The sequence below is a fragment of the Ochotona princeps genome, chromosome 6 (assembly GCF_030435755.1).
Source record: "Ochotona princeps isolate mOchPri1 chromosome 6, mOchPri1.hap1, whole genome shotgun sequence".
Lineage (NCBI taxonomy): Eukaryota > Metazoa > Chordata > Mammalia > Lagomorpha > Ochotonidae > Ochotona > Ochotona princeps.
Genome location: NC_080837.1, coordinates 44,521,179 through 44,582,417, shown reverse-complemented (window position 1 = coordinate 44,582,417; position 61,239 = coordinate 44,521,179). Strand labels below are relative to the sequence as shown.

Sequence of the window (61,239 nt, the reverse complement as noted above, 5' to 3'; positions counted from 1 at the left end):
TTGAGAACAGGTTGTAGAGGGAAAAACAGAGGACAAAGGGGCTAAGGAGAACGAAAGGGAAGAAGGGGAAGGGAAGACACAGGAGAAAGATGGTAGGAGGGAGTAGGTATACAAATCGAAGTAAAGAAAGTAAATGAAGCAAGCAGAGCATATATGTATTATCCAATGTGACAGAGTTAGGTCTTTAAAGGAGCTAGTTTGAATCACAAATATGAGTGGATTACAGACAGCTGCTGTAACTTGCATCTACAGAATCACTAGTTCGTATCTGTCATTTGCCCCAACATTAGAAAAGAAATTCTTCTCTGCCGTTGAGCATGTGTTCTTTGGCATATCTAGGACAGGAAGGATAAGCACAAGTGATTCCCTATGGAGATGCTACAATTATCTAATTTTGCAAACACGTAGCTGGAGTCCAGGTAGCAATGGTTTTCTCATTTCCAGCATGAAACTCTTTTTTTCAAATATCTCAATTCACAGTTCTTCCCCCAGTTTTTGCCACAGACTTCAGTTCATGTTAATCCATGCAGTTTTCTAGATTTTAGTTTCTCAAAAGTCCTCTTATGTTTTAGTTGCAATTCAGTACCAGATTGTGTATTCAACAGTCCTGGATTATCTCTAGCAAAATGAGCTTTCAAATACAGTAAAGTGAACAAATTTCTTGATGTATCTATACTCAGGTCTAACCAGGATTCAAATGTGAATGTGCTATACCATGGACTTCGAATAAATTCACACAAGTTTCATAAGATTTAAGTTTCATGATCAGAGAATATCTCTTGGTGCTCATGATTATTTATTTAATGAACATATGACATTTATTCCTTTTTTAAGATTTATTTATTTTTCTTGGAAAGGCAGACATACAGAGAGGAGGAGAGAAGGGAGGAAGATCTTCTGTCTGATGATTCACTGCCCAAGTGATCACAGCAGCCGGAGCATAGCCAATCTGAAACCAGGAGCCTCTTCCGGGTCTCCCACACTGGTGCAGAGTCCCAAGGCTTTGGGCCATCCTCCACCACCTTCCCAGGCCACAGGCAGGGAGCTGGATGGGAAGCAGGACCGCCAGAATAGAACCGGTGCCCATATGGGATCCCAGCACTTTCAAGGCAAGAACTTCAGCTGCTAGGCTATCACGCCAGGCCCCATATTTGTTCTTTCTTTGAGCTGAGCTGATAAGAAGCCAAGAGCCAGGAGCCAGGAGCCTTTTCTAGGTCTCGCACTTGGGTACAGGGACCCCAGGACTTGAGTCATCCTCATGCTTTCTAAGGCCATAAGCAGAGAGCTGGATTGTAAGTAGACCAGCTAGGACTAGAAACAAAGCCCAAATCAGATACCAGTGCAACAAAGGCGGAGGATTAGCCTGTTTGGCCACTGCATCAGCCCTGACATGTATTCTTTTAAAGATGATTGGTTACCTTCTTCTTAACTGGCTTATCTGGTTGCATTTAGTTAACTATGTTCACTGGTCAAAATAACTTGTGTGCCATTTTCATCAAGACTTGTCATATCACCTTTGTTTTCATTCATCAGATAGTTATGAATTCATCAATATTACTGATCTTCAACAATGTATTAAATAACTTTTAATAGTTTCTAAAATTTATTTTCACTTATTTAAAAGGCAAAAAAAGAGACAGGAATTCCCCATTCATTGCTTCACTCACTAACTTCCTGCCACAGAGAGGGCTAGGCCAGACCAAGTCCACGAACCAAGAACTCAAACTGGGTCTCTCACGTGGGAGGCAGGAATTCAGTCATTTGAGCAGTCACCTGCTGCCTCCAGAGTGTGCATTAATAGTGAGCTTGAATCCGAAGCAAAGCTGCAATTCGTATTCAGGTCACTCCGATACGAGATACATGAGTGTTCTATGCAGTATCTTAACTGCTGTGCCAAATGTGTACTTGTAATATTTTTAACTTAGACATTGGAACTGTTTTCCTACTATATATTCCTTTGCGAAAGTCCCTTTAAGAGAGGGTTTTTTATCCCAGGTCCACAGTACAGAATGACCCCTCATTCTCAATACAGTCTACTTTCATCACTTTTTTTAGGTTCACCTTGTGTGTTTGTTTCATTCAATAACACATTGTATCTGTGAGAATGTGTTGATGCTGTACAAATAGAAAGCTGAAATCAGAGTGTGCTCAAATACTTTTGTGCTCATCTTCATGCCTACTACAATTGTCCCTTTATTTGACGCTATTAACAGCTCTCACTTTTGTTTGCATTTCATCATTTACACAAGTGTATGTAAGGTAATTTTTCTGTAGCAACACAAAGTTGAATGAAACATTTGAGCATTTCTTCATTGTGATGTTTTACTAAAACACTTCTGTATCTTCTACATTGTTTGTTATTGCTATACTTTCTGTTTGCTTTAGAGTAACATTTTATGGCTTTGTTAATGTGAATTAATGTAAATTTCTCCCCCTGTGTGTATACATACATCTTGGGATATAAATGAGGTTGAAATGTCTGGACCCTACAATGAGTCAGTTTTGAAATTCACATGATAAGTGACAAATTTATTTCCAATATGATTATACTAGTAGTTACTTTCACTAATACTATCTAAGAAATCCTGTTGGTTTGTTCTGTTTTCTCAGAAAATCTGATGCCAAGACTTTTGCTTCAAGAGGAATTTCGAAGTGGACTAAATGGAAGCAGCAAACCAGTCTGTGGTGTCTGAATTCATTATTCTTGGCTTATGTGAATCCTGGGAGCTCCAGGCCTTCCTCCTTTTAATATTTTCTTCACTTTATCTGACCACAATTTTAGGAAATATCTTCATTGTGATCGTAATCATTATTGACCTTCGTCTCCATTCTCCAATGTACTTTCTGTTAGCCAATCTCTCACTCATTGACTTCTGTCTCTCCTCAGTCACTACTCCAAAAATGATCACAGACTTTCTCAAGGAAAACAAGACGATCTCCTTTGGAGGGTGCATGTGTCAGATTTTCTTTGGACACTTCTTTGGAGGGGGTGAGATGGTACTGCTCGTGTCAATGGCATATGATCGTTACATAGCTATTTGCAAGCCTCTCCATTACACCAGTGTCATGAACAGACACATGTGCATTGGGTTAGTAATTACATCATGGGTTATTGGCTTTGTTCATTCAATAAGCCAACTACTTATTGTTGTAAAGCTTCCCTTCTGTGGACCAAAGGAATTGGATAGCTTTTTCTGTGATATCCCATTAGTGATCAAGCTAGCCTGCATGGACACCTATATTCTAGAAATGCTGATAAATGCAGACAGTGGGGTACTGGCAACCATATGCTTCATTCTGCTTCTGATCTCTTACTCTCATATTCTTCTTACTGTCACTCTTCAGTCAAAGGATGGGGCATCCAAGGCTCTCTCCACCTGTACTGCCCACATCACTGTGGTGGTATTATTCTTTGGACCCTGTATCTTCATTTATCTGTGGCCAGTCAACATCACATGGGTGGACAAGTTCCTTGCTGTATTCTATGCAGTTATAACACCTCTTCTAAATCCAGCCATTTACACTCTAAGAAACAAAGAAATTAAAAATGCCATGAAGAGAATACAGTGTTGGCATATTAATTTCAGCATGTAGTTCGGGGTCTCAAATTACCAAAATGATAATTTAGCCACACTGACCTGTTACTCAGGACTGGGAAGCATTTTCCTGTCCAAAAAGGGAAATCATGTGTTCCTTCAGATGAAAAGTCTTTAACACTTCTATTCAGTTCTGTAAGTTTACTGATCAATAAGTGAAAACTGAGTTACTTTCTCTATGACTATGATCGTAGAGGATGATTTGAAATTAATGACACAATGAAGACGCCTGTTACTACCTGTTCTGCTGCTTTAACATCCACCACCATATTTTGATACTTCTGTTATGTTGAACATTTCTTTAATCACATCATGTCACATGAACCTTGTCCAATTTTTTACAATAAACCGATGGATTACACATTCCTATCTCACATTCCTTCCTGTTTTATGTAGTTAACCAGAATGCTAATTTCTCTAGAAAGATAACTGATAAGGCAATCATTAAGCATTCCCAATCATACTCAGAGTAAAAGTGAATGTTAACCAAAATCACAATCCCCTCCACCTCACGCATTTTTGTTGCTTTGAAAATGCTCTAATTGTGATTCCCATTTATTGTACTTCCTTAGTGATCGTTGGTTTACTTAATTTCTCTAACTCTCCTCCTTCTTCCACTGAGCTTGAAATCCTTTTCCTTCCCTTATTTTCAGCTTTCAGGCAACAGATAAGCTTAGTTATAAATATTGTGCATTTAAACTGAATGAAAGTATCATACTCATATTTCATAATGCTTAAAAACCTATGTATATTGCCTCTAAATCAGTCAATTGAAATTCAGGTGATCTTATATCTGAAGCCATACTTTCAGTCTACAAAAGATATACTTATTCATGAACTTTCTTCAAACATTTCCTAAGAAAATAAATAAGCAGCAAAATGATTTCTTCAATACAGTTAATGTTATAATACAATGCAAACTCATAAATAATCATCTATTATGAATATTTCAAATGGGTAATTTAATATTTGAATTAAGAAATGCTTACTATTTATTAAGAAACAATAAAAATATTCTCCAAAGAAAAATAAATAATCATAAAAAGTAACTTCGTATGCACTATATAAATGCTACATTCCAAGGTAATAAGTATTATAAAAACTAATTTATTTATGATAAAATCATTCAGTGGATAGTAAGAGAGATAATGGAACACTTGTTAACTGTCCTGTAACAACATTATTGTAATTGAGCTTTGTAAACTTTCCAAAGATATATTTGGTCTACTGCAATGTAAGCCATAAAAAAATGTGTTTTCGGGCCCGGTGGCGTAGCCTAGCAGCTAAAGTCCTCGCCTTGAAAGCCCCGGGATCCCATATGGGCGCCGGTTCTAATCCCGGTAGCTCCACTTCCCATCCAGCTCCCTGCTTGTGGCCTGAGAAAGCAGTTGAGGACGGCCCAAGGCTTTGGGACCCTGCACCCGCGTGGGAGACCCGGAAGAGGTTCCTGGTTCCCGGCTTCGGATCGGCGCACACCGGCCGTTGCGGCTCACTTGGGGAGTGAAACAACGGATGGAAGATCTTCCTCTCTGTCTCTCCTCCTCTCTGTATATCCGACTTTCCAATAACAATAAAATCTTAAAAAAAAAATGTGTTTTCTGTGTTTGAAAATCTCAAGGTACATAAGAATTGTCCAAAACAAGAAATTAGATGTCATAAAATATATTATCATTCAATTTCAATCAAACTCTTTGAGTATGTTTCAGGCAATACCCAAATTTTGCATAATGATTTCAGTGTTTGTGTTACCTAAGGAGTCTAAAGAACACACCAAAAAACTTGAGCTCTTTTGAAATATTCAAGAGATCTTCCTTAAACTCAGGACTTGATTACTCAGTCTCTTCATTGCCGTCTTCATATCTTTATTCCTCAAGGCATAAATGGTAGGATTCAGGATAGGTGTAATGATAAAGTCCAATATGGCAAGAAACTTATCCACCGACACTGTAGGAAATGGCCACACGTAAACAAAAATGCATGGCCCAAAGAACAAAACCACCACAATGATGTGAGCTGAAAGAGTTGAGAGGGCCTTGGACAAACCACCTGAGGAGCGTTTCCACACAGTAGCAAGAATGAAGACATAGGAGATAATCAGTAAGAAGAAGGTGCCAGTGGAAATGAACCCACTATTGGCAGTCACAATGAACTCCATTCTGTTCGTGTCTGCACAGGCAAGTTTGATGAACCAGGGAAGATCACAGTAAAAACTATCAATCTCATTGGGACCACAAAATGGCAAATGGACAACAAAAGCTAACTGGGCCACTGAGTGAAGGAGACCAATAACCCAAGCTCCAGACAGAAGCATAGTGCACATCCGTGGGTTCATGATGCTCAGGTAGTGGAGGGGTTTGCATATGGCCACATATCTGTCCAGGGCCATGGCTATGAGTAGCACCATCTCAGACCCACCCAGAACGTGCAGGGCAAATATCTGTGTGACACATCCCTGGAATGAAATGGTATTGTTCCCAAAGTAAAGGTCAGAAAGCATCTTAGGGACTGTAACAGTAGATAGGCACATATCAATGAATGAAAGATTTCCCAAAAGGAAGTACATGGGGGAATGTAAATGAGGATCAAGAATCACTGTAAACACAACCAAGAGATTCCCCAGAACAATTATGACATAAAACAATGCAGAGAAAGCCAGAAGGAAGTGCTGCAATGGTCTGTAGGTAGAAAGCCCCAGGAACACAAATTCAAATACTGCTGAGTAATTGGCTGTATTCATTTGGCTTTGATTGTATTACCTGAAAGAAACAAAGGCAAGAAATTATAAAGCAATGCACCAGTTATTTAAGAAGGCATATGTAATTGGGTTTCAACTTTTATTATTAAATAAAACTTTTATTCACATTTACAATAGTCAAGATCCTTGATTCTGGCTTTGACCTGACCCAGGCCTGGCCACCTGGCCACCACAGGGGCCATCTGAGAGAAGAAATCTGTCTCTCTGCATCTCTTCTCTCAAACTTTGATTTACAGATAAATAACTAAATTTCTGTTAGAAAAAAATGGCATTTAATAAAACATGAATTCTTCAAAATACTGAAAGGGCAAAGGCAAGGTATACAGCATCCAAAATGAGTAACATATGATATTTGTCACTGAGCATAATGGTCTCTTGTTGGGATCATTTTGTTGCAAATGGTAGAATTTCATTCTTTCTAATGGTTGTGTAGTTTTCCACAAATTGGATGAACCACAATTTCTTTATGTGTTCCTCTTTTGAAGGATGTCTGGGTTGCTTCCATGTCTTCACAATTGTGGATTGTGCTGTGATAAATACAAGACTGCAGGTCACTTTCTCATACGCGGATTTCACTTCAGTTGTATATATTCCCAGGAGTGGGAAAGCTGGATCATACAGTAGATCAATTGTCTTAGCACTCTCCATAATGACTTGCATAGTTACTGTACTGCACTATACTCCTACCACCAGTGTATTAGGGTTCCATTTTCCCCACATCCATGCTAGCATAAATATATATGTAAAGATGTGTATAAATATATATTTACAGATGAACCGTATAAAAGAAAGTAGCAAATCAAGAAATGAAGATATAAAAGGAGGACTCCCAATAAAACTGTTAAATATGATATTAGATTTTCCATCATTACCAATGCCAATACCTACAATGCCATGATACATTTAAATAGCAGAATGTTGGACTTCAGACTGTTACAGAAGAGCTATACTATTGTAATAATACAGAGGGAAATAGTTGGGGATTTAAAGGGGAGGAAGGAAAAGGCAGTGGAGGGATAAATCCCTATACCTACAAAACGGTATCATGGAAAACAATGATAACAACAATAAACTAAGATAAAAGATAAAATAAAATAAAGCTCTACAAACCCAGGTATTAAGGTGAAACAAAGTAGAATAGGAAATGAACAAGTCTTCTTCCAACTATTACTATGGCAAAATTCTCAGCAAGGGACTCATCAGGAGATGCAACCTTTACATTTTTAATAGCATCTTTTCTAGAGCTATATAAACTTCTTGACTAAGAACAAAGCTTATTTTCAAAAATATAGAGAGGAAATGACAGAATTAGAAGCAAGAGTAACAGACGTAGCTGAGAACCCAGCAAGTTTAAGATTCATCCAAAAACTATGAATCAACAATTGCCCTTTGAGGTACATGCATACTTAATTAACTTTTAAACAATTGATGGAAGACATGTCAACAACATATACAGAATAACATACAACAGACAGAGCTAACACCTGTTGAAACACACTGTGCCAAGGAGGCTGCCTCTGGGTTCACTGTCTAATTCACATTTTCAGGAAGTTGGGATGCACTGTCAGGGCAGTAGGCTTCCATGCATTGAGGCTGATACACTCTCCAGACTGCCCTTGCTCCACATAAGTTCTTTTCTACTTTTCTGCTGGCTAATAAATTTTTCCTAAATATTAATGTTCTCTTCCTCCTTAAAAACTGCACTCCTTCGGAAGATCTTCCTCTCTGTCTCTCCTCCTCTGTGTATGTCTGGCTGTAATAAAATGAATAAATCTTTAAAAAAAAGTGCACTCCTTTATACTTCAGATTCATCCAAAATAACACAATTTCCTTTTTCCCCTTCACCCTTGATCAGAAATTTCAAGCCTTTCAGAAATGTCAAGCCTCGCATCCTATGATAACTTTACAGTTATTTTTAATAAAGATTAGAAAATAATTTAAAATGTAACATAATGCTTTTCCACTCCATATTCCCTTTAACACTGCTAAAAGTCAATTAGTAACCTAATAATCAGTTTGTATGACACTTGACCAATTGAGTCAGTCACACAGAAAATATTTTCAAATGTCTTCTTTAAAACTACTCTCCTTCAAAAGCTTGGGAATAATTATAGGATTGTTTTAGGAACTTTTCTCTGACAATTTTATTTGTATATTTTCAGATGCAATAATTTTTTAGTGTATTCCCATCCCTAAAATGTCTATGATACTGATAGATAGATAGATCGATAGATAGATAGATAGATAGATAGATAGACCCCCTTGAAACAATGTAACATGTATGGAAAAATGTATCAATGACTTAAACATCTTTCTGAAGTAAATATATCAGTCCAAGAATTTTTATATTATGCTTGCGTATTGAATGTATGTTTTGAATTACTTAGTCTTTTCTTTTTGGTAAAAAAAGAGTCTCAAGAATCTTCATGTAGGAATAGATGTCAGTGTGTGACCCATGTGGCACTAATGAGAGTACAATAAAAATGAGAACATCATTACTTATGAGAAGTAGCAATAACAGTGATAAAAAAGTACATTAACAACCTCCGGTGATTTACTTAATCTTACCCAACAATATTCTACATGCCACTATAAAATCTCTGTAAAACATAAGCATTTCTCCAATTATTTTACATCCACTGATCTGTGAACTTCGAATGACTATCTTTAAAGAACCAAGTAACATCTGCACCAGAGCATAGATAATGCAAAATGTCTATTCTCTCAAATAAACCCCATACCATAACACATCTTTAGTTTCAGGGTACTAGTGCTGAACACAAAAGGGCTGGTAGAACATTACCTTACTTCACTTCCTTTTCACTCTTGTACCTGCTTGTCCACCAAGTATAAATCATGGTTTAGCCCCAGCATTACACTTAGATTTTTCTGTGGCTCAAAGGAAAATATAATATAAATCCTACAGTAGAAACTGTCTTTGAAATCCTCTGAATAAATATGAGGAAGCAATATATTCACCAACATAAAGGAATGGGAAATGGAAAGGAAAAAGATAGTTCTAAACCCAGTGATTTTCCAAAAACCTTCAATGCACAACCCAGAACAGTGCATTTAGTAGTCAACTGTGCAAGGCTCTAGTCTCCCCAGGAAGATGCTAAGACTTAGCCACAACAATATGCTCTAGAACCACGAAGCACTCCAGATCCATAAACCAATCAATCATGTTTCCTGGGAAACATAAATTTTACTTTCCCTTGTTCAATGCTAGTAGTTAGGGGCATATTCACTAAATGGTTCTTGAATCGGGAAACAGAAAGTCCTTACACACACAGCATTTCAATATATGGACTAGCAACTTCAATTTCATCTCTGCACTTACCTGATCCAAAAACCACAAGAAAAAGAGATGCTGAGGAAGTGTGTCAGCATATGAATATATACTTCTTAGCAGCCTTTCCTTTGGTACTTGGTGGCCGTTACTAGTAAAGAATCAGAGTAAGTTAGACCTTCCATGGCCCTGACACCAGCCTGTACTGACCACATGTTGCATGGTGCCCTACTTGCCTCAGTCCAGTCATCTCGGGAATTCTGCCTTGGAATCCCCATGGCCTTGAGAGAGAAAGAACTTTAGAAGCTTGCTACACAGTAAGGTAACTGAAAGAAAAAAGGAAAAAACATCCACAGCACAATGTGCACTGAGATGAAACTTCAAGGATGGACAAAACTGCTGGGCAGTGGAATGTCTATAGTTATTTAGGTTGAAAGCTAATATCAGTGAAAAGTTGGAAGTTGTTAACATGTTAAATAAACCTACATTGTATCATTAATATGGCACATTAATAGAAGGTTCTTAGATTTAAGGTTAAAACAGTATTACTGTTGGGTTCTCAACCTAGTGCGAGACAAACTAAATTCCTGGAGTGCTACCAGAAAATAAACCTAAGCAAATACAAAATCCAGTCTCAGGTGCCATGCCAGGCAGACCAAGTACTGTTCAGCATTGCCAACACCCCATAGGGTTGCTGGCATGTATCCTGGCTGTTCTGCTTGCTGATTTCACTCCCTACTAGAGCATCTTAGTAGACAGTGGTGGATGGCCCAATTGCTTGGGCCCCTACGCCCACATGGGAGACCCAAGGGAAGCTCCTAGCTCGTGGCCTTGGACCAGCTCTGCTGTGGTGGTTGTGGCCATTTCAGGAGTGCACCAGCAAATGGAAGATCTCTCTCTTTCCTTCTCTTTGTTATCCTACCTACCAAATTAAAATAAAAATAAATCTGTAAAAAATCCAATCTCACAATCCTAATCATAGCAACTCAGGGATATAATCATAAGCCCCTTTAAACACATAGCATTATCTGAAATAAGGATGGCAATTTGATTATTCTTAACGAGGTTGCTATTATTTCTTGTCTGATCACTAAATATTTTGTCAAATCCTTCATAAACACTAATCTGTCAAATTTAAAGTGGTTGATAAATGTTGGGGGTTACTTTTTCGAAATCTAGAAGACAGAGAAGATACAAAAATGAATGTGATTTTAAAAGCTGGGTTATCAAAAGTGAGCAAACAAATGCATATTTAATAACAATATTCAGTCTTTTAAGATAATTAAAATCTGCCTTAAAATTAAACACAGATTGATAAACATAAAAATATGATGAATAGAAAGATAACATTTAGATGTATCACTTAAGAAGTAATGATGAGGGCCCGGCGGCGTGGCCTAGCGGCTAAAGTCCTCGCCTTGAACGTGCTGGGATCCCATATGGTCACCGGTTCTAATCCCGGCAGCTCCACTTTCCATCCAGATCCCTGCTTGTGCCCTAGGAAAGCAGTCGAGGACGGCCCAGAACCTTGGAACCCTGCACCCGCGTGGGAGACCTGGAAGAGGTTCCTGGTTCCTGGCTTTGGATCGGCGCGCATCAGCCTGTTGCGGCTCACTTGGGGAGTGAATCATCAGACGGAGGTTCTTCCTCTCTGTCTCTCCTCCTCTCTGTATATCTGACTTTGTAATAAAAATAAATAACTCTTTAAAAAAATATGAAATATTCTAGAAAATGGATAGGTTAGGGCCCGGCGGCGTGGCCTAGCGGCTAAAGTCCTCACCTTGAACGTGCTGGGATCCCATATGGGCACCAGTTCTAATCCCGGCAGCTCCACTTCCCATCCAGCTCCCTGCTTGTGGCCTGGGAAAGCAGTCGAGGACGGCCCAATGCTTTGTGACCCTGCACCTGCGTGGGACACCCGGAGGAGCTTCCTGGTTCAAGGCTTCGGATCGGCGCAGCACCAGCCGTTGCGGCTCACTTGGGGATGGAAGATCTTCCTCTCTGTCTCTCCTCCTCTCTGTATATCTGACTTTGTAATAAAAATAAATAACTCTTTTAAAAAATAAGAAAATGGATAGGTTAGCTACCTATATTAATTATAATTATCAAACATTATATTGATAGTTCATAGCATTACTATATGCTTTTATGCATTGAACAGTGCAAATTTACAAATAATGATTAAATATTGCCATCTTTTTTAAAAAGAAAAGATATTATTGCAAAAATTAAAGGAAACAGGAATTAGTACATGATATTAGGTTAAGCCTCTGCCAGAGGTGCTGACAATCCATATGGGGCCCAGTTCCAGTCCTGTCTGCCCTACGATTTCTTTGTATTTACTTGAAAGGCAGGTATACAAAGAGAAGGAAAGTCAGAGAAAGATATTCCGATGTTGGTTCACCTGCTGTGGAAGAGCTACCCTGACCCAGTCTAAGGACCCCAGAACTCATAAACTTTCATCAGACTGAGAGTGTTAGCAGGAAGCCAACTTTCTGCTTGTACTGTGGCTCCTCATGGGCCAAACATAGCTGAGGATGAGTGGTGCCTCCCCGTGCCTCCTTCCTCATTAATTACTTGTAGCCAAGCACCGCCCCTTCCTCAGTTAATTGGTTTGATTGTTAGAATTCATTCCTGAAAAACATGTTTACTCCTTTGCTGCTGTAGTGATTGGTACTTTACTTCCTTGTTTGCTATCCTTAGCAGGGCTTTCCATGGCTACCTAGGTAACCTGCCTATTCCCACACACACACACACTGTTGAGTTCAATAAACTGCATTGCTTCACTCGCCTTTCATCCCGTGTCCGGATATTTCTTGGCTCTGTCATCACGCCTCAGGTCCCAGTCTCCTCAGAGGGATCATCCACAACCTGCCAAATGGCCAGAACAGCAACAGCAAAGCTGATCCAAAGCTAAGAGCCAGAAACTTCTTCCAGGTCTCCCGCATGGGTACAGGGGCCCCAAAATGAGAGTCATTCTCTGCTGTTTTCCCAGGCCATAAGTAAGGAGCTGGATGTGAAGTAGAGCAGACAGGACACAAACCAGTACCCATATGGGATGCCGGCACGTGTAGATGGAAGGTTAGCCTGATAAACCACCGTCTTGGTCTGGCTGCTCCACTTTCAACTCAACTCCTTGGTAAGATGCGTGGAAAAGTATCAAAGCATGGCTAAGGTCCTTGATCTCCTAACACCCACATGGGAAATCCAGAGGAAGCTCCTGGCTCCTGGTTTCTGCTCCAGAAAGCTCTGAGAGGATGGCTTCTCGTGTTCTTCTGAGGCACAGGAGACAAGAAGTGCAAGCAGGCCATTGGTTCATACACACAGTTAAAAATATCATGGGAAGCACAATACTGATTACTCAAGACCGGGAAGGGTGAGGGAGAGGGAGAACAGAGGCAGGCTGGCTGACTTACAGAAAGCAAACCCTAGTTAAGTGGTAGGAATCATGTTGAGTGCACTGCAGCACAATAGCGTGACTATAATTTATAGTAACATATAGTTTATGACTGACTGGAAGGACAGAACTCAATGCTGCACACATGGGAAGGTGGTAGGGAAATAGAGCAGGTGGGTGCCCTGATTGATCACTACAGATTGTATATGCTTTCATGTGGTAAATGTCACATTATACTCCAGATGTATGTATCGTTATTACATGTGCATTAAACATTTTAAGTAATAATAAAAATATTAAAAGTAAAGAACAAACAAGGAGTGCAGTAACAACATACTAGTAACTAAGCTGGCTGTCACTTGTCCACAACCCAAGTCATCTAACTTTCGCTAGCACTAAAATTGACACTGTGGTTCAATTTTAGAAGATGATAGATGCAGAGAAAATAGAAGCCTATGTCATCCTAACAAACAGAAAACTCTGAAACTTCATTTTGTTCCATTTTTATAATTATTTTCTTCTGTATTTTACTAGACTACATCCACTCCTGGTTTGAGAAGTGTCCTTTGGCATGTGAAGTCTCAATCCAACAGCAGGAAACTAAGGAATCTCCCAAGAGGTAATGATGGTAAGGTTCCAGATTTGGGGATCTCTCTAAAACACACTGCTGCATGTATTCCCAGTCCAGGCTGCACTCTAAAGGATGCCACCCTGAAGACAACATCTCTACCAGCAACCAGGTTTTCATCACAAAAGCAAGTAGACTTCATCTCACAGTTACCACAGAATCAGAACCAAGCCCTGTCACCAGAAGGAGCCAGTCCCACAGCTGACTTCTGCAGGGTGAGTTTACCACAAACAGCCTGGGTTCAGTAATTTCAGTTGTTTTTCCAACCACTTCCTTAAGTTTTCTTTTTCTGCAGCATTTTTCCATACCCACCTGGTGTATGTACTCTGACTATATTATCTCATTGATCTGGCCACAAGAAAGATCACCACTTTTCTCTCCCTATTAATTCTTGAGATTTCTGGGCTCCTAATAACAGAGTTTTGCACAGTAACAAGCAGCAGCATCCTACAATCTTACAAATTCACAATTGCCCAGATTTGGGAAGGAATGATTTTTTTACAGACAATTCAATTTGCCATAATATTTCCTAATCCCTTTCACAATTTTCCTTGTTTCCAGCATTTAATAAAAGTAGCAAATGTGGGAAAACTCAATCATTACAATTAGTAGGGTGAAGTATACTCAACTATGGATTCAAAAAAACATTGAAATGACTTTAAGATAAATTTATACTTTTTCTATCATTTTTGGTTACTGAAATGTGTTCATGTCTGGATTCTCTAGATTCCAAATTAATGTATCTTACTTAGAATAGAATAAAATATCTCATTTCAGAAACCTGTTCTCCTCTGTTAGTTTCCTTAAAATCAAAATCTTACCATAGCCACCTATTCTAAAAACTTTTATACTGAACACTTTGGAGTCAAATATCAATTTACTCACAACTTCTGCTGTATGCCAACTGTGTGACCTCAGAAAAATAAAGACTTAAATATGCACAATTAAAGTAAATGTTATGATTATTCAAACACAAATCTAGAGTACTTAAAAGAGAACTGGTATATAATATCTGTGTTTTTAACTTCTAGTTTCTAACCCCCTCAGCCAAAAAGAAGATAAAGCAAAAACAGATTAAAAACAAAGTAGGAAGTAAAAAAGCAAAAAAAGTAGAGAGGAAGGAAAAGGATAAGAGGGAAGGAAGGAAGGAAAAAAAACCCAGCTTAGAAATAGCAATATAATGCTCACAATCTGGGATTAGGTTTTGCAGTTCTAAAATTCAAAGAATATTTCCACATTTGAATAAAAAAAAATCTTCTGTTGTCAAGAGTTGGGAATGGGGAAAAAGCAAAACAAATGAAACAGATCATGATAATCCAGATCAAATCCTGCAAGGATCTCAAGAAAAGTGAATATTGATAATTGATCATTGAGGAAATTATACAAAATACAATGTGATTGCTATAAAGAAGACATAGTGGAAACCATATGTTTTATATTTATTTACTGAATGAGTATGATATAAGAGTGCCAGTGAGGTTTGGGTAGAAAAAGAAGTGACTGCAAGGAGTGACAATAAGAATCTGACTTAAAAAGAAAAAGTTATTTTGAATGATAAAAACAAAAAGTTGAAATATGTTTGGAAAATTCCAAGGTCCCTCACAAGATCTAATGTCATTGGAACAACAGCCAGGAGCCCTGAGCAGTCCTCAGCAATGGAAGAACAGTAAACTTCCTACCGGACTCGGGAGAGGAGCTTTCTCTGGTCCTTACTTAGTTCCAAATTTGGCTCCCCACTCTCTCTTGCAATGACCATCAGTGTCACTCCAGAGCCCCCAAAATTAGATCAGTTAGACAGAGACCAATAAGGAAAGCTAAGAACAAAATAAAACTCAGCTTGGACTCTGATATACCTCATTAGGTAGGACACAAATATCAGTTACTCCTCACTAACTAAGTGAAGATTTCGCTGCACACTCCTACTGAAACTGTTCTGCTCCTCAATCATTAACATATGGCTTGTTATAGTTATAAGTCTGTTTGGACTATCCTAAAATTCACGAAGTTCAGTAAAAATCACGCTTGAATACTATAAGCTGCTAAATATAAAAATGAAAAGAGACACGAGACAGCTGAATAGTACCCTATAGCCATTTTAAAGTTTATAGCAGCCGGTTGTGTATAAACTAAGATTCAGATGTAAATAAAGTAGTTACAGGATGTGGTTAAGAACTTGCATTTTCTAACACATTGGTCACTCAATACCATGTCAATTAACTTCATGATGTTGTAAATTTCCATGTTTCTTCCTGTTGTTGAAGTTGTGTAGTGGTTTTTCATCGGAGGGGATGATAATCTGCTGGCTCTACTTTCAGACCAAGGATGATCTCCCAATGAAACTGTTGAATTTATCTGTACAATAAGATGGTGGACCCTCTGCATCGTCCTTGCCCACAATGAAGGAATCATGACTAGTTATGAACTGTACTAATGTAACAATACGGATGAATTCCATATGGGGGAGGGTTTGAGGAGTGGTTGGGGGCATCTAGGAGCCTATGAAACTGTGTCATAAAATGAAACAATGAAAAACATTCCAAGGTGCACATACAGGATTCTGTGGTACTTAGGGTACATAAATTTCACTGCCTTTACTGTGGATATAAGCTCTAGTTCTGACACTTTATCCCTCCACAGGGTCTTCTATGTAGAATAAGCACATACCAAATGTGATTTGTCGTTAAAAATAATACACTTTACATCTGATACCTTTATATTGTCCCAATTTTAAAATAATCATCCTCTTAATAACTTAAAACTGTACTATTTTTTATTGCCCAATTTGACTTTAAACTCTACACTATTCAATCCAATACCAGCAGGAAAGAGTGGGGAGGGAACATACTGTGATTCCTCCACTGACTCATTTTTCTTGGTTTCTATCTGCAGGTGCTTTGAAGCAAACCAACTCCTATGTACGAGCCCATGGATGGCCTAAATCACTCTGTGGTTTCTGAGTTTGTCTTGCTGGGACTTTCCAGCTCCTGGGAAACTAAGGTTTTCCTCACATTGACATTCTCCTTGCTCTATGTAGGAATCATCCTGGGAAACCTCTTCATTGTCTTCTTGGTCATTGCTGACTCCCACTTGCGTTCTCCTATGTACTTCCTGCTGGCCAACCTGTCGTTTAATGATATTGGAGTTTCCTCTACCACAGTTCCCAAGATGATCTCAGACCTTTTAAGAGAATACAAAGTCATCTCCTTTCAAAGTTGCATGGCTCAAATATGCTTCATCCATATCATGGGAGGAGTGGAAATGGTGCTACTCATAGCCATGGCATTTGACAGGTACATCGCAATCTGCAAGCCTCTTCACTACTTGAGCATCATGAGCCCTAAAAGATGCATCTTGTTCATGGGCCTTGGCTGGGTAACTGGAGTGATCCATGCTATGTCTCAGTTTGCTTTCATTATCGACTTGCCTTTCTGTGGCCCTAATGAAATAGACAGCTTTTACTGTGACTTTCCTAGGATAATAAAACTTGCCTGCACAGATGCAGCCAAGTTTGGGGTTGTTGTTGCTGCCAACAGTGGTTTCATGAGCATGGGCACCTTCTTCCTGCTAATCCTTTCCTACATCTTCATTTTGGTCACTGTCTGGAAGCGTTCTTCTGGAGACTTATCCAAGGCACTAGCCACCTTATCAGCTCACATCACAGTGGTTGTACTTTTTTTTACTCCATGTATATTTCTCTACATATGGCCATTTCCCACATCATCAATTGACAAATATCTATTCATCGCTGACTTTGCTATCACCCCTGCCTTAAATCCTGTCATTTACACATTAAGAAACAAAGAAATAAGAATAGCAATCAAACGATTGAGAAAAATGAGACCATTGGCGAGAATTTCCTGAGTGGATTTGTGTTTGGAGTTCTAAAACTGTACAAGCACCTGCCTGATGGACATCTCCATGGGGACACTGCCAGTTAGCAGGCCAACGGGAGATGGACTCTACCTCACTGAACATAATCATTTATTTTACATTCAGGTTGAACTGTTACTTACTGCTTTTATTTCTAGAGAAAAGTGAATTCACTGCTGAAATGAGTTGTTTTAACAGACAACAACCATATTTAAAGTTTTTCCTTATTTAACGTACAACTCATGACCTTAAAAGAAGACATGGTGAAAACTCTTATTTTCCATGACATCACAAAAAAGATTTTTTCAAAAGTTCAAAAAAACATTCATTATGAAAAAGCCATGTGTAGATTCAAAATTATTTTCACCAAAATAAAGTATTTCTTTATTCAATATTTCCATAAACTTTTTGAAGCCAGTCCATGAGCTGCAAACTTGTCTCATGAGTATTAGAATTAATCACATCATATTTTTGATGAGCATTTCTAGGACATGTTTGGAAGGGGTTCCTTCAAATTTGGAATGTACGTATTTAATTACAAACTGGTCTTTACATGTATCCATGGTAAGTAATAAGAAAGGATGCTGATGTTGATAAACACAATTGAAATGCAAGCCAAGTGCCTGGGACAACAGCCTGGCGGCTAAAGTACTCCCTAAAAGTGCCAGGATCACATATGGGCACCATTTCAAATCCCTGTGGCCCTGCTTCTCATCCAGTTCCCTGCTTGTGACCTGAGAGGGCAGTCGAGGATGGCCCAAAACCTTGGAACCCTGCACCCATGTGGGAGACCTGGAAGAAGCCCCTGGCTTCAGATCAGCTGTGCTCTGGTTGTTGCGACCACTTGGGAAATGAATAAACAGACAGAAGATCTTCCTCCCTGTCGCTCCTCTTCTCCGTATATCTGACTTTATAAAATTAATTAATTAAATAAAAATAAAAGCCCTCTAGGACACGTCATAACAATGGTTCTAAACTTTTCTCAGTGGAAGTGCAAAGCACTATCAGTATTTCTGCATTTCTGAAGTGTGCAAGAGTCCTTTTCTCTCCAGTGTCTCCCTCATCCAAAGTATTCTGCGTGTATGTTAGGAATCCAGAGAAAATCTGTCAGATAGATCCTCCAAAGTATACAATGAAGGACCAGTACCAATATATACCAATAAAATAAAAAAGGATATCTTCTAATATTTCTTTGTTAATTATGTAGGAAAATGAATTTCTTTGCTCTTTTATTCTTGATAATTTCACTTTATATTAACTGTTACACAAGCATAAACATGCTCTGTTTTCCTCAAGCTCCATGAAGCCAGCAGTCCCAAAGGTGTCCATTCAGTAATGGGACTGGGTCAGTAAGTCAGTGGGCAGCATGTGGGGTCATCTTCCATAGCTTTCTGTCATCTGTCACTAACCTAAGTCCCAACATTCCACTGTGACTGTCTGAAATTCACAAATTCATCTTCCAACATGATATTACAAAATAAAGTAAAATTTAACCCAGATTCCCCAATTAAACAATAAAAAGCTGGTGGACATTTTTAAAAACAACTTCACCTCCATCATTTGCGTCATTGCCTTTGATTCACTTTATGTCTCCGCATCCAAATTTAAGAAAAGGCACCCTGATTAATGATGCTATGACTGTAGGATCACTGAAACTGTGGGACCCACAGACTTGACCTGAACAAGCTCTAAGTCCCTCTTATGGGAAACTCAAAGCTCTAGAGTTACTCATGCCCAAAGTTACTCCCTGCAGATATAATTCCACACTCAACATAACACTCTGCAGTAATACTGTCTATTCAAAAAGTGTGGTGTTGTTCTCACCAGGTGCCAACTGCTTACAATTTGGAAACAGCTTTATCCATGAAGATAGACTTACAACAAAGCTACTAAGATATACCTTACATAATTTGTATCATACTCTTAACATCTCATTTTGCCTCCTTCACATTTAAGCCAGCTAGCACAGGAAATGATAAACAACTTCCACCATACCCATATTAGAATTTTTCCAGTTTGCCAGAACTAATGAGGATTTCTGTACATCTGATTACTGAGATTCTAGTAATGGTATGTCAGGCGCCATTTTGGACACTGTGACAATAGCTTTAGGACTGCAGGGATAACAGTGAACTGCGCATGTGCTGATCTCGCGAGAACTCACTGAGTTCAAGGAATTGCACTGGTCCCACAGGAAGATAATATCAACTGTGGCATCATACATGTCAAAATAGGTCCGTGTGGCACCCAGACCTAACGTCCAAAAGGCTCCAACAAGATCAGTGCCACCAATAACTTAACTATATAGGACACCTGGTGTCTCCCTAATCCTGGGACCTGCTCCAACCACAAGTGGGAGAAAAGTTGCAGAGACAACAGTGCAGCCTCAGCATGGTATCACAGGAGGTGGAGAGTGGTGAGCCAGGAGCTGGGGCTGTGGAGACCACGGTGGAAATTTAACATAAGAACCCAGACCTGGAACTTGCTGGAGGTTGTGGCACAAGTGGCTGCAAGCCAAAAGTTGTGTACCAACTGCAATAAGTAAAATCACATTGTAGACCTGTGGATGACACAGCTTAAAAACCTGCCCCAAGGAGAAAACTCTGCTAACCAGAGTGCAATGACCAAGAGCAAAACAAGAGACAAAGGCACAATGAATGTTACTGAAAACTCCCCTGCAAAGGAGCAAAACCCTATACCAATCTCAGAGTTCACTGAGGAAGACATCGAGAAAATGGGGGATACAGAATTCATAAAACTCATTTTAAAGCTTCTGATCAAAATGGAGAAACACATACAAGAGTTCAAAGAATTTAAGGAAGCAATAAAGCAAATCAAGGCTAATATCAGAAATGAAGAACCCAGTAGAGCAAATTAAAAGTACAGTGGAGAGTCTCCAAAATAGAATGAAGCAAGCAGAGGAAAGAATCTCAGAATTGGAAGGTATTTCCTCTCATCAGGGTGAAATAAACAAAAAGCTGGAGGCAGAGTTGGATCAGGCCAAAAAAAGTATTCAAGAATTGAAAGACACTATTAAGAGGCCAAATATAAGAGTTATGGGAGTCCCAGAAGGTACAGAAAGAGAAGCTGAGTTTGCAAATGTATTTAATGAAATAATAAAAGAAAATTTCCCTAATCTGGGTAAAGAATTGGGAAACAGGATCCAGGAGGGGCACAGAACTCCCAACAGGCTTGATCAAAAGCATTCTTCACCAAGACACATGTTCATCAAGCTCTCTTCAGTTAAACATAAGGAAAAGATCCTTAAATGTGCATGTCAAAAAAATCAAGTGACATATAAAGGAATACCAATTAAGCTCACAGGAGATCTCTCACAAGAAACTCTACAGGCCAGAAGAGAATGGAGTGACATATTCCAGATTCTAAAAGAAAAAAATTGTTGGCCTAGGATAACATATCCAGCAAAACTTTCTTTTGTTTTTGAAAATGAAATAAAATTCTTGCACAGTAAAGTTAAAATATTTGTCTCTTCCAAACCTGCCCTACAAATGATACTTCAAGATGCTCTCTTGACAGAGAAGAGGAATAGCACATACCAAAACCAAAAGCAAATGGGAAGAACATCCCAGTAAAATGACAACAGAAGACTAAACCAATGAACAACCCATTTCTAAAATGACAGGACCAAAGTACCATCCATACATGTTAACTCTGAATGTAAATGGCTTAAGCTAAATCAAACGTCATAGATTAGTAGACTAGATTAAACAACAAAACAACATCTATTTACTGTCTAGAAGAGACACACTTCACCAACAAAAATCAGCGGAAACTGATTTTTGCATGGATTTTGTTGCTTCCTGTTAGTTTCATCTCTTCAAAACACTTTCTTCTGATTAAATCATTCAATGACTCATAGATCATACAGCAGCATCATTTTCTTCAAGAAGGTTCTTGATTTTCATCTCTTCAGCTACACATTAGGCATTTTGTAGCATGTTATTTAACTTCCTGGAGTTGTTAATTTCTTTTTTCTCCATGATGTTGATTTTGTTTTGTGACATTTCATTTAAGGGGATGTATAGTAGCTGTGTAATGGAGACTATCATATCTAGTAACATGTAGTTTAACTTCATGGCATTACAAATTTCTATTTTTCTTTTTATTGTTGATTTTGTATTATGACTTTTCATTTAAGGGGATGTACAGTAGCTATGAAATGGAGACTAACATCCAGATGTGAGGATACAATGTAGTATGCATTTCTACTTTCAGACAAAGATGGACTTACAATGAAACTGTTTACTATATCTTGACAGTAGGATGCTGGACTCTGCCATTGACTATACCTACTAAGTCAGCATATACTTAAATAACAGAATTATGGGCTTATCACAACTGTTTATGAAGGGCTATACTATTGTAATAATATAGGAAAAATCAGTGGCAGGGGAGAAATCTTGGGGAGGGTGATGGTAAAATCTCAGAGACTATAAAACTATATCATAAAATAATAATAAAAAAGAGCAACAACAAAGAAAAAGTCATATATGCATATTTTGAAACTCAAACTATATGTAAACTAAATTGTGTCACGATACATATTGAGAATCATTTGGAATGTACTTTTAAGGTTTTTATTAAAAGATAAATATCTCCTTCAAAAAAGTGTAAGATCTAAAAAAATGAATAAAAATATTCAATGATCCAGCAATTTCATTATGAGTATGTACCCAAAGAAAGAAAACCAGTATTTTGAAGAGATACCTGAATTCCCATGTTTATTGCAGTCATGGTATGGAATCAAGCAAGGTGTTTCACTGATGGAATAAATAAATAAAAAGCACCTGATTACATGTGTGTCATTGAAGTAATACTTGGCTATAAAAAAGAATACAGTCCTGCCATTTGTAGCAACACGGATGGGCCTAGAAGACATTGTGCTAAGTGAAACAAGTACACACTAAAAAAAAACACCCACCTACTTTTCTATGAAAGCTTAAGAAGTTGTTCTCAGAAGCCAACATCATGGCATAGCAAACAAAGCCACCGCCTGCAATGAAGGCTTCAGATATGGATGCTGGTTCGTGTTCTGGCTGCTCCACTTCCAATCCAGTTCCCTACTAATGGCCTGGGAGAAACAGTGGCTGATGTCCCACATGTTTGTGCTCCTGTTGCCCCTGTGAGATACCTGGAAGAATCTCCTGGTTCCTGACTCAGATCTGAATAAGCCTTGGCAATTATGATAATCTGGAGAGTGAACCAGGGAATGAAAAATCTTTCTCTCTCTCTCTCTCTCTCTCTCTCTCTCTCTCTCTCTCTCTCTTTCTTATCTGACCCTTTTTAATAGTTCTTCTGTTCCACAGTAAGCATGCAATGTCTGTAGTTCACTATAATGTGCTATATAGGATCTAAAGAAGTGAGAGGCAGAAGTCAACAAGATCCAAAGATGAAGAAATTATGAATAAAAGGATGACTATTTGCTTGAATTGATTTATTGATGTTCTCTGTACCTGTTAAAATATTCCACTCTATCCCATAAAAATGTACAAGTAATACATGTTAACCAAAATTCATTAACAGTAAAATAAATGCAAAAATATTAAATCATACTCACCCTTCTCCATCAGACCACAGTTAACCACATGTCACTGAAACCACAGAAAGCAAGACTATAGTAAACTACTGTGTGACCAGTTCTCACTATTTATAGATGAGGTACAAACAATGCTCCAATTTGGTAGTTATTACATTAAAAAGAAGGTAAGGTAGAAGAGGAGAAGTGAAGGGGGGTTCAGATTCCTACAAATTTATATCTACTGAATTGTTTAAATCATATTAAATGCACTGCATTCATAGATTTTCTTAAATAAAGTAGTAAATTGGAAAGGGACTGTCCATTGCATTTTTGCCATTTAAATAAAGACTCGAATGGTCCTCTGAGGCACAGGAAACAAGAGGTCCGACAGTCCCTTAAGTCAGAAGTACAGTGGCCACAGATGGGCTGGCTCTCACCTGCCTAGCTACACAACTCATACAAGTTCTAATGGCACCAGAACTAACATCTAGGTCCAATTTTAAGACCTGGTAGTTGCAGACGAACTAAAAGGAAGAGTATTACAGCCTCCTCACAAATGAAATAGGAACATTTTAAACTTTCATTTTGTTAGATTTTATTAGAATTTTTTGCTGTATTTTACTCCACTAACTTGGATCTAACTTGGCAAAACATGCTTTGTCTCATTAAGACTCAATTCGGGAAAAGTAGGACAAAACAGGATCCCCAAGGAACTTAATACGGTAAGCCATTCCAAATTTAGGGCTGTATTTGAAACAAACAGCTAGACATATTCCCAGGCTAGGAGCTGAACTCTGAAGTATGCCACACTGAAGAGAACACATTCTGCCAACATGGGTCACAACAGGAAAACCACGGAGCATCACTTCAGACTTCAGGTGGAACCCAGAGTGAGCCCTGTCAGCTAAAAGCATCCGGCCTCAAAGGTGATTCCTGTAGGGCAAGTGTGTCACAAATTGACTTCTGAAATTTTACCTTTCATTGCTATCCACTCATTGAAGATTATGTTATTTGCATTCTCATTTTTCAAACTTATGTGTTTATCTTAGAGTTCCAACTAGTGTTGTGTAGTTGCTCTGATTACAAAAAATAATTATGTTTCTTGTCCCACTAAACTCTGATACTGTGGACTCCTTAGAGCAGAGTCTCTCACACACTGGTAAAAAATCACTTTCCATCTAACAGGGATGAGGAACATTTTCCTCCCAAAAACCACTGGGGTATTTAAAACATCAACTGCAGGCCTTCAAAACTTAGCAGCTTAAAGAGTAGCCTCTTGCAGATTTATTGAATTTTATATCCCAACTGCAGTTGCCTCAAGGATCACACTTAATGATTGTTCAGACTTTAAGTGTTCCATGGGTCAGATGTTCTCCAGTGAGATGCCCAGGCTGGGGAACAAAGATTTTTATAATTCAATTTTTTGTCTTGATTATTTTCTAATTCATCTTGTGTTTTGTCCATTCTATGTGCATTGATTAAGGAAGGAAATGGAAAAGTCAGTTATAAGTATTGGTAGGGTGACATGCACTCCATTTGGACGATAATATTGAATTGACTTGAATATTAGCAACAAGCTCTTCTGTTATCATTGACAATTTAAGTTTGTTTGTCTCTGGATTCTCTACGCAGAACTCAGTGCCTTGTTTCAGAATTATTCTTTTTCCCTGGTTCACTCAAACTCAAGAATCTTGTCATATGTTAGTCCTAGTATAAAAGTTACACCGTAGCTGATAGAACCAAACAGCTCTGCCACATTCTCTGTGTTTCATACAAGAAAATTAACCTTTCACATCTGAGAATAAACATGTATTATTAAAATGTAATGCTCACAAATGCTTAACCTAGACCGTATACAGTATATACTAGTCAACATTTTAACTTCAAATTCTAGTCTAAAAACATATAAGATAGGGCCACCACAATGCCTCCAATTGGTTAATACTCCACTTAGAAATGCCAGCATCCTGTTTAGGAGCTGCTTCATGTTCTGGCTATTCCACATTCCATCCAACTCCCTACTTATAAAATGCAAAAGCAGAAGGGAACCCAAAGCCTGGCTCCTGGCTTCAGATCAGCTCAGCTCTGGCCATTGTGGTCATTTAGGCAATGAACCAGCATATAAAAGATCTTTCTGTCTCTCCTTGTCTATGTAAATCTGTCTTTCCAATAGAAATAAAAATGAACCCTTTTTAAGAAGTAAAATAAATTTTTAAAAAACTTAAAAAGGAAAGATTAACAGGAGGATGGAGAAAAGGAAGAAAGCAGGGAAGAAGGAAGGAAGAAGCCAGTAATGTCTAGGCCTTGGTTGTCGACATCCACTGAACAGACACAGAAAAGCACGGTAACATTCTTCCATGAGGAACTCAATCACTGTTCTTCATAAACCATTTTCCTGATTATCATCAAAGTTATCATAATAACTCTCTTGGAGTCCCCATCTCCAAAGAGAGAAAATATGATTAAGTCTTTGCTTTTAAATGATTATCCATGCACCAAGTAATAACATATAACAAACTCTTAAGTTCTTTAATGTAATTTTTATTAATAAGTCAAAGGCATTCTAAACAATTACACAGACAATTCATTGTTTTTAACTCTTAGCCCAAATACATTATGGTTGGCTTCTCCTTCACACACATCCCAAGTAACTGTTCACTACTTTTTCACAGGTACAACCCCTGGCCTTCAATAAAGCTTGGCGGGTGAGATTTGCTTAATCCCTTTCTTTGTTCAAAGAATTGTACTTTTTTTCCACTAGATCTAACAAAGAAAAAGTCAAAACTGATGTACACATTACCAGGACTAAAAGGCACAGGAAAATAGACAGCATGTATTTACTAAATTCATCTAAAAAGTATGAACTAAAAAGATGAACTCTGTTTTAAGTCTGTACAAACAAGCTGACAAGTGAAGAGCCTTGGGACTGTGGTGCCTTGAACCCCTCCTCTCTGCTGGTGGTACAGTTTAGCTTCAATCTCAGCCTCTCTGATCTGCTGCAACTTCCCATTCTTCACTTTTGTGGGTCTCAGAATCTTCTTACTTGTCCACCTGCAGCTGCTGCTGCATTTCTTGGTACTGACTGCATACATGGCTTGGACTACAAGTTCAAACAAGTGACCCAAATTGACTCAATGGCTATTCAGGTCACCTGACCACAGATATCACTTTGTTAGCACTAATTTTTAGAATCAAAAATGTCTTGATCCTTAATAGTGATTTCATTAACTATGATCCCAAGAAGTCAAGGACTGAAAAGCATGACAATTTTAACCTGTATGATTGATCCAAATTGCACATAGCACAAACAGAAACAGACATACATACAACAAGCAAAATGTGTTAAAACTGTGAGCCTTGAAACTTCAATTTTATCTGTGAAATAGGAAATTCAGATAGGGAGTCCTTTGGTGCTATGTGAGGCAATAAATATTTAAATAGCTTTTATCATCTGAGATTATTAGTATAGGAAAGTAAGTGGATTTTAAGGAATGAAAAATTCCTAATTATCCTTCAGAAAAACACAGCAAAATCAAAATCTAAAAACAGAATCAAAAGGAGGTAATCTATTTACCACCATTTTACAATTAATACCCATAATCCTTCCTACTAATCATTCTGCTCATCATCGTAATTCCTCTTCCTTCTTATTTTGTTATCCATTTCAGTGCTTTATAACTCTAGGATCTTCAACCTACAAAACAAACTAGACAGATAAAGAAGGAACATATGCTTGTAATGATGATTCTGTGTCTTCATCAATATCCACAGGTGCTTTGAAACCAACTCCTGTGCACGAGCCCATGGATGGCCTAAATCACTCTGTGGTTTCTGAGTTTGTCTTGCTGGGACTTTCCAGCTCCTGGGAAACTAAGGTTTTCCTCACATTGACATTCTCCTTGCTCTATGTAGGAATCATCCTGGGAAACCTCTTCATTGTCTTCTTGGTCATTGCTGACTCCCACTTGCGTTCTCCTATGTACTTCCTGCTGGCCAACCTGTCCATCATTGATGTGGGCCTGTCCACCACTGCAGTTCCCAAGATGATCTCAGACCTTTTAAGAGAATACAAAGTCATCTCCTTTCAAAGTTGCATGGCTCAAATATGCTTCATCCATATCATAGGAGGAGTGGAAATGGTGCTACTCATAGCTATGGCATTTGACAGGTACATCGCAATCTGCAAGCCTCTTCACTACTTGAGCATCATGAGCCCTAAAAGATGCATCTTGTTCGTGGGCCTTGGCTGGGTAATTGGAGTGATCCACGCTATGTCTCAGTTTGCTTTCATTATCGACTTGCCTTTCTGTGGCCCTAATGAAATAGACAGCTTTTACTGTGACTTTCCTAGGATAATAAAACTTGCCTGCACAGATGCAGCCAAGTTTGGGTTTGTTGTTGCTGCCAACAGTGGCTTCATGACTGCAGGCACCTTCTTCCTGCTCATCCTTTCCTACATCTTCATTTTGGTCACTGTCTGGAAGCGTTCTTCAGGAGACTTATCCAAGGCACTAGTCACCTTGTCATCTCACATCACAGTGGTTGTACTTTTTTTTACTCCATGTATATTTCTCTACATATGGCCATTTCCCACATCGTCAATTGATAAATACCTGTTCATTGTGGATTTTGCGATCACCCCTGTCTTGAATCCTGTCATCTATACATTAAGGAACAAAGAAATAAAGATAGCTGTACAAAGATTGAACAAACAGTGGCAGTTTGTCAGGAATTATTGACAAAATCTGGTTTTGAGTTCTGAAACTGTGTATGTTTACTGACATCTCCACTTAGGCTTCTGCATTTAACACAACAAAGTAATCATCTACCTTGCTGAACGTAGGAATGCACTAACACTATTATTATTGAGCATTTATCCATTGCTTTAACTACCACCCAAAATACAAGTCCACCATGATATAAATTATTTCAGCTGATAGCAAAAATATAAATAATTTTTATGATATAATTTTATTCTTCCAAATAACGTGTTGGATAGTGTTTTTCCCCATACAGTTTGCAAATAAATTTCATTTTACTTTCACAAATGTCAAGTGTCATTCTATGAAATGGTTGGATATGTAGGACTAGTTGCCAATGTTATATTTTCTTTGGAAACCCAAAGACAAACTTCCAATGTAGGTAACTGATTAGAAGCTGACTCTTGGATTATCACTGGGGACAGAGAAAAAGAAACAAAAGATATCAATGTTAATAAGGACAACTAGGATACAACCTGGCCTTGGTGCTCTAGGAGGTCAGGTAGTCTATCTCACTAAAAGTTGGAACAAAGATCAGAGAATCTGGGGTACTCCTTTTCCTTTAAAGGATGTGTTATTAATTCTTAGACAGGTCAACTCTGTGTGCATTTCACATTTTTAGTGTGTTTTAGGAACCAGAAACAAACTCTCAGGTAATTGTTCTCATGTTTACAGTAAAGAATTTTCATAAGTAAAATTTAACTAAAAGGCCATTTTCTAAGATTGTTTCCACTAACAGAAGTTCAAACAAATTTTGTTTTTAATTAACAAAAAAACCGGATGCCTATAAAGAAGTCTGTCAACTGAAATATTTCTTTGTTTTCTGCTTTCATAAACAAGTCCCACAAAACCCACATTTCAGATCCCCCACTCAGCAGCAAGCATGGGCCAGCAAGTCAGAGAAGTAGCTTAACATGTCAACCACACAGGGCTGTCATCTCCTGTCTTCTACTGTGGAAACTGATGCCTTAGCTCCACTACAAAAAACTATCACTCTAAACAACAATGTCTTGTTTTCACATCTGTAAAAACAATTAAAGGAAATAAATATTTTACTTCTATCTCTACAATCATTGTGATTGATTCACTTGTGTATTTGTGTCTGAATTTGAAAAAAAACACACCATCAAATTATGCATCTAATTAGGGAAACTGTTGCCTTTTTCCAACCTTTTGGCCAAGCTCAGATGTAGTATCAATGTAGGGAAATGGAACCTAGGAAGCCCCAATGGCAGGGCTAGAGCACTCTTCCCATAAGTCGGACATTTCCATGATTTGGAGCTCTGGAGTTTCCTCCAAAGATACTTTCTGTAGTTCATATATTACACACAAAGAGTAATGCTATTCACTAACATTACTCTCCTTTGTTCATTTCTGCATTATTCACAATAAGCCATAATATGGAATCAACTTAAGTGCTGTCAGTAGTTTGACAGAGAAGAAGATATGGAATACAGGGGAATGCTATTCAGCCATAAGTAATAACATGTCATTTATGAAAAGTGGATGAGTCTGGTGGACAGTATGATAAATGAAATAAAGCAGACACAGAAAGAAAAATGGTATATTATCTTACATTTGAAAAAATACGAAACAAAGAAACACTGAACAAATTGAAATAAAGTAGAAAAGTGGTTTAAGAGCAGAAAAGGAAAATCACTGAAATAAATAGGCCAAAAATTGAAAATTTCTACTTAAGTATGATGAATAAGTCTAGAGAAGTAATGACCCTCATAAGGACTGTAATTAATAAGATGGTAATTAATAATTAATAATTAATAATAAACTGAAAATTTGCTAAGATGTAATAATTCTTATCATAGAAAGGCTTGCCACACACACACAAGTTACTATACATGATGATATGCTCATTTCTATACAGATATCATTTCACTACATAGTGTATATAAAAACAACACACTATATACCAGAATAATATATAATAAAATTAGTTTTTTTCCTAAGAAAACACAAGGTGCCAGTTTGGTGGCATAACAAGCTGATTCTCTACTTGTGGCACTGGTATGCCACATAGATACCGGTTCAGATCCCAGCAGCTCCACTTCCAACCCACCTCCCTGTATGTGGTCTGAGAAAGCAACAGAGGACTCCTTGGGCTCCTGCATGGGAAGACCTGGAGGAAGCTCCTGGCTTCAGATTAGCTCAGCTCCAGCTGTTGTAGCCATTTGGGGATGGAAGACCTTCGGTCTTTATTTCTGCTCTCTCTATAAAACCTGTCTTTCAAATAAAAACAAATTAACTTGTTTTAAAAACTAAATGGGCAGAAATAAACTGTAATTTAGAAAGTAGGGAAGAAAAGTGACAGAGTAGTCTCGGAGACAGAGTAGTCAGGGTACTCTACTCTTGTCATGTTTAGAAATAAAAACTTACGGAGTAGATTAGGATGCACAGCCCTTTAAGACACCTAGTCAGTGGTTTAAAAAGACAGAAGGAGAACCCTGTTGTGATGAGTTCTTGCTAGCATCTAAGAAGAACAGGAAATAGTGCAGTTTCACACGTGACACATCTCAGGCCAACTGAGATGAGGTACAACCAGCATCTTAATCACTATTTGGCCAATTTCTTTTTATTTTTCGTCAAAACTTCTGCATCTTACATGTATTGCTGACACTTTGAACTATTATTCAATTATTGAATTGAATTTTAAAAATATTATTCAATTCAAATCAAGGCAGAAACTAAAATCTAACTACTCAGCCCCCTTTCAAACACAGAACTGGAAAGTTTCCAGCCCAGAGACTGTGTGTGTGTGTGTGTGTGTGTGTGTGTGTGTGTGGTGTGTGTGGTGTGTATATTTACCACGCTGAGCTGCATACACCGTCACCAACATTGGTTACTGCAGAAAACAAATTGGACTTCATTTCAGAGTTAAGGTAGAATCTACAATCAGCTCAATCAACCAAGAAGTATCTGGATTTGAAGCAATTCTTGCACGGTGGGTATATTACAAAGAATTCCGTTTCTTTCATTTTTCATCCTACCCAGTGGTTTATGAATATTCTGGGGTTAGTATTTTTTCCATACTTGTGTTACCGGTCTTAGAGTTCTGAATGGGTGAATTTATGTGATTACCAAAAATATGTTTGTCTTCCAAATGATCTCTGAAACTTCAGTACTGCTTACGACAATTTCATACACTAGCAAAAAGTGACGTCCTTCTACAATCTCATGTTTCCAGACACACAGGTCGAATGATTTACACAGATCATTTACCTGTTCCTGCTATCTTCTCATTCTGTCTGTTCTGCCTTTTAATTAAAGCAACGAATGCAGGAAAACTCACTAATTGAAATTAGTAAGACAAAGTATAATCCAGCTTGAAGGCTAATGACGATACTGAAATGGCTTTAATATAAATGTGAACTTCCTTTCATATTATCATTGGTTTTTAAAACTTATGTCTGCATTGCTGCTGAGCAAAACAAAGCACCTTATTTCACAAATCTTAATGTAATCTTTTCCTAAACATCAGCATTTAGCTCAGAAGCCCCTCATAGTACGGAATTTATACTGGAGACGTTGGAGTCAGACAAACTTAGTCTATACACTAGCTCCTCCACAGTCTAACAGCATTGCTTGAGAAAAAAAATCAAGATTTCACACATGAGAAATGGAAATAGGCATTGCAGTTAATGGTTTTAAAGTGCTTAATAATTATCTAGTGTGTAATATATGCTAGTTAATCAACTTTTAAACCATCTAGTATCTAGCCTGATGAAAGTAAAACATAGAGAAATGGAAATGAAATAAGACAAAGAAATTTTTAAAAAGAGAGGAAACGAAAGGAAGTGGGTAAAAAAGATCTGAGGTAGTGAGAAACTGGAAAAACAAGATTTGATGTTTTGGTTCATAGAATATAAATATCTCTGTGGGGGGAATTTAAATAATACAGATAAATAATATAAATACAAATGAGTCTAGAATTTATGCTAAATCCAATGAAGACGTTTCAGGACTACAGTAGCAGTTACAAATAAATCTCACACCAGTGAGCCAGTCAATGACCAATGTGGGTAAGACAGGCATGATACTCAGTCTGGAAAACAGGATTTTGTGGGAAAATTTTAAGGAGATGTCAGGAGGAAATTCAAAATACAGGGAAACACAGTAAATGATGAGTGAGACACACTTTGCCAAGTCATTTTATGACCACATTTCTCTATTGTTTATATGCTCAGCAATAGATTTATTTCTGAGAAGTAGGGTGTGTATATAGGAGATGCAACATTAGATTTATGAACTTTATTCAATATGGTAGAGATCCCCATAATACATTTTGTCACTACATACTGAAAACATCATTCTGATTTCTTGCAGGAAATGAAGATTTAAGCATTGGAAGGTCCTTTTATGTAGAAATGTACTGCCCAGATGTCTAGGTATAATATTGATTTTTGTAAGAATTTTGCTTCAGAATAAGCCAATCACAGAACACAAATATTATACTATCTCACATACATGTGAAATCTTTAATAAAACATGATCTGATAGAAATTAAAGGTATAATAATATTGGTTACCAAAGATTGAGGTGAGAGGATTTGGGAGATGGCTAATTAAGGTATACTGCATTGAAGTTAGATAAGTGCAAGAAATCCAGGATTTTATTGCACAGTAAGGTGAGTATATACAATACTAATGTACTACATGTTTCTCTAAAAAAAAAGACTGAATTTTGTATTTTTTTTTCACCATAAATAAATATTTTAAGAGCTAAATATGTTTATCCTGATTGGACATTTTATATGTGTACCAAAATATCACGTAGTCTCCCATTAGTAAATATTTTCTGCTTAAGTGATGTCTGCTTAAGTAAAGATTTTCTTAAATGAATCAAAAGAGAGAATTGTACTTCTGACTGATAATGTTTTTGATCCGCTCTTCCATTCTTAGCTAGCTTTTCTTCTTAGTCACAAGATTGCACAGAATCTCAATCTAAAGCAAATTTTTTTTTCAATTTTGAGTTTAACACAATGACAAGACTTCAGCACACACTTGCTCTCAAGAACCTTAACAATAAGTTCCTGCTTCTATTCCAGAAGTTCTTAATTTATCTCTTTGTCTTGGGTTCCATTAGCATAGACCCTACTAAATGGAAGGAGCAAATCAGTCCGTGGTGTCTGCCTTCATTTTTCATGGACTTTGTAACTCCAGGGAGCTCCAGACCCTGCTCTTGCTGCCGTTTTCTGTACTTTACCTGATGACACTTGTGGGTAACATCCTTGTCGTGCTCTTGATCATCATGGACCACCATCTCCACTCCCCTATGTACTTCCTCTTAGCTCATCTCTCATTTATCGACCTCTGCCTGTCCTCAGTTACCACCCCTAAACTGATCACAGACTTCCTCGAAGATAATAAGACCATCTCCTTTGCCGGCTGCATGAGCCAGATTCTCTGTGTGCATTTCTTTGGAGGGGGTGAAATGGTTCTTCTGGTGACAATGGCCTATGACCGCTATGTGGCCATCTGCAAGCCGCTTCATTACTCCAGCATCATGGACAAACAAAAGTGCATCTGGTTGGTTTTGATATCGTGGATTATTGGCTTTGTTCATGCCATGAGTCAACTGCTTATGATCTTGGATCTGCCCTTCTGTGGGCCCAGAGAAGTAGACAGCTTTTTCTGTGATATTCCTTTGGTGATTGAACTAGCCTGTATGAACACGGATACCTTGAGAATGATTATAAATGCAGATAGTGGGGTTTTGGCAACAACTTGTTTCATTCTCCTGATAATCTCCTATACTTACATCTTATTAACCGTCCCTCTCAATTCTAAAGATGGCTCATCAAAGGCTCTCTCTACCTGTTCTTCCCACATCACAGTGGTGGTGCTCTTCTTTGGACCCTGTATCTTCATCTACCTGTGGCCAGTCAGCATCACTTGGGTGAACAAGTTTTTGGCTGTTTTTTATACTGTAATCACACCTCTCATGAATCCAGCCATTTATACGCTGAGAAATAAGGAGATTAAAAGTGCCATAAAGAGACTGATAAATCAGCACGTGAGCTCAAGGGACAATTGTTAGAAATCTCACAAAATCAGAAAACATACTATGTGGATTTGTATGGCTATAAACTGAACAATCTATACAACTTATATCAATAATCTATGGATAATCCAAGATAAACAACTGGTGCTTTTAATATAAAAATGTATTTTGAAATCCAACATTGTGTTCAGATTCTTATCACAGTAACTGCAGAAATAATGTTTGCATATATTCAGCGATCATCATTACATAATCTGGTTATTATGATCTCTGTCTAATATCTACCAAGTTAATAGTTATATAAACTATACTTATTTATTTCTTTATTTCTTGAACATCAATTAAAAGGACTCATAATGACAACATAACTGATGCATCATTGATATGCAAACATTTGCATTCATATTTTTCAAACTAGACGATCATTGAAGCATCAGTCATACCTGTGTAGAGACATACAAGGGGACACATGGTGACTTCTTCTTGTTTTTTTTAAATTACATTGCATTATGTGACACTGTTTCATAGACTCTGGGATTCCCCCCAACCCCTCCCCATACCCTCCCCCCATGGTGGATTCCTCCACCTTGGTGCAGTATTACAGTTCAAATTCAGTCAAGATTCTTTCATTGCAAGCATAGAGTTCAGCATCTTATTGTCCAGATAAATTCAATGGTTTCTGGGGGAGATCATCTCTGGTCTGAAGACAAAGCTGGCAGAATATCATCCCGATCAATTAAAACCCACAACATAACATCAACAATTTACAACATTATGGAATTAATTGACATGCTATTGAGTAACCAATATGTTAAAAATTGCAGGTTCTTAACCACATCCTGTGACTACTTCATTGACATTTCAGTTTTAGTTTGTACACAGAACCAGCTACTATACACCTTAAAATGGCTATAGGGTACTATTCAGTTGTCTCGTGTCTATTTTCATTTTAGTATTTAGCAGTTTATACTGTTGAAGCATAATTTTGCTGAACTTAGCAGATTTTAGGATAGTCTAAACTGGCTTATAACTCTAACAAGGCACATGTTAACAGTTGAAGTGCAGAACAGTTTTAGGAGGGGTGTGCAGAGAAATCTTCAATGCCTTCGTGAGGAGTAACTAATCTTTGTGTCCTACCTAATAAGGTATGTGTGAGTCCACGCTGACTGTTCTCTGTCTGGTTCTAAGCTTTCCTTGTTGTTCTCTGACGTGATGACTTCTTGAGGTATTTTTTGACAAATTGAGATGATCTCAGTTGTGCTCCCTGATACAGTTCTGATTTTTCAGTGATTTAAAGTTCTCATGTAGCTTCCTCTCTAATTTCACCTGACTAAAATAAAACAGTGCATCTTGGCTAACTTTTAAACTATGTAATTAGGTCTTGTAGAGAAAAAGAATAAGATCTTACCATATGCTTTCAAAGCGTATCATTTTTTTAGCTCATCAGCAATTCAATACCATTTATTTCTAACTAACTCCCATTTCAAGAAGAATCACAATGGGCGCTTTTCAAATTTTGAATTGAATACTGGTTTAAAAAAATGTTATCATTATAGAAGGCAAGGAGTATGACAGTCAGGCTTCCAAGGGTGTTATTTATATGTGCATGCTTTTAAAACAAAAGATGAGGAATCAGCCCCTCTAAAAGCTCTGGGTATCAGCTGTAGAGGATCTAAATCTGAGACTTTTCTCAGTGTCAGTAACTTCAGTTTATCCCCGTTCTTCCCACAGCCCTAAAGGTAGCAGTTTATGTCTATACTAACTTTCTCCATGACAGTTTTTACGCTTGAGAGCATCCAGACAGCATCTGAGTAATTTCAAATGATGTGCAACTCTTCATGTTAGAAACATGTTGTATGGTCCCAGTTGTTCAAAAAGTGATTATATTCGAAAAACCTGACATGTCAGGCCTTAGTAGTTACAAAAGCAGAATTTTGACACTTGGCTATTTTTAAATTTGGTGAATGTGAAATGCTAAGTGATAGGAACAACTGCTCTTTCATTTCAGGTTATCATGTTGTGAAACTAAGGAGACAAGTTTTTTTTAGTGAAGACACCCAGCCCACAATACAGAATACCGAATCATAAAGTACAAACCTAAGGAAGGCTGTACCCTTGCTAATTCACAAACTATAAATGGGAGCTTTCACAACAGGATACATCATCTCTGACCTTAAGGACGGGATTTTAAACAATGTCGTAGGCGTCAGTTAGTGCCCCAGCTGCTCCACTTCCCATCCAGCTCCCTGTTTGTGGCATAGGAAAGCAGTAGAGGACAACCCAAAGCCTTGGGACCCTGCACCCACATGAGAGGCCCTAAAGAAGCTCCTGTTTTCTGGCTTTGGATTGGCTCATCTCTGGCCTTAGTGGCCACTTGGGGTGTGAACCAGCAGATAGAAGATCTTTCTCTCTGTCTCTCTGTCTCTCTTTTACTCTGTAAATCTGACTTTCCAATAAATTACCAAATAAATAAATATCTTTTCAAAAAGAGGGATGAAAGAATTTAAAATAGTGAAAAAAGCCTACAAGACATTCAGGAAACCATTAAACAAGTAAAAATTTACATATAGGAGGAATACCTGAAAGAGAAAGGGATGATTGAAAACATGCTAAATGATGTGAACTGAACACTTGTCTTTAAAGAAATACGGAAATTCAAAGAACTTCAAAGAAACTCAACCTGACACAACCAAAAAGATCTTCTATATACTTTATACTCAAATTGTCTAAAAGTAAAGACAAGAGAAAAAAACTTAAAATCAAGAAAAAAATAACACTAATTTTACAAAGAAATAGCATTTAGTCTAATAACAGACTCCAGCAAAAACCCTACAGGCCAAAAAGAGTAAGGTGATATATTCAATTTCTTGCAAGAAAAAGTATTCCAACAGAGAATACTATATCCAGCAAAGCCACATTTTATGGTAAAAGTACTTCTGAGGGGAGAGGGGAAGAAATGGAGACACTGCCATTGTGGCACAGTGTATTAAGCTGCTAGCATTCCAAATCGAAGTGCCAGTTTAAGTCATGGCTATACTGGTTCTGATTCAGTTTGATGCTAATACATCTGGGAAATAGTAGACAGCCTACTCTTATTGTCACTCTACTGTTCAAATAAATATTAGAGAGAGAGAGAGAGAGAGAGAATTCATCACTGCCTTGTAAGCAACCCTGAAGTCCTGCATTAGAAATAATCATCAGGTCTGGTGTGACGGCTTTGTGGCTAAAGTCCTCACCTTGCACACGCCAGGATCTCATATAGGCTCTGTTTCATGTCCCGGCTACTACACTCCCCCCCTTCCAGCTCCCGCTTGTGGTCTGGGAAAGCAGGGAGGATGGCCAAAAGCCTTGGGACCCTGCACCAACATGGGAGACCTGAAGGAAGCTCCTGGCTCCTATCTTCAAATAGGCTCAATTCCAGCCATTGTGGACATTTAGGGAGTGAACCAACAGATGGAAGATCTTTCCACCTGTATTTCCTTCCCTCTGTAAACCTACCCTTCCAATAAAATTAAATAAATCATTTTTTTAAAGTTATCATTGAGAAAATGCATGGAAGTAAGACTAACAAAGCAGAAAAATGCATAACCAAGCAACAAAAGGATATAGTTCTCATCTATCAATATGAACTTTGAATGTAAATGAACTAAATTCTTCAACCAAAAGATACAGGTTGGCTGAATGGATTTAAAGAATCAAGACTCAACTATATGCTTCCTATAATAAACTCACTTCACAAATAAAGATATACAAAAATCAAGGTGAAGGGTTGGAAAAAGATAGTCCATGCAAAAGGAAATCCAAAACAAGTTGCAACAGGTATATTTATATTAGATAAAACAGACTTCAAATCAAAGGCTGTAAAAACAGACATGAAAGGGCATCATTATTCGTTTGAGAATTAATTCAGCAAGAAGATGTAACAACTGCACATCTGTGCACCCAGTAAGACTACCCAGATATATAAAGCAAATAGTACCGGACTTAAGTGGATATATACACTACAATACAATAAAAATTGGAGACATTGTCACCCCCTTGTCAGCAAAATGACTAGAATTTGAGTGAAAAAAATTAAGACACAGAAAGACACATACTACATGATTTCCTTTATATGTGGAAGCAAAAGCAAAAACCCTAATAAGAATACGGGACATTCATTATTACAGATGGGGAGGAGCAGCAGAGGTATAAGCTAGGATGAAAAATACTAGGGGAGGGCCTGGCGGCGTGGCCTAGTGGCTAAAGTCCTCGCCTTGAACGCCCCAAGATCCCATATGGGCGCCGGTTCTAATCCTGGCAGCTCCACTTCCCATCCAGCTCCCTGCTTGTGGCCTGGGAAAGCAGCTGAGGACGGCCCAATGCTTTGGGACCCTGCACCCGCGTGGGAGACCTGAAAGAGGTTCCTGGCTCCCGGCTTCGGATTGCCGTTGAGGTTACTTGGGGAGTGAATCATCGGATGAAAGATCTTCCTCTCTGTCTCTCCTCCTCTCTGTATATCTGACTTTGTAATAAAAATAAATAAATCTTTAAAAAAAATAATAGGGGAGTGCTTCTTTCAGCAGCACATATACTAAAATTGTAATGAAACAGAGATTAACATGGCCCCTGCATAAGGATGACACACAAATTCGTGAAGCATTCCATATTTTTAAAAAATAAAAAATGAAAAAAAATACTAGGGGAATTGTGCGGTTTACTGACAGTTATGTTAAAATGTTAACAACAGGGGAAATGGGTGCAAGGTGTATAGGAACTCCTTGTATTACTTCACAGTTTTTTCTTATAAAAATAAAACTACTCCAAAATGAAAATTTATATAAAATAATTAAACGTTTAAAACTGTTCACAGTTGTGGAAAAATACCTCTGTAATCCTGTAGTTACTGCAGGCACTTTTTTCTTTAATAGATACAGAAAAAGGAAAGTTGGATCTTTGACAAGGGTGCATCAGTCTACTCATGAAATTAAATAAGGCAAGTGGGCACCTCCTTCGGGGCTACCACTCTCATTGGACAGCACGAACACCAGGACAGGGGCAGGGGTGGCTGTTCAGAAGGGCACCTGCCAGTAGGTGTGTGGGCTGGATAGTAGGGTTGGTTGGGTTGAGCTGGGCTTCAATGCCCATCGACACGTGCGATAGCTAAACGGGATGTGGGACAGACTTGACAAGCCTGTAGCGCGTACTGGCAAGCATGGGAACCAGGGTAGGGGGCAGAACTGGTGGGGGTTATGGGGAGTCGCCCCAACTAGGCTGCAGCTCCAACCGGTTTGCGTGAAGACCGAGTATGAAGTGGGCAGGATCGAACTGGACTACAACACCCGTTGGTTCACGAGGAAGACAGGGCTGGAAACAGAACGAACCCAGCAATCCCAACGACCAGCATGAGCATAAGCTGATTGGTGTGACAGACGGTGTCCGACTCTGTACTAGCAAACTCGCGCAAGAATCAGGCCTGGGATCATCTCAGATGAAGTTTCTTTGGAGATCCCTCCACCTGAACTGCTGATCTCAGAACCCCAACCATGAAGAGACTGTCAGCCAGTGGATTCTGAATAGGATTCATTGCGATTGGAACTGAGAGATTGGCAGCAATCCAGAACTAATGAACTATCAAACCTGTATGAGCAGGACCCTCAGAGCGCGCCTCGCGTTGGGGATCTGGGATGGGTGGGAGGTTGGGTGGGGCTTTTCCCTTTGTTTTTTTTTCCTGACCCCAGATACAGGGTAAAATGATATTGATGTGGAAACAATGGTATTACCCACTTTCACCCTCTAGCCCTTGACACTTTTTTCCCTTATCAACTAAGTAAGATTATTAAAAAATAATTTTAAAAAAAAGAAATACAAATACTATATTATATCACTCATAGATTGAATCTAACAAGTTACTCTTAAAGAAGTTGAAATCAGAACAGTAGTTCCCAGAGAATGAGGAGAGAAGGGAAGAGACATGGGGAGTGGTTGGACAAAGGGTATAGTTACACTTCAATAGGAAGAATAAATTCTGGTGTTCTGTGGCACAGCATGTGGAATGGGGTTAACAATGATACATTTTGTGTCTCAGTAAGTTGTAAGAGAAGATTTTGAATGTACTCACCATACAGAAATACTAAAAGTACATGCTAATTACTGATATGATCATTCCCTAGTATACATATTACTTTAAATATCACATTATGTTTCATAACTATATATAGATATCATGTGCCAGTTAAACGGTCTTAAAAAGAATGTATATGATTCAAGGGAGCAGTTCAATATAACAACAAGAGTGTGTAAGAAGCTGACTCTAAACCTTGTGGAAGCATTCGCTGTGTTCAAGATACTGGATGAGGAAGTAACTGCAACTGTACATGCTAGGAAAAGAAACAAGAGAATCAGAACTAGAAATGGTGCATGAAGATGTGACTGAATTATGACAGTCTCATGATAAAATGTTAATAGATGAGGACTGATTTCTCATGAATGAGCAAAGAATTGATTTCTTGAGGTAGAATCTACTCTTGTGCAGATGTTATTAATATTGTAAAAATGACCGTAGAGGATTTAGAACATTAAATAAACTTAGTGTTATATAAAGCAGAAAGGGTTAAGAAAATTGACTCTACCTTTGAAAGAGGTTCTAGTATGAAGAAAATACAATCAAATAATCATCATATGATACAGAAAAATGCCTCATGAAAGGATGTGACCAACTCCATTGAGGTCTTGTTTAAGCAACTGCCACAACCAACCTATGTTCAGGAACCACCACCCTGATCATTTAACTGTCAATGTCTAAGCAAAAAAAAAACTGTAGTTCAGCTAAGGCTCAGATAAACGCTGGAACTTTTTAACAATAAGGTATTTTTAATTTAAGTATATTTAACTTTTAGACATATTCCTGTTGTATTCTTACTAAGCTATAATCACAATTTAAACAACTTTTCTGCTCACTGAGAAACAAAAAAAATTATGTGATTCATTTTATTTCAATATTATAGTTGGTACAGCAATCTAAAACCAAGCACAGTATCTCAGATGTGCCTGTGGTCAGGGCACTTGGTGGTGGTAGGTCTCTCACTAGATATTAATGTCAAACACATGCAATCAGTAACCTCAATCACTTCTAACATTTCAAAACCGCATTTAGTCTGAAATTTGAGAAAATACTCTCCTGTCTGTGTAATAACTGCTCATCAGAGGCGTTATTTCATTCCCCACTACTCTGTTCTCCAAATGATACTGCTCACCCCTCGGGAGAAGCAGAGTGCAGGAATGACGTAGTTTCTTTGGGAAGCCAATAATGGAATAGATTTCTGATCATTATTTCAAGTTCTACAAACTGCTTACCCCTTATAGGCAGGAAATGTTTGTAACTATGCATCCTGAAGTATCGTGGGGACTCTAAAAGGGAATACGTCTCTGTTGTTGTCACCCCTTGAACCTGTTGAGCCTGTGCTCTGCACCTGTCCAGGTAAGCACATTGCCCCTTCAATTCTTCACTCTCATGGTGCACAATCATCCCCAATTTCTCCACCTACAATCTATTTTTTTTCTTTTCTCTCACTTTCCTTTCTTTGATCTGATACTGAATGCTTTACACTCTTTTTTTACATTCCCTTCTGATCTTTTCTTCAAAGTTAAATTTGCACTACCAGACATATACTTTCTAAAAATTGGGATCGTAGAAATGAAAAGCCACATTTCTGTCTTGATTACTTCATTCCCACACAACATGGAAAGGCATGCAAGCACATTCATGCCAGAAGAATTCAATCATTTGCAAACTAAACAACTCCAGGTTTCTTGCATGATAATTATTCCTGAAAATGAACATTATGCGAAGCATTTCGCATTTGCTGTATAGCCAAGTCTCCTATTTGCTGCAATTCATTTAGTCCTTAAGGTGAGCATTTGAGGAAATGATTCCTGGTCTGTTGCTTTGCAGATGAAGAACCTCATGCGGCAGTTCAGTGACTTGCCTTGGAGCACACCTCAGGCAAACAGGACGCTGCAGCATGCAAGCTGCTGACCTTGTCTCTGTGCTCCTGCGTAACGCATTAGTCCGTGTGTTTAGAAAATGCTACTATGTAAATTTTCCTTTCTCTCCCATAATTTTGACATATTTTCTTTATTTCTAAACTAAAGGAACAATCCATTTTACTTTGTCACTTTGCCAGTTGTCACTATTAGAGAAAAGCCAGATGCTGACAGTAATGAAGCATTTGGTACCTAGTCTACCACTATGACACAACTGTATAAATCCATATCCTTATTTTTCATACATAATTATGTAAGAGATAAACAAGCTTAGCTGCAAATATAGATCCTACTGAATCATATGAAGTTTTTCTATTTTTTTAAGTTGTGATATAACATGTAATATTTATACATTATTATGGGGTAAAATGCAGTATTTGACATATGCGTAGTATAAACTTTTCAAACCAGGATATTAGCCTTTCTATTTCTTCATCCAACATTGAAAGGAGTAAAATGGCTTGGAGAAAAAGAAACATATCTTTTCTATAACAGTTAATATAAACTTATTATTTATAAAGCCTACTTTGAAGAAATGTGCCCATTTACATAATCCTTTAGTCTTGGACAGTTACTTGGTTAATATTGTGCAGATTTTGTGATCCCCAGAAAATTATCAGGAGTCTGAAGTTGGTGCAAATGTGTAAAGGTGGTTTATTCAGGCTAACTCAGGCTCCCAGCCGCCACCCCCGCCCAGCAGGATGGGGAGCAGTAACAGCAGAATCAGCATCAGCAGCAAAAAAAGGCAGAAGAAGCAGGGCTGTGGCTCAACAGCGCAGAGTTTTTATACATTTCAGGCCAATTCCGCACAATTATACAGTCATGATTGACCAGTTGATCTGTTAATTTTTAAAAAGAGCAAGTTGGCAGGCTTCTATTGGTGGGTTTGAAGCAAGCAACTTTCAAATAGCACAAACCCGTGAGCTATAGGGCAGTGAGCAACTTCTCTGACAAGCACACCTTGCTGAGGCATGCTCTGACGATGTGACCTGCCAGGAGTACACAGACTGTCAGGCATGGAGTTCACACAGCCCCCAGCCAAGCAAGCAAGGCAGAAACCACAAAAGCAGAAAACACTGAGGTTCTTCCTTACCACTTAGTGCAATAGAATACCATGATTAAAGGCAAAGAACTTTAAAAATATATTTTTCTATCCCCTTATGATTAGAGTTTATATTTCTATTATGACATTGCACTCTAAATGGTGTAAAATTCACGTTCCCATCAGCTGAAGTGAGGAAGGATGTTCCCCTACCTCGTTAGCAGCAACAGATTTAATAAGGTTGTTCATAAAATAATATAATAGAGGGATTTACTTTTTGCATATTGGTGTAAACTTAGAAAAAAATCCTTAGTATAGTTTTGAAAATCATTAACATTTTTAAATTATGTTATATTTAAGGCTTCTAGTCCTTTGGATACTATTTTTCTATAAAAACAAGACAAAAGATGATTCTCTTTTCCAGTGTTGATCCACAAATTTAACAACTATTGCATGGCATGACTTTTCACATAATCCTTTGTTTCCCCGTATAATAATGCTTTTTTTTTAAATGTCTTTAATGTACGCTATGTTTCCTAATTTTGGCCTAACTCTTGATTATGTTTTTGTTCCATTTTGTGTTCAAGTCAGTATAACTAATCATTGTTTATTAGAATTTACAATATATTCTGGTTTCCTTTAGAGAGAGCATTCATTTTGTCTCCAAATTGCTGATATACCTCCTTTTCAAATTTCCCTGAGTTTTTTCTTAGTTTTTTTTTTCATTTTTCATTCGAAGTTATTTATGTAAAGTGAGCTTTGTGTATTTCACAAAGCAGACTTAGAAGCATAGTGAGAGTTCTTGTCCTAACCTCCCTGCCACATTCCCCACCCAAGCTTCATTTTCTTTCCTCTTTTTGTATTCTTAACAATGGCATACTTTCAGTTCATTTCAAAATTACATGCTTAACATTCTATTCCTGAGTGTTGAAATAGTCCTTTTTTCTCTTGTTCTGTTCCAGCATATATTCATGGGTCATACAAGAACACTGAAACTATTCCATGGATTAATTCAGTGATAATAAATGTTTTTATAACCTAGAGCCTTTTTCTCTTAACATTAATTGAATTTCCATTTTATTGAGAGCTTCAAATGTATCCGAAAAATGCATATTCTTTGAATACAGTCCATACATTGTACCGCTTTCCTTTATGTAAGATTTTATTAATTTAATTAAAAGGCAGGATCACAGTGAGAGAGAAACAGAGAGAGCTCTTTCATCCCTTGGTTCACTCCTCAAATGGCCACAATGGCTGGACTGATTCAGTCTGAAGGCAGAAGCCCAGAAGTCCTCCAGGACTCCCATGTGGACAACAGGAAACAAAGCATTTAAGCCATCTTGCTTCAGTTTAGCAGAGACCTAGATAGGAGACTAAGCATACTGGACAGTGAAGCTGTGTTGCAATAGGTATCTCTACTCCCTGTGAAATAGCTAAACATACCTTGACAATATGATACCAGATTTTCTAACTTTGTCTATGCCTATAATGTCACACTATATTTAAATAGCAGAATCTTAAACTTGTAACGTGCTGAAGGACTATATTGCAGTAATTATAGGAAGGAAAATGAATAGGTAAAGGGGAGAATTCCTATGCCTACAAAACTGTATCATGGAAATTAGTAAGAATAACTGAAAAAAAAAGGAAGCAGAGCAGATGGGACTCAAATCAGTGCACTGATATTGGGATGCCAGCATATCCACCAGCTCACTGCACCACAGCCACCGCCACACTTGTATGCTTTATAAATGACAACCTTTACCTCATTAACAAGTTATTATTGACTCTATATATTCATTTAAATAATGTTATTAGATTTGTATATTCCATTTAATTGTCTTAATTTTTGTGTAATTTGGCAATTAGTGATTTTAGTTTCACTGACTTCTTTTCAATAGTATTACTTGATTTGATCTATAGTACCTGACTAAATTATAATGCTAGCAGACATCTTTCCTTGTGTTAAGAATCTTAATGTCTCATTTATAACCAAATGCCAGTTTAAATTTTTCTCTAAAAGTATTATAAGTAAATAGTTTTTAATACTTCCTATTTTACTAAAATTTTTAATCAGAAATCAATTTTGAAATTTAGTAACTATAAGGCTAATTCACTTTTTGTTATTGAAATATTCCCCTGATATCAGATTATACTGTTTTCACTGATAGTTTGTAATATTATACGGGTTCTCAAGAATTTTCTCTTGGTAGACTACTAAATGATTTATATTAGGAAGATAAATTGTCAGATTAAGTCTTCCATAGATCTGGAAGCAGAATATGGAATGGTCTAATCTTCAAGAAATATGGAATCAGAGAAATTCATACCATTTTTATTGTCAAGAGGAGAAAATACAGAAAAACGAAATTAAAAAACATAATGGATATATAGAGGATCAGAATTGTGTGAAAATTGTTGACGGACAAGAATACTTTACAGACTTCAATACTGGGCATCTGGGAGAACAGTAACGGTGTTTATTAAAATATTAGGATGGATTAAATCAGAGGAGATTGAAGTTGAGTAGAGTAGATCTGAGTTGTCTATGCAGCAGACAAGACTCTCAGTTCAGTTTTGACCACTTAAAAGTGGAAATGGAATTCCATAAACATAGGTGCTATACATAGTTTGGGATATGCAGCTTTGATGTTCAGAGATAAAGTTATAGATTTAGAAGTTAATATGGAAGCACTAGAGGAAATTAGTAAACTAGCACTGAAGTGTCTTCAAATAAGATTTGATTTACAATGGATTGATTTAGAAATTAGTTTTATTACATTACAAGAATTCTGAAAACAGACAGACCATTGCTACCTTGGTTAAATGACGCAACATGCCTTTTGGATACTCTTGTCTTTTGAACTTCTCTTTACTAACTTAGTCTATGCTGTAGAATATCGTGATTGCTTCACCAGTAGTAATAGCAATCTCATTAAAAGGAGAGAAATCAACAAAAAAAAAAAAACTGTTCTCCAAGTAAAGCTCTCCACATAATATATCATATTACAAATCATTGAACAGAGGATTGGATAAGAAAGCTATGGTTCATCTACTCCATGGAATACTACTCAGCTATTAAAAAAAACAAAATGCAGTTCTTTGTGGCCAAATGGGCCAAACTGGAAACCATATGCTAAGGGAAATGAGCCAATCCCAAAAGGTTAAATATCACATGTTTGCCTTAATTTAAGATGACACGATGTTATGTATAACATGTTATGTTATGAATGTTGTATGTTATGTATAACATGTTATGTTATGAATGTTATATGTTGTGTATAAACTAAAATTGAAATGTAAGTGAGGTGGTCACAGAAGGTGGCTAGGAACTCGCATTTACTTTTAACGTATTGGTTACTCATCACTATGTCAATTAATTCCATAATGATGTAAATTTTTGCTGATGGTATGTTGGAGCTTTCAATTGACTGGGATGATACTCTGCTGGCTCTGTCTTCAGACCAGAGAGGGTATACCTAAGAAACCATTGAACTTGACTGGACAATAAGATGCTGGACTCTATGTTTGGCATATGCTTGCAATGGGGGAATCTCAACTGAACTTGAACTGTGATTATGCAACAAGGTGGAGGAATCCACCGTGGTGGGAGGGTTTGGGGAGGGGTGGGGAGAACCCAAGTACCTATGAAACTGTGTCACATAATACAATGTAATTAATGAATTAAAAATAAAAAAAATTAAAAAAAAAACAGATCATTGAACAGTTCAGGGTTACATGCCCCATCTTAGAAAAACACAGAACAAAGGAAAATGAGATTATCACAAGTTTGGAAAAAAATGACACACCAGCCTCCAATCTGGAATGGAAGTATTCTCATCTAAATCAGATACATGTCAGCCCACTGCCTTAACAAATGGAGCTTCATTGGTAAGAAATGTGAAGAATCATGATTTTATAAAAAGCAAGAGTAGAAGTCATAGAAATAAGGCCATGACAAAAACTAAAATCTTGTATGGAAATCAAGTGAAATAACTTTTTTAACATTTATTAATTTTTATTGGAAAGTCAGATATACAGAGAGGAGGAGAGACAGGAAGACCTTCCATCTGTTAATTCACTCCCCAAGCGGTCACAACACACGGTGCTGTGCCAATCCGAAGCCAGGAGCCCAGAGCCTCTTCCAGGTCCCAAAACTTTGGGCCATCCTCGACTGCTTTCCCAGGGCACCAGCACGGAGCTGGATGGGGAAGCATGAAAGCCAGGACTAGAACTAGCACCCATATACGATCCCGGTGCAAGGTGAGGACTTCAGCTGCTGGACTACCATGCAGAGCCCTAGTGAAGTAACTGAAATGTAACCACTTCATAGGACATCAAGAAACAGAATTTCTATCTATAAAAGAAGCAATCTATCAATACTGGAATATTTTAACCTGTTGACTAAAGGAAAAAAATTGTCAGTGAAAAACTGAATAAAGAAGTGATTATAAAGGGAAACAAATTTCAGAGATTAGATATTTTTTAAAAGAAACTATCTTAATAGTTCAAGAAAGCAAAAGTTGAAGGAAGACTAATTAATGGATACTCAGGGGAGATCTACAAAACTTGAAGGCGCTGTACTTGAAGGGCAGAACAACATGGTAGGGGTCATATATTATGGTGCTTTAGCCCTAGAGCTGCAAGTCCTTACTCCAAAAATTAATCCCTCTTTTTCCATTTCTGAGTGTACTAAAACACATATTTTGAGAACCAGTAAATTTGAAAAGCTTAAACAAAATAATGTGCTAATTAGAGTGCCTAACATTTTTGAAAAAATCCAATAAATGTTATTTATTAACATCACCGCTTCATTATCACCTTTCTTCCTAACAGGTATTCTGTGATGGTATCCAACAAGTAAATGAATATAGAAGTCCATGTATACAGTATGACAATGAGTCATGAATTCTGACCTCAATGATAAATTTTTCGAAGAAAATCAAAACATATACACAAGATGAAATACGTGAAACATTTGAAATAGTTTTAGTCTGAAAGCATTGAACAGTGAAGAAAGGAATTCAGCTGAGAGCAATGCGATATGGGTCAACTATGGGGACGTGCCACAGCAAAGAACTCACCACTTGGAATGAGCTGCATCCAGCATCTGAGTGGCTACTTCAAGACTGACTTCCTGTGCTTCTGATACAGCTTCCTGCTAAAGGTGCACCCTGGGAGCAAACAGTTGGGTCTCTGCCATTCAAATGAAAAGCCCAAAATGAGATTAAAGATCCTACGGAAGACTTATCCCAGACCTGGCTGCTGAGGAAATTTGGAGAATAAGTCACTATTTGTCTCTTCTTTCATATAAAAGTTAAAGAATTTTTCACAGACAAAAAAATACACCTTTGGAGACTTTGCAAGTTAGTCAAAAGCATTAAAGCAAGAGTGACAGAAATGTTACTTGAGATTATTAGTGGGACAATACTTAGAAAAGTGGTCATGGACATTTTCTGAAAGTACTTGAGAGAGGGAAAAAAAGATCTGGTAAGAGAATGAAAAGGAAAATAAGTAAATTTCCTACCTTTAATGCATTCATAACTTTATTTCTCTTTTAATGTAATCCCATCAATCATGATAAATACTCATTTTTTTCATACAATTAAACTGTTTCTGATGCTAGGATATGTAACTCATACAAAAAACCTAGCAGGGTAAAAGAGAAATATACTACTGTACTATTGATTCTGTGTCTTCATCAATATCCACAGGTGCTTTGAAACCAACTCCTATGTACAAGCCCCATGGATGGCCTAAATCACTCTGTGGTTTCTGAGTTTGTCTTGCTGGGACTTTCCAGCTCCTGGGAAACTAAGGTTTTCCTCACGCTGACATTCTCCTTGCTCTATGTAGGAATCATCCTGGGAAACCTCTTCATTGTCTTCTTGGTCATTGCTGACTCCCACTTGCGTTCTCCTATGTACTTCCTGCTGGCCAACCTGTCCATCATTGATGTGGGCTTTTCTACAGTCACAGTTCCCAAGATGATCTCAGACCTTTTAAGAGAATACAAAGTCATCTCCTTTCAAAGTTGCATGGCTCAAATATGCTTCATCCACATCATGGGAGCAGCAGAATTGGTGCTACTCATAGCTATGGCATTTGACAGGTACATCGCAATCTGCAAGCCTCTTCACTACTTGAGCATCATGAGCCCTAAAAGATGCATCTTGTTCGTGGGCCTTGGCTGGGTAATTGGAGTGATCCACGCTATGTCTCAGTTTGCTTTCATTATCGACTTGCCTTTCTGTGGCCCTAATGAAATAGACAGCTTTTACTGTGACTTTCCTAGAATAATAAAACTTGCCTGCACAGATGCAGCCAAGTTTGGGTTTGTTGTTGCTGCCAACAGTGGCTTCATGACTGCAGGCACCTTCTTCCTGCTAATCCTTTCCTACATCTTCATTTTGGTCACTGTCTGGAAGCGTTCTTCAGGAGACTTATCCAAGGCACTAGTCACCTTGTCAGCTCACATCACAGTGGTTATTCTTTTTTTCACCCCCTGTGTGTTTCTGTATGTGTGGCCTTTTCCCACATCGTCAATTGATAAATACCTGTTCATTGTGGACTTTGCAATCACTCCTGCCTTAAATCCTGTTATCTACACATTGAGAAACAAAGAAATAAAGGTAGCAATACAGAGACTGAACAAACAGAAATACCATGTCAGATTTGGCTAATCAGCTCTATCTGATCAAAATACAAGAAAAGCAAATGAAATTAAAAAGAGCAGACAGAAATCAGAAATCAGTGGTTTGGGTAGATTAAGATTCTCCAGCATTTTTCTGGTCACAGAAACATCAATTTTATCAACTGTCACAAAGAAAGTTTTTTCACAAGTGCTATAAAAATAAGTAAGAGATGATATCCACTGAACACAGAAATAAGAACAAATGCATTTTTGAGGGTCAGATAAAAGTTTCCCACAATCCACATTACCCTCTCAACAATCTCAGGGCACACAGCAGAGAGAGGTATCATTTGGGGAGTGAACCAGTGGATGGAAGATCATTCATTAAATCTGCCTTTCACATAAAAATGAATGAATCTTTTTTTAAATGTCAGTATTGCCTGAGTTTCTTTTTTTATATGCAGTATTTAATTGTCTTATATTATGGGTTTATTTCCTGATGTCACAGACTAATCCTTTTGATTAAGGTGTTTCTGTATTTTCTACATGGTTTTGTCTTTGTAGAGTATGTAATGTGTTTTAAAGATTATTTCAATCTATTTAAAAGTCAAATTTACAGAGAGAAGGAGAGATGGAGAGATTTTCTATCATTGGCTCATTCTTCAAATGGGAACAACAGCCAGAGCTGACTTGATCTGTTTGCCAGAAGCCAAGAAGTCCAGGTCTCCTTCGTGGATGCATGGGCCAAGAACTTGAGCCACCATTCACTGTTTTACCAGTCCATAAGCAAAGTGCCAGATCAGACGTGGAACATCTATGGCTAGAACTGGCACCCACATGGGATACCAACACTGTAGGCAGATTATTAGCCTATTAAGCCCCTGGGCCAGCACCTTACATGTTTCAGTGTATATGTGGACTTTCCCTGTAACATCACTGAACAACTGATTTTTCATGATTGGATTTACTGTTGCCTGTATCTTCAGTCCTGGTACCTACACATTAAGAAACAAATACTCCAAAATTTTCATAATTCTGGACAAAGGGATTGTGGGTTCTATAGAATCTCATAATAAATGATGTAGATCTAGAGTAGAAGATGATTGAGGCTCACCAACAACCATGAGATAGGCCAGCAAAGGTGCATATGAAAACTTTGTCAACTCAGATGTTGCTGTGATTGGTCAACCATAGATGGTATTGGTTTCATCTGCTTCAATTGAGAAGGGAAATAGAAACAGAAAAGAACCAATTTCAGCCAACTTGATGCTCAAAAAATCATTGTTATAATGACATTTTCTGGAACATGTTAATTATAATTGTTCTCTACTAGTAATAAACATATCAAAATTAATGTATCTTATGGTAAGTTTATGGGCCAAATGAAATATGAACTTAGGTTAAATTAAAAAATCAATAAGTCATATAGTTAAAATGTTTATTTTAATTGCAAGTTAAATAAAAATAATGAAAAAAGCAATTAGAAACTGTCTGTGTAAAGCTCTAAATTGAGACTTGCTTTGCTTTAGAATACTGTTTTAAGTTTGTGTTCTGGTTTGAGTGTTTACTAATTTCTTTCACTGTATCAGTTATTTGGAAGATCCAGACAGGACTTCTGCAGTATTATTCCCTACTTCATTTTATCATAAAAATGAATACCTTTCTTTATTCAGTCATCCCAGTTTGCTCTTTTAAATGCATAGCAATAGCTTTTGTTTAACGAGAGAATAAACTATCACCCAGAAACGTGCATTGAGAGGTCCTGGTTGCCTTTAATATGCTTTCCTGGTCAGGGAAAAGATTCTCAGAGCTTAGACATTTGATCTGCGGCTGATATTCTTGGACATAATAAAGTTTAAAATGTTGAAACATATTCGATTATATCAACACTTCTACATTTAAAATAAAAACTATTGAAGCAGGGTCAGCACAATGTCTCAACTGACTAATCCTCCACCTTCCAGTACTGGAAGAGAGGAGGGAGGGAGGGATGGGAACAGCCAGGACTGGAACTGGAGCCCATATGGGATATATATGAGATATCAGCACTGTAGGTAGAGGAATAACCTACTACACCACTCCGCCCTTTATGTGTTTTATAACAACAGCCAGTCCACATACCAGCATCAGTCCTAGAGGATGTATACATAATGCAATCTGACAGATAAACCTTACAAATCCAATTGGGACAAATGAGCATCTTTTCTTTCCTTAATTGCACACCACTCCATCTTCAAACCTGTTCACCCCTCATGGGTCACTGCGGATGTAATTTCAAGAAATGGAATATGAGGTGCCAGTGTTATAATGCAGCAAATTAGTGATCACCAGCAACTCATATTAGAGCAGCTCAAGTCCAGGCTGCTCCACTTCCAATCCAGCTACATGGTAAAGCAGCATGAGATGGCCCAAGTACATGAGGCCCTGACACTAACATGAGCGATCCAGGCTCTGGTTCCATCGGCTGAAAGATTCATTCTCATTCTCTCTCTCTCTCTCTCTCTCTCTCTCTCTCTCTCTCTGTCTGTCTCTCTCTCTCTCTCCTCTTCTCTATCACTCTGCCTTTCAAATAAAATAAATTTTAAAAGAAAAAAGAAGTGGAATGTGAGAGGAAATCTGCTGAGTGCTTCTAGGAAAAGTCTCCTTAACAAGACGCAATCCAATATGCATTCACAATCATTGCACTATTTTGAATAACTGAAAAGATTAATAGATGCACAAAATATCATACAGATAAAGGTTTAAAAAGAAGGATATTCAGACCGATGCTATAGCATAGGTGAACTTCGGGCATGTTACGCTAAGTGAGCTAAACCAGTCACATACACATAAGAAATACTGCATAATTCCACTTACATGAAATACATAAGAGTAGTCACCTTCATGGGGTAGAAAATAAACCAGTAGTTACCAGGATTTGGAGGAGGGAGAATTGGGGAGGTTTTAATGGATAGAAAGTTTCAGTTTTTTAAAAAGAATTTTGCAGATGGATGGCAGTGGTGCACTAAAATAGAAATGTACTTAATGCTACTGAGCTACATATTAAAAAATAGTTACAAGGTAAATTGTGTGCTGTGTGTGTTTTACTACAGTTAAAAATAACCTGGAAGAAAAAAAGTATTATATGTCAAGATCATTCATTGGCCAGAAACTATGCTCTCTTCAAGAACTGGCAGTGAGGATCAATGAGTTACCACCTGAAACAGAGTGATGGTGGGCCCCTCCCTCACACCAGTAAGCATATAAAAATACTCTGCCTCATTAATTATTAGGAAAATGAACCTCAAAACCACAATGAGCTATCATTCTAAGCATGTAAATGTTGGATATGGTATCTCGGTTCAGCCACGGGAGTAAACAAGGCTTGAAAGAAGTCTGTTACACCAACAGGTCCTAGAGAAGAGATTATGGATCCTCAGATGTGGCACAGGATAGTATTGGAAGTACCCAGGTTGGGTCAGGTGGCAGAAGACAGGAGGAGCCTTCACTACAGTTGCAGGAAAGGAAGGACATTGTAGTACTAGCTAATTGCAATGATTCCGATGGGTTATGGGCTTTGGGGATAGTCCCAGTTACCTGGTGCCCAGCCCCTAGGATGATTGAGGGAAAGAGAAATCCTGGGGCCTGACGTAAAGGCTCACTGGCTAAATCCTCGCCTTGCACATCCTGGGATCCCATATGAGCACCAGTTTTTGTCCTAACTGCTCCACTTCCCTTCCAGCTCCCTGCTTGTGGCCTGGGAAGGCAGTAGAGGACGGCCCAAAGCCTTGGGACCCTGCACCCACATGAGACACCCAGAAGAAGCTCCTGGCTCCTAGCTAAATAAGTCAGAGTTTTTTGTACCTTTTTTAAAATTTTATTATCATTATCATTTTATGATACAGTTATATAGGCCCTGGGATTTCCCTTACCCGTTCCCCAACTCCCTTCTTTTCCCCACCGAGTTCCCCTATATTATTACAATGACATCATTCTTCATAAACAGTCATAAGTCCATCATGGTTAGCATGGGCAATGGCAGAGAGTCTAGCATATTATTGTCAAGATATATTAAGCCTTTTCATTGGGAGTCCATCTTTGATCTGGAAGTAGAGTGGCATATTGCATTGTTTCCTCTCATCTGGATATGATAGTCTCCATTACACAATTACTATACATCCTCTTAAATGAGAAGCCACAAAACAAAATCAGCAACAGGAAGAAAAAAAGAAATTTACAACACCATGAATTTAAATAACATGCTACTGAATGTCGCTGAAGAAATGAAAAAGAAAGTCAAGAACCTTCTTGAAGAAAATGATGCCATTGTATGATCTTTGAGTCAGTGAAGAACTTAATGTGAGAAAAAAATGTTTTTGAAGAAATGAAACTAAAATCAAAAACATCAAAATCCATGATATGGTTTCCGTTGATCTTTTTGGTGAGATAAGTCAAGAACCTCCAAGGAAAGACTGCACGCCCTAATGTTTAAGAGTACAGAAGGCATCCAAAGGCACACATTTGCCATTCAAACACAGGAGAAAGATGCAGCTGTTCTCCTGTTATGGGTTACATACACTATTTCTACAGATCAAGAACCAAAGATACAGTCCTTCAAATTTGATCCAGAGTAACATGAGTGAGATAGACAAATGCATTCACCCTGGATTTGTTTTCTTTCCCTCATCTCAACAAAGCTTTTATACTCCAAACAGGGATGATTTTATATTGATCTATGTCTGCTTTCATCACCAGGCAAAATTCTCTTTTGATACTTCTGTCTTGGGAAATCAGTGTGACTCAAACACACAGTTCCCAAGAGAAATTAGCAATGAGCTGGGTATTGGCCATCTCAGTACCATCAGAGAGTCTCTTTCCTGTGCAGCCAATTAGCTTTGCCTCCATTGTGTAGAAATTTATATACAGCTTTGTCTTTGGAAGTACTGTTTGCAGAAATGAAGACCAAGCTAACTAAATCTCTTCTCCAGAAACAAATTTACATCCAGTGATTGAACTGGATGTTCAAGTAAGAGATAAGCTTTTAAGTTAGATAAGCCTTGAAATTGCGAAAGTAGCCCAAACTTAGTTATTTCACTTTTATTTTCCCTTTCATTTATTTTTAATTCTGCCCTTCTATAAACTATTTATGTCAGGACTTTTTCTTTCCTGAAAGAGAAATCTTTTGCACTTTATTCCATATCATCTCTCTCCTATGTTCAAATTTCAGTCACTGAAGTATGTTTTTTCACATAAAGTTAAATCTGTACATACCTTTCTTCGTGTTTTCAATTTCTCTCCCTAGAGGGAAACTTTTTCAGGATTTGCATTTCATACATCCATATAATTGAAATGACTGTAAACCTCATTTTCTACTGTGCAAAGTAGACAGCTGGGTTCGTCTATTTCCACTCTACTAGAAGAACAGAATATTGATTAAACCACAGGAACATCATCTCGAGCCTTGACCTCCTTTACGCGGGTGTGATTCTCTTTCTCTCTTTGAATACCAACGTTTCCTCCTCCCCTGAAGGCGCCAAGCAACCCCTAAGGTAAGGTAGCATGCTCATTGAGCACTACCCTCTTCACCCAGTGGATGATACAAAGGTGGCAGTATGAGGTCTGAAATCAAACTATTCACACACTGACCACGCTGAATAAACAAGAAATGGAACTGGTGAGTATAATGCTCAGTGGGGAGGAAGGGGAAGAATCCTTTAGGAGAGAAAGGTAATTTTAAACAAAACAAGAACTCAAGGAATAAAAGAGCCTTTTAAATAGGACAGAGTGATCCTACCAAATATGAGCCTAGGGTTACTTTTTTTAATGACTATCTGAACTAAACAGATGTGAAGAATTATTGCAAAAGACCAATGAACTGAAACACGGAGATCCTGAGGTTTTAATTTGAAATATATTATCATCAATACCCAGGCTAGACATCAAACCACACTGGATTGTAATAAGTGTTTGAGTCAGTGAAGTATCAAATATCTTTCCCATTTCTGTACAAAACTATAATTCTTAAACTTTCGTATTTAACATGTACTTGCATTTACTTTTTGATGGTGCGTCTCCCCAGGAACTGAGTGATTAACAAATTTTATATCTCTGAAAGCAGAGATGTGAAGTTATTTGAGGATGTGACTTCTGAAGAATTCCTAGAATTAGAAAGTCATCAGTGTTTCATCAGGCAGAAATGCCAAACATATGGATTTTTTTTTCAACAAACAAGCTTCCTCAGGTCATTGAGACTTCAGCAGTGATAATAGATAATTATTTCAAATGTTTGTAACAAAGGATGGGCTCCCCTCACTTATTTAAATGCACACACACACACACACACACACTCACACAGCCTATATACCTAAATTAACACCAGAAAGTAGAAGCTTGTGAAGGAGTATTATTAAATGCTGTTTCCATAAATATTTGTGAAGCAAAATTATGCTTCTGGCTAAAAAAATCAGAAAAATCTATTTTCTTTATTATTATTTTGTGATTACCAAATTGGCCAACAGGGGTCAAAATAAAGCAGGAAAGACACCTTGTCAGTTGCCTAGATGGCATATATCAGGAAACTTCAATTTCATGTCAGTTTTACACAAAGTCCAAAAAGGGGTTTTTTTTCAGTATTTATTTGTTCTTATTTGAAAGGCAGATTTTTACAGATAGAAACAGAAAGGTCTTCCATCCACTAGCCCACTATGCAAATGGCTGTGTTGATTAAAGCTGGATCTGATCTGAAGCTCGGAGCCAGAAGCTTCCTGCCAGACCCCCACCTGGATGCAGGGTCCCAAGGCCTTGGGCCATCCTCCACTGCCTTCCCAGACTAAGCAGAAAGATAGATCAGAACGGAGCATCCAAGACACAAACCAGTACCCAAAATGGAATTCTAGTGTTTAGAGCCAGAGGATTAGCCTGCCAGCCCCTAAATGTTACTTTTAGTGACCTCCGACATGGCTAGAAGGTCAAGGGGGATACACGTAGAACATGACCTCTGACATGACCGTAAGGTCAAGGGAGATAGACGTGCCTTATAGCCAATGACAGTGTCTTTGGTGGGCAGCGGGAGGGGATCTGCTGGAAGAGACCCTCAAACCTTTCACTTCCTGAACCCTTATAAACCTGGGCTCTGCATTGAATAAACAGACATTTCTCACCAGCTTGTCTCCGGTGGTTCCTCGGCCGAAAGACACCATCACCTCACCCTTGGTGACCTCAGGGCCTGCTGGCAGGGCCTGAACCCCGAGAAGTGATTGAAACTATTTTTATATTTTGAACAAACAACCCCTTTGTCTTTATACATTCAACATTTCAAATTCAAATACATCATGACTTCTGTGTTAGTTTAGGGTGCATTGATTCAGTTACGTCTAGCAAACAGTTTTAAAAGGGTTCCAAACATCTGTCATGTATTTATATCCTCATTTATAATTTTTAAAGATTTTTGTATTTTTATTTGAAAGGCAAACTTAAACAGAGATGAGATATAGAAAGAGAAGGTCTTCCATCTGCTGGTTCACTCCTCAAATGGTCACAATGGCCATTGCTGAGCTAATCCGAAGCTGGGCACTGGGAACTTCTTCCTGGTCTCCTGATGGATGCAGGATCCCAAGAACTTAAGCCGTCTTCTGCTGCTTTCCCAGACCAGAAGCAGAGAGCTGAACTACAAGTTGAGCAGCTGTGACATGAACCAGCACCGTATGGGTTGCCTGTTGCACCACCACACTGGCAACTCTCATTCACAATTTTTAATGCAATTTTGTTACTCCTGATGACATCTTAAAATGTTTGTTGAAATTTAGTGTATATGTCCATATACAATCTTAAAGTTTTCTCACAGTCAATATTCATTTATTTTTGTTGTGAATCTTTATCCTATAATTTTGCCATAATTCTTCCATTTTACATATTCTTTTTTAACTTCTGTCATTGTCGCATACATTCATGTATTTGAGCAAATGAAAGTGTTTAAAATAGATCAGTTATAAATGCAGCTGTGTCTGTCACACAAAAATCTTCTATAACCTTACTTCCCAATATCTTCTTGATAATCAACTGTTGATCAAATTGAAGAATCGTTAATGATAAGTTTTAAAGTGTCAACATTTAATAGATCATTTTCAATGCTTCTAAACTTATTCCCTTTTTTTCCCCCTCTCTTTCACTTCAGAGTCTTCCTTTGTTTCCAAGACAATGGACCATGTAAATGGCTCTACAGTAACTGAATTTGTCTTGCTGGGACTTGCACAATCCTTGGGATTGCAGCTTTTCCTTTTTCTCTTCTTATTACTATTCTTTCTGGCAGTTATCCTAGCAAATCTTTTCATTGTATTCACAGTTATCTTTGATCCTCAGTTACACTCACCCATGTATATTCTGCTGGCCAACCTATCGCTCATTGACTTGGGTCTTTCATCTACCACAATTCCTAGGACGATCTCTGATATTTTCACAGATTGTAAAGTCATTTCCTTCCATAATTGCATGATACAAATGTTCTTTATTCATGTCATGGGAGGAGTTGAGATGGTACTGCTCCTAGTCATGGCATATGACAGATACACAGCAATTTGCAAGCCTCTTCACTATCTAACTATTATGAATCCCAAAATGTGTGTGACATTGGTAGCAGCTGCTTGGATCACTGGAATAATTCATGCTATGTCTCAGTTCCTTTTCATCATAAACCTATCCTTCTGTGGCCCTAATAATTTGGGAAGCTTTTATTGTGATTTCCCCAGAGTTATCAAACTTGCATGCATGGACACTGACAGACTAGAATTCGTGGTCACTGCCAACAGTGGCTTCATATCACTAGCAACCTTTATTCTCTTAATTGTATCATATATCTTTATTCTGGTCACTGTCAAACAACATTCTTCAAATGATTTATCCAGAGCATTTTTCACTTTGTCTGCTCACATCATTGTGGTGGTTTTGTTCTTTGCTCCCTGTATGGTCCTCTATGTTTGGCCTTTCCCTACTAAGTCATTAGATAAGTTTTTTGCCATTGTGGACTTCGTTGTCACTCCTGTCTTAAATCCCACCATCTATACATTAAGGAACAAAGACATGAAATTGGCAATTAGAAGGCTTAGTCAACAAGTTTTTAATTCTATGGAGATGACCTAAGAGATTTTTTTTGACAAGAGCTCAGAATAAATATTAGGACCAACAAAATTCTTGTGACTACCAGGAATACTTTAGAGTATGAAAACTTTATCACTACCTTAAAAAATCTAAAGAAAAAGGAAGCATTCAATCCAAGAATTTAATTTCAGGTGGAACTACAACAGGTTTTATTCATCATGAAAAGTATTATGTATTTCTTTCAGAATTGCACACCTAAATTGTATTAACCAATGAGTATATTTAATTTTCATGTGATTATTTTATCTTTATAGAAATACATGCATGATTTAATTTTATCAGTATCTTTTGCTTAAAATAGTCATCACTGAAAGTAATAGATATTTCTTAGTAAAATTATGTGGATCCAATACATAAAATAGTTTTATAAATCCACAGAAGATAAAATAAAGAAATGGTTCTCATCTTAATCATACTTTTAGATTAGCAGAAAAGATTATAATACTTCACATTTTTTCAGACTAATTCTTGATGTATTGTATATGATGTTTTTTATAAATAGAGCAAAATATCTATGCTCTGGATTTTTTTACGATTTTTTTTTTTTATTTTTACTGGAAAGGCAGATTTACAGAGAGAAGGAAAGAAAGATCTTCCATCCTCTGATTTACTTTCCAAGTAACTGCAATGGCCGGAGCTGAGCCAATTCAAAGCCAGGAGCCAGGAGTTTCATTCAAGTCTCCCGTGCAGTCTCAGGGTCTCAAGGCTCTGGACCATCCTTGTGTACTCTCCCAGGCCTCAGTAGGGAGCTGCATAGGAAATGGAGCAGCCAGGATATGAATCAGCATTCACAAGGGGTCCCAGCCCCTGCAAGTGGAAGATTAGCCAGTTGAGTTGTCACACCGGCCCCTATTCTCTGCTTTTTTAAAACTGTACTTATTTGAGAGACAGAGAAAGAGCTCACATCTATTAATTCACTCTTCAAAAATACACAACAGCCTGGGCTAGGCAAGACTGAAGCCAGAAAGCAGAGATTTTACTCACTTCTTTCATGTGGGTAGAAAGGCCCAACCACCCAAAATATCACTGTTATTTCTCAGGGTTTTAATCAGCAGGAAGCTGTAACCAACAGCTTGATCCAGGACTCAAATCCCAGCACTCTGATCTGGGACTCAGACATCCTAATCATCAATTAGGTTTTACTTTTTTAATATAGTATTCTTGCATTCTTTCTCAATGCCTTTCTTCATATATTATTTAAAAAAACAAAGCAAACATCTACAAATCTAAAAGTATTTAAAGATAGTATTTACAACAGGAAGATAAGCCAATTGAGATCTCAAACCTTATTTAGTGTGTCCTAACTTATGATAGGATGTTTAGGACAAAGATTATAGACAGCTTTCAAATGAAACTTAGAAATCCTGGTGATCAAGAAACACACAGAGACTATATAGGTGTCATTCTTAAATTATTTAGGACACTAATTGCGGTGACATTTTATACTTCTTGATTACCACAATATAAAAAATCACAAGTAATGAGAAGTGAGATTGTGTCATTATTCAAACTACTTCTTATTTTCTTCATAAATTGGTCATCAATGTTCTGAACTATCTTCTTTCTTAAAATATTAAATATTATTGCTTACTGTCTTGGTTCAACTTTGGCGGCTCGGGTGGCAGCAGCCCTCTGCAGTGGTGGCAACCCGCTTGCAGAGAGTACTCAGGCCAGGTCGGACCCAATGCCCAGGACTCAGCCACACAGTGAGAGAGTCCTAGGCTTTGGATGGCCAGCGCTCCTGTTTAGCGCCAGGCTCTGCCTGCTGGCTGCACGGCGGCAAATTCTGGGGTTTTTAGGTTATGTAATTGCTGCCTAGGGACATCCAGGGCTAAGGCTAGTGTGAGTGTAGGTGAGGAAGAATTCTGTGTGATTCCTAACGATGGGGTCACCAAACTTGCTTGCAAGCATGGGAACTGAGATCTGAGGGTTTGGAGGGGAGAGTCCATAAGTTCTATTTGGGCCAGACTGATTCATCAAGCCACATGGGAATCCTGAGATGGGCTGTTAGTGTAGAGCATCATCGACTGCCACACACAGTCCACACGAAAGCTATGGCTGGGGGCCTGTCTGGCAGGGCTAGGCACCAGTACCTGACTGAATGGTGGAACAGTGGATGGGTCACACTTCGCAGGGTCAGGACATTAACCAACACGTGAGAGAAGCAGATCCAGGGGTAGATTTTTGGGGGAAGTGTGGGCCCAACCCTGTGGAAATACAAGTCCCATTGGTTAGCTCACGAGTTGGGGTGGTGATGGGTTGAGCTAGGTGTGACCATGGAACCTGCCACTACTTACTGGTAAAGGAACTGACAAAAGTCTGGGAAGGTCAAGGCAGCAGCACCCAAATGTTCATCCTAAAACAGGATGTGGGGTGGCCCCAGCTGCAAACGGAAGGGGACAAACTTGGCAGGGCTGAGCTGGAATAGGGGATGGGCCAAGCTGACCAGGCCAAGCTACAGCACCCACCAGCAAATGCCAAGGTTAGGTGAGCCATGCCAGACTGGGCAGCAGCACCCAACCAGCACACGTAATAACCAGGGGGGATGGGAGCAATT

At 38.0% G+C, this 61,239-nt stretch overlaps 7 protein-coding genes and 1 non-coding gene across 8 annotated transcripts; 7 read left to right on the top strand and 1 right to left on the bottom strand.

Annotated features, from left to right (window-relative positions):
- Window positions 1-682: 682 nt before the first annotated feature.
- Window positions 683-6,333, bottom strand: LOC101523760 (olfactory receptor 4F15-like). The gene is made up of 2 exons (XM_004584618.2): window positions 5,430-6,333; window positions 683-708 (listed from the first exon to the last, which is right to left on the bottom strand). The coding sequence occupies exons 1-2, from the start codon at window positions 6,331-6,333 to the stop codon at window positions 683-685; spliced, it is 930 nt and encodes a 309-aa protein (XP_004584675.2).
- LOC101517643 (olfactory receptor 4F4-like) lies at window positions 2,662-3,594 on the top strand. The gene has a single exon (XM_012926806.3). It carries the CDS (start codon window positions 2,662-2,664, stop codon window positions 3,592-3,594), a length of 933 nt encoding a protein of 310 aa, XP_012782260.3.
- A 10,257-nt stretch (window positions 6,334-16,590) lies between the features above and the next one.
- On the top strand, window positions 16,591-17,526 carry LOC131480557 (olfactory receptor 4F21-like). Its single transcript, XM_058666130.1, has one exon. The coding sequence runs from the start codon at window positions 16,591-16,593 to the stop codon at window positions 17,524-17,526; it is 936 nt and encodes a 311-aa protein (XP_058522113.1).
- A 9,351-nt stretch (window positions 17,527-26,877) lies between these two features.
- Window positions 26,878-27,813, top strand: LOC131480556 (olfactory receptor 4F21-like). Its single transcript, XM_058666129.1, has one exon. It carries the CDS (start codon window positions 26,878-26,880, stop codon window positions 27,811-27,813), a length of 936 nt encoding a protein of 311 aa, XP_058522112.1.
- Window positions 27,814-32,946: 5,133 nt separating this feature from the next.
- LOC101517394 (olfactory receptor 4K14-like) lies at window positions 32,947-33,885 on the top strand. Its single transcript, XM_004584858.2, has one exon. It carries the CDS (start codon window positions 32,947-32,949, stop codon window positions 33,883-33,885), a length of 939 nt encoding a protein of 312 aa, XP_004584915.2.
- Window positions 33,886-38,398: 4,513 nt separating this feature from the next.
- Window positions 38,399-38,502, top strand: LOC118759281 (U6 spliceosomal RNA). Its single transcript, XR_004996085.1, has one exon. It is a non-coding gene; the product is annotated as a U6 spliceosomal RNA (small nuclear RNA).
- Window positions 38,503-48,663: 10,161 nt separating this feature from the next.
- LOC101517148 (olfactory receptor 4F21-like) lies at window positions 48,664-49,599 on the top strand. The gene has a single exon (XM_004584857.2). It carries the CDS (start codon window positions 48,664-48,666, stop codon window positions 49,597-49,599), a length of 936 nt encoding a protein of 311 aa, XP_004584914.2.
- An 8,126-nt stretch (window positions 49,600-57,725) lies between these two features.
- Window positions 57,726-58,664, top strand: LOC101516905 (olfactory receptor 4F6-like). Its single transcript, XM_004584856.2, has one exon. The coding sequence runs from the start codon at window positions 57,726-57,728 to the stop codon at window positions 58,662-58,664; it is 939 nt and encodes a 312-aa protein (XP_004584913.2).
- Window positions 58,665-61,239: the final 2,575 nt, after the last annotated feature.

Bases quoted from the DNA above. Each gene is read 5' to 3' on its own strand.
- LOC101517394 (XM_004584858.2), top strand. From the start codon at position 32,947: ATGGAAGGAGCAAATCAGTCCGTGGTGTCTGCCTTCATTTTTCATGGA.
- LOC131480556 (XM_058666129.1), top strand. From the start codon at position 26,878: ATGGATGGCCTAAATCACTCTGTGGTTTCTGAGTTTGTCTTGCTGGGA.
- LOC101523760 (XM_004584618.2), bottom strand. From the start codon at position 6,333: ATGAATACAGCCAATTACTCAGCAGTATTTGAATTTGTGTTCCTGGGG. The intron at 709-5,429 runs GTAATCAAGTCC...TCCATGGTATAG, and splicing joins GACGGCAATGAAGAGACTGA to CACATTCACATTTGAATCCT.
- LOC131480557 (XM_058666130.1), top strand. From the start codon at position 16,591: ATGGATGGCCTAAATCACTCTGTGGTTTCTGAGTTTGTCTTGCTGGGA.
- LOC101516905 (XM_004584856.2), top strand. From the start codon at position 57,726: ATGGACCATGTAAATGGCTCTACAGTAACTGAATTTGTCTTGCTGGGA.
- LOC101517643 (XM_012926806.3), top strand. From the start codon at position 2,662: ATGGAAGCAGCAAACCAGTCTGTGGTGTCTGAATTCATTATTCTTGGC.
- LOC101517148 (XM_004584857.2), top strand. From the start codon at position 48,664: ATGGATGGCCTAAATCACTCTGTGGTTTCTGAGTTTGTCTTGCTGGGA.